We start from the raw sequence: 72,089 nt of genomic DNA, 5'->3' as shown, positions 1-72,089 counted from the left end.
TCCGTAAAATACATACGGACCTCTGAATGGATCCTTACAGGGGGGTGATCAATGACAGGGGGGTGATCAATGACAGGGGGTGATCAGGGAGTGTATTTGGGGTGATCACCCCCCTGTCATTGATCACCCCCCTGTAAGGCTCCATTCAGACATCCATATATGTGTTTTGCGGATCCGATCCATGGATGCGTGGATCCGTAAAACACATACGGACGTCTGAATGGAGCCTTACAGGGGGTGATCATCCCATATAGACTGACTGATCACCCCCCTGTAAGTCTCCATTCAGACGTCCATATGTGTTTTGCGGATCCGATCCATGGATGCGTGGATCCGTAAAACACATACGGACATCTGAATGGAGCCTTACAGGGGGGGTGATCAATGACAGGGGGTGATCAGGGAGTGTATATGGGGTGATCACCCCCCTGTCATTGATCACCCCCCTGTAAGGCTCCATTCAGACGTCCGTATGTGTTTTGCGGATCTGATCCATGGATCCGTAAAACACATACGGATGTCTGAATGGCGCCTAACAGGGGGGGTGATCAATGACAGGGGGGTGATCAATGACAGGGGGGTGATCAGGGAGTCTTTATGGGGTGATCAGGGGTTAATAAGTGATGGGGGGGTGTAGTGTAGTGTGGTGCTTGGTGCTACTTTACTGAGCTGCCTGTGTCCTCTGGTGGTCGATCCAAACAAAAGGGACCACCAGAGGACCAGGTAGCAGGTATATTAGACGCCGTTATCAAAACAGCGTCTAATATACCTGTTAGGGGTTAAAAAAAATTGCATCTACAGCCTGCCAGCGAACGATCACCGCTGGCAGGCTGTAGATACACTCTCTTACCTTCCGTTCCTGTGAACGCGCGCGCCTGTGTGCGCGCGTTCACAGGAAGTCTCGCAACTCGCGATATGACGCGTAGATGCGTGACTCTGCCTGGGACAGCCGCCTCCGGACCGTGATCCTGCGTTAGGTTAACATTTTACTGGCATTTGCAGCCCTCTAGCCCTTTCCATGACATTTTTACAGCCATTTTAGTGCTCAAAAGTTCGGGTCCCCATTGACTTCAATGGGGTTCGGGGTCAAGTTCGGGTCCCGAACTCGAACTTTTTTGTGACGTTCAGCCAAACCCATCGAACCGAATATCCAGGTGTCCACTCAACTCTACTTCAGACCTTTTGGGTTACTAGAAATATACATTTTAGCTAGGTTATCCATTTTTAGAACTGATGGTTGCAATCCCTGCAGCAGGTGGCGGATCTGGAGATATTTATAGAATTCCGCCGCTGGGAGGGAAAATTGCTTACAGAGCGACTAGAACGGTCTCAATACACCCTGGTCAAACATGTCCCCAGCTTTCTGGATATCTTTGTGAACCCACAGAGACAAATCAGAGTGCGGGAGTAGAGTCTGAAGGAGAGACATGGGTAAGGAGGCTTGGGAGGGAGGAGTATCAACATTAGCTAGGGTGTGGTACTTGGTCCATGCATTTAGGGACGCCAGCACTGTGGGGCTCAGACCTTTAGGAAGGGGGAGCTGCCAAAATAGTAAGTGTAACAAATCTTTCAGGGAGTACGGGGACGCCTGTAAGAGTTCTAGATGGACCCAAGGTCGACTGTGCCAAACACCACAACATAGAAACCAGAGTGGCAATATAATACAATTTCAGATCCGGTAATGCTAAACCCCCCATATGTCGACCTCTGGTGATGATGTCGCGGGCAACTCTGGGATGTTTCCCTTTCCAAAAAAACTTAGAAAGTAGAGCCTGGGCTCGAATGAAGAATTTCTCTGGGAGGGTTACGGGAAAGGTGCGGTATACGTATAAAAACTTAGGGAGAATGAACATCTTAAATGGAGCTATCCTACCTATCCACAATATTTCATGTTTAGTAAAATCATGGAGTTCCTTTTCAGTGGCAAGCAGGAGGGAGTCATAGTTTAAGGCATACAGCAAGGAGGAAGAGTGCGTTAGGTTGGTACCTAGATACTTGATACTTTGAGGCCCTCTGGCATGTGAACGGGTAGGGCCTGTGTTTTGGAGGAGTTGAGGCTGTAATATGAGAGTGCTCCATATCGGAAAATTTGGTCCATCACCGCTACTAGGGACCTTTCAGGGTCAGTAAGGGAGAGAAAAACATAATCCGCGTAAAGGGAGATGACGTGGGAGCGGCCACCAACCCCCACCCCGGATATTCTGGTGTCCTGTCTAATTGCCTGAGCCAACAGCTCCATGGCTATTATAAAGATGAGAGGGGAGAGGGGGCACCCCTGTCTAGTGCCGTTAGTAAGCACGAACACATCTGACAAGGCCCCATTCACAAATGTTCTAGCAGTGGTGTTGCTAAAGAGTGCTTTAATGGTGGTAAGAATGGGACCATGGAATCCCTTCTGTTGGAGCACTGAGAAGGCGAACGACCAACGGAGTCTGTCGAACGCCTTCTCGGCATCCAGAGCTAGGGCCAGCATGGGAATCTTGTGCGTATGGACATGGTGGAAAATTCCCAACATACGCCTGGTGTTGTAGTAGGTTTGACGGGTTGGGACGAAGCCGGCTTGATCTACATGTATAATGGATGGGAGAATTTTAGCTAGGCGGGTAATCAATAATTTTGCATATATTTTAACATCTTGGTTTAAAAGGGAAATGGGCCTAAAGTTTTGGGGTCTATTGGGGGATTTGCCAGGCTTGGGGAGGGAAATAATAAGGACTTGTAGGTTTTCAATGGGGAGGGAGCCAGAGGTAAGTGCAGATTGACAAACATCTCTTAGATAGTGGCAGAGGACCTTTTTAAAATGTTTATAATAGTGGTTGGCAAAACCATCAGGGCCAGAAGCCTTATCCCGAGGTAGGGATGCAATCACTGCCTCCACCTCTTCTTGGGTGACCTGAGTGTTGAGTGCTTGAAGTTGGGAACTCTCTAATGCGGGTAAATTCAAGGATTGTAAATAAGATTTGGTTAGTTCCTCCAAATCCACCGGGGCAGGGTTTGAGTCCTTTAAGTTATAAAGATTAGCGTAATATGCCTGAAAGCTGTTAGCTATATCAGTGGGAGAGTAAACTTTATCCTGTGATAAGGGGTGAATGAGATGGGGGATTCTACTTTTAGTGTGTCGAGACTTGAGTCTGGTTGCCAGAAGTTTTCCCGCTTTATTGTCCTGTGAGTAATAAGTTGTTTTCGTCTTACAGAATGCTTTCTCGTAAGATGTAAGCATGTGACCCCTCAGCTCTTGGCTAAGCCGTCTAAGCTCTTTTTATTTTTTTCCTTTTTACCTCTCTTTTCCTTTCCCTTTTACACAGTGATTATTTCCTGTTTTAAGACCAATAAAATTAATGATGTAATGTTCTGTCATGGGAACAATGTTGCGTTATAGTTGCGGTAACGCTGCATTTTCTTTATACCATTGCATTTCTTATATATGACATTTGAAATATTGCATACCTGTCAGTATCTGAAACCATTAACTCTCCTCAGCTGTATATTTGGAGAAGCAGCCCCTTTCTACTCTCACATCCCCAATGTAGGGCATGCATAGAATCAGACCTCAAGGATTTTTTTCAGGTTTAACAACTCCTCCCACACTGACCCAGTGACCCCGTGGAACGCCCACAAGGCCTGTATTCGGCGGTCTGTTTGAGAGGCATATTAATGCATCAGGATTCTTTAACTTCTGGCCTTTTGATTCCTGAATAGGTATCAGAAAATTATTAGTACCTGGAGGGATTATAACTAGAGTTGAGCGAACCCAAACTGTAAAGTTCGGGTTCGTACCGAACTTTAGGTTTTTCGGCACCCAGACCCGAACCCGAACATTTACGTAAAAGTTTGGGTTTGATGCTTTCTTGGTGCTTTTTGAAAGGCTGCAAAGCAGCCAATCAACAAGCGTCATACTACTTGCCTCAAAAGGCCATCACAGCCATGCCTACTAATGGCATGGCTGTGATTTGCCAACTGCAGCATGTGACCCAGCCTCTATTTAAGCTGGAGTCACGTAGCGCCGCCCGTCACTATGCTCGGATTAGTGTAGGGAGAGTCTGCAGCTGCTGTGAGGGAGAGATCAGGGAGAAATCTTATCAAGAACTGCATTTTTTACTCAGGGCTCTAATATATACTGCACATCTGGGATTAGACATGCATAAGTAAGTGTCACATTTAGGCCAGAATTACATCTTTTTGCATACTGGGGTGAAAAAACTCTCTAATATACTGCACATCTGGGATTAGACGTGCATAAGTGACTCTCACATTTAGGCCAGAAATACAGCTTTTTTTTTAACGGGTGTGAAAAAACCCTCTAATATACTACACATCTGGGATAAGACATGCAGAAGTGAGTGTCACATTTAGGCCAGAAATACATCTTTTTGGTTACTGCGGTGAAAAAAACCTCTAATATACTGCACATCTGGGATTAGACATGCATAAGTGACTGTCACATTTAGGCCAGAAATACGGCTTTTTGGTTACTAGGGTGAAAAAACCCTCTGATATACTGCACATCTGGGATAAGACGTGCATAAGTGACTGTCACATTTAGGCCAGAAATACGCTTTTTGGTTACTGGGGTGGAAAAACCCTCTAATATACTGCACATCTAGGCTTAGACGTGGTGCATAAGTGACTGTCACATTTAGGCCAGAAATACAGCTTTTTGGTTACTGGGGTGAAAAAAACCTTCTAATATACTGCACGTCTGGAATAAGACGTGCATAAGTGAGTGTCACATTTAGGCCACAAATACTGCTGTCATATAGAGTTTAAAAAAAATATTTGAGTGTAAACGCCAACTATGAGGCAAACATCTAATAAGGGATGCGGTCATGGTCGTGGTGGTGGTGTTGGTAGAGCCTCTGGTGCAGGGAGAGGATGTGACCGTTTTGCCACAGCTACACGTCCTATTGAACCTACTACCTCAGGTCCCAGTAGCCGCCAGAATCTACAGCGATATTTGGTCGGGCCTAATGCCGTTCTAAGGATGGAAAGGCCTGAGCAAGTACAGGCGCTAGTTAATTGGATGGCCGACAGTGGATCCAGCACATTTACATCATCTCCCACCCAGTCTTCTGCAGAAAGCGCACAGGTGGCGCCTGAAACCCATGCCCATCAGTCTGTCACATCAGCCCCATGCATATCGGGGAACCTGTCTGAGCCTCAAATCATGCAGCAGTCTCTTATGCTGTTTGAATACTGCTGGCAGGGTTTCACAAGGGCATCCACCTAGCCCTTCCCCAGGGGTGGAAGACATAGAATGCACTGACGCACAACCACTTATGTTTCCTGATGAGGACATGGGAACACCACCTCAGCACGTCTCCGATGATGATGAAAAACACAGTTGCCAACTGCTGCGTCTTTCTGCAGTGTGCAGACCAAAAAGGATGTTGGGGAGGAAGACTGGGTGGAAGACGATGCAGGGGATGATGAGGTCCTAGACCCCACATGGAATGAAGGTCGTGCCACTGACTTTCAGAGTTCGGAGGAAGAGGCAGTGGTGAGACAGAGCCAACAGCGTAGCAAAAGCGGGAGCAGGGTGCAAAAGCAGAGCATTTGTCACCAAAACAGTTCGCCTGCTACTGGCCACTGTCACCAGGGACCGAGCACACCAAAGGCAGCTTCAAGGAGTTCCCTGGCATGGCACTTCTTCACACAATGTGCTGACGACAAGACCCGAGTGGTTTGCACGCTGTGCCATCAGAGCCTGAAGCGTGGCATTAACGTTCTGAACCTTAGCACAACGTGCATGACCAGGCATCTACATGCGAGACACGGGCTGCAGTGGAGTAAGCACCTTTAAAACCAAGAAAGGGCCCCTCCTGCCTCGGCCTCTTCCTCCGCCTCTGGAAGAACGTTGGCACCTGCGGCCCAGAAAACAGAGCATGTGCCACCAACAACACCACCTCCGTTACCAAGCATCTCCACCATGTCACACGGAAGCGTTCAGCTCTCCATCTCACAAACCTTTAATAGAAAGCATAAATTCCCACCTAGCCACCCTCGATTCCTGGCCCTGAATGCCAGCATTTCTAAACTACTGGCCTTTGAAATGCTGTCATTCAGGCTGGTGGAGACGGACAGCTTTAAACAGCTCATGTCGCTTGCTGTTCCACAGTACGTCATTCCCAGCCGCCACTACTTCTCCTTCCGCCGCCAAGGATCGCAGGGTATTATTCTTTGCCTCCTCTTCCTACTCGACTTCCTCCTCTTCTTCTACCACCTCCTCATCCGGTCAGCGACAGACCTACAGGTCCTACTAAAAAAATTAGCATATTGTGATAAAGTTCATTATTTTCTGTAATGTACTGATAAACATTAGACTTTCATATATTTTAGATTCATTACACACAACTGAAGTAGTTCAAGCCTTTTATTGTTTTAATATTGATGATTTTGGCATACAGCTCATGAAAACCCCAAATTCCTATCTAAAAAAATTAGCATATCATGAAAAGGTTCTCTAAACGAGCTATAAACCTAATCATCTGAATCAACTAATTAACTCTAAACACCTGCACAAGATTCCTGAGGCTTTTAAAAACTCCCAGCCTGGTTCATTACTCAAAACCACAATCATGGGTAAGACTGCCGACCTGACTGCTGTCCAGAAGGCCATCATTGACACCCTCAAGCAAGAGGGTAAGACACAGAAATAAATTTCTGAGTGAATAGTCTGTTCCCAGAGTGCTGTATCAAGGCACCTCAGTGGGAAGTCTGTGGGAAGGAAAAAGTGTGGCAGAAAACGCTGCACAACGAGAAGAGGTGACCGGACCCTGAGGAAGATTGTGGAGAAGGACCGATTCCAGAACTTGGGGGACCTGCGGAAGCAGTGGACTGAGTCTGGAGTAGAAACATCCAGAGCCACAGTGTACAGGCGTGTGCAGGAAATGGGCTACAGGTGCCGCATTCCCCAGGTCAAGCCACTTTTGAACCAGAAACAGCCGCAGAAGCGCCTGACCTGGGCTACAGAGAAGCAGCACTGGACTGTTGCTCAGTGGTCCAAAGTACTTTTTTCGGATGAAAGCAAATTTTGCATGTCATTCGGAAATCAAGGTGCCAGAGTCTGGAAGAAGACTGGGGAGAGGGAAATGCCAAAATGCCTGAAGTCCAGTGTCAAGTACCCACAGTCAGTGATGGTCTGGGGTGTCATGTCAGCTGCTGGTGTTGATCCACTGTGTTTTATCAAGAGACTCATCAACCGCGACCTCCCTTCCAGGTACATAGGCCTGTACAAATTTGGCCCCAAAGCGAATGATGACCGGCCTGATTTTGTACAGGCGATCATAGGCAGGATCACCTTGGGGGGAAGACATGCTGCCTTATATGAATAAGGCAGGCATTTCCGCATGGCCTCATACCGGGAGCATGTCATGGCCGTACTTTAAAGCGGGGTCTGGTAGAGGACGTCCCCACTCCAGTAATGCCTGACACTAGGTTTCTTGACTAGGCCCTTGTGCAGCACGAGGCCCCAAAACGTCCTCATCTCGGCTGCACTGACCAGAGTCCAGTGTTTGCTCCACCATCAGATTTACAAAGTGGTCACTGAAAAAAATACTAAAATAGTCATATTCAGTGAAGCCCACTGTGGAAATCTGGATTCCTGGTTGGCCTACAAAATCAGGAATCACAGGCTCATAACGCTCTGGGGTATACCAGACAAGTTCACCGGCAGGGGGCTCCGGTGGATTTAACTGGTGGGCCGGAAAACTAGTACAAGCCATAGGGCTGCTCGTACTAGGGTGGGCCACAGGGTCCCTAGCATTGCAGTCCACTTGCTCCACCTGATGGCGTCTCCACCGCCTTGGGGGCTCATCATCGCTAGATGATGAAGAGGACGCGGATGACAAAAGAAAAGTGGGGTCATTCTCGTCTTCACTGGGACTCTCGGACTCGGAGGCAAGCTGGGCGTATGCCTCCTCGGCTGAGAACATCCGGCGGGCCATAGGGGAGTGTGTGTTTGCGTGTGTGTGGAAAACTTTATTTGGTGTGCATGTGTGTGTGGGCACGGGTGTTCGCGAACTCACCCTAAACCTAACAGACAAAAAAAAAAGACTAACTAAAAAAAGGGCAAAAATTTTAACCGTCCAAAGTTGATCAGCACTGGGGTGTGCAAGCTTTTTCTTCTAACTTTTTCTAAAATATCCCTGCCTAACCTAACCTCTCCCTAATTACCTGGGTACTGGGGCACAGATGGGGGTGCTGTCTGGAGATCCGTTCAGCTCCTCTCTCCCGGACACAAAAGGAGGAGAGGAGCGCTGTGGTAATTTGAACCTCCCGCCCACCCAGCCGACCAATGAGAGCGATCCTGAGAGGTGATGTCACCATCACCTCTCAGGATCACAGGATGGTGATTGGTGGTGTTTTTATCACACCACCGATCACCATCCTGTTCCGAGTTATCGGGTCCCCAGAGACCCGAATAACCCGGAAACGCAGCAAACCGCAGGTCTGAATTGACTTGTGGTTTGCTGCGATCGCCAACATGGGGGTTCACATGACCCCCGGCGCATTGAGCCAAGGTGCCTGCTCAACGATTTGAGCAGGCACCGGGTTCCGATCACTGCCCGCCGGTGATCAGAACTATACATGACGTACTGGTACGTCATGTGTCCTTAAGTACCGGGACAACATGCCGTACTGGTACGTCATGTGTCCGGAACAGGTTAAGCGATCAGAGGGCAAATCCACTATCAATGTGGGATAGCAGATTACTTAATTTTCCAAGTTGAAATTTACCCAAGATTTACCTAAGACACTTCCCTTCCCTGCTCCTTCGCTGTGACTGACAGCCGGCAGTTCGGCTGGCTTTGCTGAACTCCCTGCATAAGCACTGTCAGTTACAGAAAAGGGGCAGGGAAGGGGGCATGGTTACCTTGAATTGAAGCGAGGCCGCTGCCCCCATGTATATAAAAGTGCACCGACATGGGTTAAATGAACGTTTTCAGAGCTTTAACCGCATCTGCCTTCAGGAACAAAAAAATCATCAGAAACACACTGCTGGCTACTCTCAGGTACTGCTGGCAGCTTCAGATCGTTTTTGGAGGTGACAGTTTCCCTTTAATCAGTCTTACAGTAATTGTGTCGGTGACACAGCCAATTTTTGGAGGTTCATCACACTGAAGTCTTATCCGTCTAACTGTTATAAGAGCCTTTATCAGTCTGTTAATTGTGTCGGTGACACAGAGCAAACTTTTGGGGTTCATCGCACTGCATTCTCATCTGTCTTACTGTAATAGGAGAGTTTTTCAGTCTGTTAACTTTGTCAGTGACATAAGGCCATTTTTTGAGCTTCCAAGGTCCACCGTTGCATCCGTCTTATTGTAATAGCAGAGTTAATCAGTCTGTTAATTGTGGTGGTGACCTATAGCCATTTTTTGGGGTGCAAAACACTTCTACCCGTGACACAGAAATACAATTGTTCGTCTGTAAACTAATTTGGTGGTGACCATAAAAAAATGAGAGGAGCATCACCTATGGGATGTGGTGCTGCTGGTGTTGGTGGAGCTCCTGCTGTAGGGAGAGGACATCGATGATCTGTGCCAGCTACGCGCCCAAATGAAATACCTTTTTCAGGTGCATGCAGGCGACAAGAGGTTCTGTGTCATTTTGTAGGCCAGAATACCGCTCTATGAATGGTGAGGCCAGAACAAGTAGAGTCGGTAGTATATTGTATGGCAGTGCCTTCAGTTCCTACATATTGTCTTCCACTTGGTTCCCTGCTGAAAGCACAGAGTTGGCACCGGTGGCCCATGGGCATCTGTCTTCCACCTCAACCCCTGCTGAGTCATGCAGCAGTCACTTATGATTTTTGATGACTCTGCTGGCAGGGTTTCCATGGGCCTTCCACCTAACCCTGCCCCAGAAGTGAAGAGATTGAGTGCACTAATGCCCAACCACTTATGTTTGAGGGTGAGGATGTGGGAGGACCGCTGCAGCATGTCTCTGCTGATGATGAAACACAGGTGTCAACTTCTGCGGCTTCACTGTGCAGAACGGGCAGAGGTGAGGAGTGGGTGGAAGATGATGTGGAGGATGACAAGGTCCTAAATCTCACATGACATCCAGGTCATCAGAGTGATGTGTCCAGTTCGGAGGAAGAGGTGGGGGGTCACGCAGCGCCAGCCTCATAGTAAAAGAGTGAGCAGGGTAGAAAAGCAGAGTAGCTGGCCCTCAGCCAGTACATCAGCTACTGCCCAACGTGCCCAGGCACAGAGCACACCAAAGCCAGCTCAAAGGAGTTCTCTGGGGTGGCAGTTCTTCAGACAATGTGCTGACGACATGACACGGGTGGTTTGCACACTGTGCAATCAGAGCCTGAAGTGAGGCAACAATTGTTTGTCTGCTACTCAGCTTCCTCCTCATCATGTCAGCGCAACACTAGCACCCACAACTTCAGCACAGCCAGGGGGAAGTGACAGCAGGCTGTTGCTATGGACCAATGAGTGGTTGATGCTGCTGAGCCTCAAGCCCGGCCTGGTGGTGTGCAATAATGAGCAAAATCTCGCAGAAGCTCTGGGCCTAGCTGGTTTGATACACATCCCTTGCTTGGCGCATGTGCTGAATTTGGTGATGCAGAGGTTCCTGAATAATTACCCCGATATGTCAGAGTTGCTGCAGAAAGTGTGGGCTGTCTGTGCGTTTTCGGAGTGCTCAGCCTGTCTGTGCTGCAGCGTAACTTTGGCCTCACCGCCTCATATGCGACGTACCCACCTTGAACATGCTGGAGAGACTGTGCGAGCAGCAGCAGGTGATAGAGGAGTTTCAGCTGCAGCATGCACGGGCGAGTCAAACGGCGGAACAGCACCACTTCACCACCAGCGAAGTGGTCCTCCATGCGGGACGAAGAGAATGAGGAGGAGCCGCGTTCACTGCAGGGTGGCACCCAAATTAGCTCATGGGCATCACTGGAGCGTAAGGGGGGGGGGAATATACAGAGGAAAACCACCAAGGACAGCTTGTCGTTGCTTCTGGATAGCCCTGGCACAGGAGCAACTACGTGCTGTAGTGCCTGCGCAACTGACAACCGAGTTCACACCTGGCAGCAGGGTTCAGTGAAAGCACAAGGAGGAGGAAGTCGCCAACGCAGCTGGGGCACCACCACAACCTCAGAAGGGAGGGTTACCAAGGCCGAAATGTGGAAAAGCCTTTGTCTGCACACCACAATATCCAGCACCACCATCTGACACAGATTGTCTTAGCAGGAGGCAGCGTTTAAGCAACATGGTGGAACAGTGCGGCAAGTGTATTGTCCGAACGAACGTGTGTTTAGCACAGCAGGGGAAGGGGGGTGATCAAGGACAGGCTCATCTGCCTGTTTACAGCCAATGTGGACAAGCTCACGTTCATGAAAATGAACCAGGCATGGATCCCACAGGACTTGTCCGTACCTTGGCCAGAGTAGAGAAGTATAGCAGCTGCACCCAGCCATTGTTATACTCCAGTGCAGTTTGTGTGTTCTCTTTGCTAATTCCCAATGTTTTGGGGCCTCCACAAACAAAAAGGTTTATGAAAAATAAAAAAAAATAAACAAAACAAATAATGTTGTCTACCTTCTCCGCCTGCACCACCATGCCCGCCTCTTCCTCTACTCGGACCTCCACCTCCTGGCTCAAGATTATTATGTCTTATACTGGCAAAGTAGAGAAGTATACCGGCCGCACCCCAAAAAATGGCTAAAGGTCACACACAGAATTAACAAAATAAAAAGATTAAAAAAATAAAAACTGAGTTGGTTTCCTCCGCCACATCTACAGCCTACTCACCTTTGTACTCCACTTAGACCTCCTCCTTCTGGTTGAAGATGATTTTTATGTATTTTATGTTATTTTAAGTAATTTCCCTATCCACATTTGTTTGCAGGGCAATTGTACTTCTCTTACCCCAATTGTGGATCCTTTTGCAGCCCTCTAGCCTTTTCTATGACTTATTTAACGCCATTTTTCAGCAACAAAGTTCGAGTCTCCATTGACTTCAATGCGGTTCGGGATCAAGTTTGGAAACCCGAACTGAACTTTGAAACAAAATTCAGCCGAACCCGAACATCCAGGGGCTCGCTCATCTGTAGTTAAGAGGGATTGAATGACGGTCAAACTATTTTTTTTTTTAGCAGAAGGCTGCAACATGACAAAACATGAAAAAAGTGAAAGTTTGTGCAGAAAAAAAAATCTGTATAAATTGCATTTCATTCTTTTAAAATTTCTGCATATTCTAATCTTTGAAAACAAGGAGGCGGCACTCAGTAGCGAAAAGTCTTCCCTCTATGATGGGGTATAAAGAAAAAGCTTTCAATCACTGACTGGACTCCTTGATGTCAGAGCTCAGAATGAGCAGGAATTCAAACAAATTAAAAAGGACTTTCACCGATTATGACACTGTGAACTAAGAATACAGACATGGAGAGCGGCGCCCGGGGATCTCACTGCACTTACTATTATCCCTGGGCGCCGCTCCGTTCTCCCGCTATTCCCTCCGGTATCTTCGGTCACTAAGTTATAGTAGGCGGAGATTTCAGTCACTAAGTTATGGTAGGCGGAGTCTGCCCTTGTTCTGCTCTAGCGCTGGCCAATTGCAGCGCAGAGCTCACAGCCTGGGAGGTTATTTTCTTCCAGGCTGTGAGCTCTGCAATGCGATTGGCCAGCGCTACAGAAGAACAAGGGCAGACTCCGCCTACCATAACTTTGTGACCGGAGATACCGGAGGGTATAGCGGGAGAACGGAGCGGCGCCCAGGGATAATAGCGGGCACCGCTCTCCATGTCTGTATTCTTAGTTCGGTGTCATAATCGGTGAAAGGTCCACTTTAATCTTTCCAAAAATATATATATTAATCTTGCTCATTTTGTCCTGCTGCTGTCAGATTACGCTGTATTTTCATGTTGACAGGTTCCCTTTAACTTGCTACCCTAATCGCATCACCAGAAGTTGGCACAAATATACTGGCCAGTTGGTTTTACATTCCCCAGACCAGGTAGATGGTCCAAGGCACACATAATAACTTCATGCCTACCTTATTGTCTAACTCCCCTTATTTTAAATTGCATTACAAGCAGGATATGCCTTAGATGTTTGTCCTTTGCCATTTTTCTATATTGCCAGTTTCATTTGACTGTAAAGTGCTGTGAAATAAGCTGGTGAAATATTATTTATTTATTTTTTACTCTGGATTTAGCCTAATCAGTAAGACCTTTTTATTACACAAGAAGAAATAATACTTTCAGGAAAAATAGCTTTTTTTTACCCTACTGGCTTTTTCAAACATTTATGACATTATTTGAAGGACAGTAAGGCTGTGTTTATGCTTGCGTCAGTCCTCGCCATGTAATTTCCGTTGCTGAGTGATGCATTATAAATCAATGGTGGTGAAAAATGATTCACACAGTGCATCACAATGGCCTCAATGCATAATAATGGATCTAGCGTATCTATTATATAGCCTAACAGTTGGAAAGCTAATATAATATATATTCACAAAACATGAACATCATGCAGTAGTGTAAGATTATGTTTTAGACAAATGTAAAAAAAAAAACAACATGTGCACAGAAAGATTAAATAAGTTATATTTATCAATTAATACATTATAAACAACTAAAAGGCTTAAACAATTGGTGAATATTACTCATGTTAAAGCATAATTTATAGGCGAGAAAGGATCAGTTCATTACATTCATTGATTTAGTTTGAAGGGTGAAATATGACAACATGAAATCAATTTGACCCCTGCCAATCAGGAGAACAAAATGGCAGTGGCCCTAGGAAAATGGCATACCATTTTGTTAGCACTCGGCTCTGCCCTGCCCTCTTCCGATTAGATGCCACTGGTTACAGCTTTCAGATCCAGGCCAATTGGACATTATTGGCCTTCCCTAGCGTTATGCCAACAATGTTTCTGATGAGACAATCCATATAACGAAAATTATATTACATATAAGGAGCCTTTAAAATCAAGGGAAAGTTGCAAAAAATCACTAACGGAACAAAATCTTTTCTCTACCTTCTCTAAAAATAAAAATAAAAAATTGCTAATAAATTAAGTCAAAAGGAAGAATTAAACACATACATATGAGGGAAAAAAATGTAAAAATTGAATACAAACTAAACTACCTTTTTATATATTTGCTTACAAAAAATTTGCCCTTTTAATTTTTTTTCTAGGTTTTTAAACCATCTTACATAATGTGCTTACCCACTAGTAGCAATCATCTTTTGGTCTGAAATTCACATATGTAGTCTAAAAGTCTAAATTAATTTAATAGCGCTGGTGCATGGGATAAATTGTGCCATGAAAGTTTAGTTCACATATGTATGCACTTACGTTACATGCCTCTTAGTAACATTACACCAAAACTAAACATGCTGGTAATGTACAAATTACAGTATACTGGACAAGTTTCAGTATGCCAGTTTTACAATGTGAGGGTAGAGTGTATAACACATATACACATGTAAAAAAGAAATAATTCAAGTGAAACAAGCAAGTAAACATAATTGACCATGATCCTGCTACATATATTACCAAAGGAAAAGACAATATATCACGTGTACAGTAATGTTAGGCTAGGTGTTTGGTAAATCCGGTAGTCTGTTCCAGGAGAGGAGTAGACTACCTGAATTACTGTATCTGGTGTAGACGGACACCACTGTGGCCCGCCAGATTCCTATTCACTTTAAAGGGATCAGTCATGTTACCAGCATGAATGCTAGATGGTTTCTGAAAGAAAAATACCGGTCCCCCGATGGATGACACAGGATCCAGCAGGCCATGGCAGTGTCCAGCAATGCCGTACACAGTCATTTTTGGCTCGTCTGCTCCTCTGCCGGAACAGACTACTGGATTTACTGAACACAGGCGTGGATGCAGCATAAACCAATATTTCCTTGAGAGTAGAATTTATTATTCTGAAACAAAATGTTTCAAGACGATTTAAAAAACCTAAAACACATTATTTTCGTGAGAAAAGACAAATTTTTTAGCACTAAACAAAACTATATGATAGCTAGTTCCAAGCTAAAAAAGTTAATGTTAAACACAAAAATATAAAAACCATCACAAAGCTTCAAGTATTACACAGGAGCATCTTAAAGGGTTGCGTTATATAAATACAGGAAAATCCTGTAAATGGCCTCAATAACGAATGGATACTCATCTGTTTTCTGCACTGTTTCTTTGAGCGCTGCACTCCAGTCATCCTGCTGCTCACATCATCTGCAGCGGTGATTTTCCATTCACAGGCCACTGCTGCAGGCAATCGCGGGCCTCAGCCATGCACAAGATGTCTCAGCCAGGGACTGGCTGCAGTGGTGGCCTGTATGCACAGAATTTCACTGCTGAAGTAAACAAGGAGCAGTGGTGAGGAGAAAACAGGCAAGTATACGTTTGTTATTTTAGTCAGTTTACAGGGGTTGTCCGAGTTTTTATAAGACTCAGACAACCCCCTTAAGGGTACTTTCACACTAGCGTTTTTGTTTTCCGGCATAGAGTTCCGTCCTAGAGGCTCAATACCGGAAAAAAACGGATCAGTTTTATCCTAATTCATTCTGAATGGAGAGCATTCCATTCAGTATGCATCAGGAAGCATTTCCGTCCGCGCATGCGAAGACCATTAAATATGTGGGGGAAAAATAATACCGGATCTGTTTTTTTCGGATAACAATCGAAAACACGGATCCGGTATTGCATCCAGATCAGTCTCACAAATGCATCCATTTGCGTCCAGATTGCCGGAATCCTCCTTTCAAGTGTGAAAGTACACTAATAAGCAATAAATGATTCCTTCACATTAATTTTTGGAAAAATATAATAACCTTCCAGAAAAACCTGGTATCTTCAGAGAATTCTTCCTGACTTACGCAAGAGGATATCCATCTACAGTGACTATCTCACACAATTGCATGTTTCAGTATTTACAAAATACATAGATTGAAAGGGAGACTGTGAAATACAGAAATGAGGTTTTTGCTAAAAAGATAACATAAAAATGTACACAATACACAAGATTTAAAGTAATCTAGCTGGCCAGGCTGCTTTCTTTTGCAGCATGCAAAGAATGCACATAAAACACTGTAAAGGAGGGCGAAGGAGTCTCCAATACTGAGTTTTATCAAATGACTCCACTAGAATAGTATCTAAAATGTCTTGCATTTATTAACGAAAATTATTTCTTGTGGAGAATGCTTTTAAAAATACTTCTTCAGGAAACCGATGCCTTAGACCTTGTACTTCTCCCTTTGTTTTTTATATCCACAGTTGAATTAGTAGAAATAATTTTGTGATTCTTTTTATGTTGCTCCAAATCTTTCTTTTTAGCAAAGGCTTTACCACAGGTTTTACATTTAAGTAATGAAAAGTTTTTGGTCACCTTAACTTCAATGCCTGCATCACCCCCATCGTTTTTTTTGCTGGAGGTCGAGGACGGATCTTTTTTTGAAGTGTCTTTTTTACCCTTTTCTTGTTTGTGATGTTTTTTTGACGTTTTATCCATAATACACTCAATTGGCTTCTTGATGACCCGACTTTCCAAGTTTGCCGTTATTTTAATCAGAGCGCGTTGTGTCTTTTTGTGAACAACTGTTATGTGCCGGATAACATCACGTTTTCGACGGGTCTCATATGAGCAAAGAGGACATCTGTAAAATTTCACAAAAATGCAGTTGCCATCTGTATGCAGCTCAATGTGTTTTGCCAGGTTCTGCTTGGACGTGAATTGCCGTTTGCAGAGTTTACAGTACAGTTGTTTGAAATCAAAGCCAGCAGATAATTTTGACTTTCGATACTTCTTTTTGTCACTGGCAGGTGAAGAAACATTTTTAGGAGAACCTCCATCTCCCTTTGTTTTATTTTTTGCTGCAGATATACACTTTTTCTCCATTGTTGCCCCCTTAGATTCACTTTGAGGGGAACTTGTAGAAGAATGTGAGGAGGAGGAGTCTTCAAGTTTTACTTTGCCATTTGTGACAGCCACATGGCCTTCAGCTGATTTAGTATTATTTTCAGATTGTGATGTTTTATGTACTATTTGCATGTGCTTCTTCAGTAAGTATTTTGAAGTGTACCGTCTATTGCAAATAGAGCAACTAGAAGATGCAAGACTGAAATCTGACTTGGTTGAAGATTTTTTTGCACAAGGAATTGTTTTTACTCCCTTTTGAGGTGTTGCAATTTCAGGATTCGTACTTTTGCCAGGTTTTGCACTACTTTCTGTTATATAGTCTCGTCTCATACCCCGGTGAACTTCATCAATGTGTCTCCTTGTATTTGCCTTTGTAGCAAACGATTTCTGGCATATGTGACAGCTTTTACCTGTAGAATGGATTACGCTACCAAGTCCTTTTGTAGAAGACAAAGGTGTATTTCGTTGTACCTCAATACATTTCTTGATTTCTTCTAACTTTTTCTTGTGTACCTTTTTAACGTGACGGCGAATGCTCCTTCTACAATTAAAATCTTTTTTACAAATGCGACATAAAAATGGATTGCTATTGTTAGCTTTCTTAGCAGATCTTGCAACAAAACTGGAAGGATTAGGCTTATCTACATTTGAGAAACTAGAAGTATCCTCTATTGTAGTATTTTCAGAAGGTGAAATCACAGCTTCTGGAGTCAATGATGGTTGAGAGACAGCGACAGACTCATCCTCCTGAATATCAGAGTCTGGCACACCAGCACTGAGGTTTGCTTCATTGGCAGGCTTAACAACCTGAAACATTGCATTCTGGTTTGTTCGAATAGCTTCTAACTGTACGGCCACCTCTGGATTATTTGCTCTTGGGCACACCGACTCCACTAGATCCTTTACTACTTGACTTTGATTATTTCCGTTTGGAGGATCTATATCAGAAACAAACATCAAATCATGTGAGCACTTGTCAGCCGGATCAGCTATATTGAACCTGGCATATTGTCTGGTAGGGTTGACCCTGCTAATTAAAATGACATATTTTATTCTTTATGCAAATAAGGGATTCAGTGCCTGAAGGGATGGGCCTAACCCCTTGGTGCACCTGAGCTCTTCAGCTTTGAGTGCTGGTCACACCCCTCTGTGTACTGAAGCCCTCATTTGCATAAAGAATAAAAGTCTTTTTTCTTGGGAAAACAACAACTAAGGTGTAATTTTTAATCAGCAGAATCAATCCTAAAAGGCAGTATACATTTTTACTTGATTTATTAAAACTTTTTTCATCATATCACTAATATGTATTCTTGCTTCTGTACATGGTGGAGCTTCCACTCCACCTTTGCGTAACTGCCTCTGTTCATAGATCAAGAAATTTTTTAAAATTACCTAAATCTAAGTGGTTGCTAATTCATACAAAAGAACAAAAATACTGATGCCTTGCAGGCAAAATTTTGCACAAGTTTTCTTTGTACACATCAAAAAATCTTCAAGTGCATTAAATATTATGACTAGCACTGGCTTTCTGCCTGACAACTAGGTCTTTCAAGGTTAGATCATGGACTTAATAAATGATGTAATGTATAAAGGCCCCTTTACATTGCTCAATTGCGCAGATGATTGTTGGGAAAAAAAAGTGTTCCTTGCAGGCAATGGTCTGCTTGTCAGCGATCTCCTCCACACTATGGGAAGGAGCAATTGCTAATGCAGAGTGCTGTTTAGACAGCACAATCTGCTGCCAGCAAATGACGATTTAAGTCTGCAGAAACAATTTATTACCCAATGAACGAGCGAAACGCCTCTAATCAGCAGAACCTTTACATTGGCCAATTATCTTATGAACGCTTGTTAGGAGTTATCTGCCACAACAGTTTTTTTTAATTCTCCAAAATTATACAATAAGGCACCTTGCAGACGAGTGTGTCCGGATTAGGTCCGGATGCGTTCCGGGTGCATTGCGGCAAACCCGCGTGAGTAGGTACGTAATTGCAGTCAGTTTTGACTGCGATTGCGTTCCGTTGTCCAGTTTTTATCGCGCGGGTGCAACGCGTTTTGCACACACATGATAAAAAACTGACTGTGGTACCCAGACCCAAACTTCTTCACTGAAGTTCAGGTTTGGGTTCAAGGTTGTGTAGATGTAATTATTTTCCCTTATAATATGGTTATAAGGGAAAATAATAGTATTCTTTAATACAGAATGCTTAGTACAAGGTCAATTGAGGGTTAAAAAAAATAATAATAATTAACTCACCTCCTCCAATTGACCGCGTAGCTGCCGGTCTCCTGTTCTTTCTTCAGGACCTGTCAAAGGACCTGTGGTGACGTCACTGAGCTCATCACATGGTCCAATCACATGGTCCATCACCATGGTGATGGTCCATGTGATGTGACATCACCACAGGTCCTTTATCCGGCAGCTCATGATTAAAGTAGAGAGAAGAGATCGGCAACTATGCGATCAAGAGGAGGAGGTGAGTTAATAGACTCATCTTAGCAACCATGCGTGAAAATCGCACCGCATCCGCACTTGGTTGCGATTTTCACGCAGCCCTATTCACTTCTATGTGATAAACGCACAACATAGAGCATGCTGCTATTTTTACGCAACGCACAAGTGATGTGTGATCACTGCTCATGTGCACAGACCCATAGAAATGAATGAGTCTGGATTCAGTGCGGGTGCTGCGTGTGCTATGCGTTCACGTCACGCATTGCACCCGCGCGGAAAACTCGCTCATGTGAAAGGGGCCTAAGAGTCTTAGTCAAAGACTTTCAGCAGAGATCTTAAAAACCATGAAGGATAAGATATCAGAAAACTACATAATACAAATATTCTTAATTTGCTTAAACTGGAATACTCTAATATCAATTCCAAAAAAGTGAAATGTATTGTAAGGCTGGAACCACACATGCTGTATTTAAGGCAGTGGGTCCAAAATGGAGAAAAAGTACAGTAGAAAGATACTACTCTTTGGCTCAAAAATGCTAGAATACAGCACGTGTGAGATTACAGTTCTGTCCTTCGGCATTACATACATCACTTAAAGATGCTTTGAGTGAACTCCCAACATCTTATTGTACTTTTTTTTCCCAGCAAAAGGCTCACCTTCATCTACCTGCAGCTTGGATAAACAGTAAAATTGTTTGTGTGTGATCAAATTCGGCAATCCTCGGAAAAGGCTGCGACAAGATTTACATTCAAATATAGTCTCTACTTCTCGTAATAGCATCAGTCTAAGCTGCTTCGTGCCTATAAAAATTAAAAAAGTAAAACAAATGTCGCCTCAAATTAGAGACCGTATACACATACAATATGCAAATTAACAAAAATGAGGGAACGTAATACAGCTCAACACTAAATCATTTTGCAAGGTCCAAATCTCGGGAAAATAACAGAAATCCAGCACTGCGTCTTGATAAAACGATTCTTTATTGGTGACTTCTTGAAAAGATCCATAAAGAATCGTTTTATTGAGACACAGTGCTGGATTTCTTTTACCATACATATACAATATATTCAAAACTGCATCAAACACTCCAATCAGGCCATAAGGGGGAGTGGTAAACAGGGGAGAGGAGGACATGGAGCAAAGCTCTGAGGAGCTAGGCCTGCCTTTGGGTGCTCCAATCACCTAATTTGCATAAAAACAAAAGTAATAACTATACTGTAACGACAGGGATCATTTTATTCGTCATAATCAACCCTACCAGACGGCATGAATGGTTAAACAGAGTTGATCATTTTGATAGATGCAATTTAAGAAGAGAAAAAGCAAAACTAGCATTAAAAATTGTTTAATAGAGGTAGTGAGAGATTGATATACCTATATGCATCCACCTAATAAATATAAAAAATGTTTCTAACCAACCAGAAATATTCCATACACATACATACTATATATTGTACCTTAATTGTTCTTTCATTGTTAAAGGGTGCCTATGCAAATCAAAACTTGGCCCCCATATACAGAATTGTAGATAAGCATCTGATTGGTGGGGATCCAATCACTGGAACCCCCATGAGACCAGTGAACATGGGTTCCCAAATCCCCTAAATGCATGGAGTGGAGCCATGACTCCATTTATTCTTTATGGGACTGCCAGGCATAGCCAAGCGCTGTGCTCAGCTATTATCAGCAGTTCCACAGAGAACGAGTGAAGCAGTGGCATTCATGCTCAACTACTATTGAATTCATTTGGGGAATCAGGACCAGCAATGTTAAGACCACATTTGGCGTGTCCATTTACCATATGCACTGAGAAAACCTCCAGACTAAACATGCACAACTACAGACCAAAACAAATAACAAGAGGACATCCATTTGACATAAGCTATGCAGATACTGTATATGTTGGGTATACATTTAATTTTCTTTACTGTACAGGAAAAATCTTGGTGGGAGACTCCGCATCCGAGAACCTCTGCAGTATACACTCAGTCGAATCACATTATTATGACCACTTCCTACTTCTGACATCGGCAACAGGTAGCTCATGAAGGAATTCACGTGTCATGAACTGGCTTGGTGGGTATATAAGGTGTGAGATAGGCCGTCTGCACACATATCCCTTGTTGCTGTCATGGGTAAATGGGGCAAATTATCAGAGTTGCAAAAAGGGATGATTATTGGCTTTCAGGCCAAAGGTGTATTGCTGAAACTATGCAGTTTGTTAACGGTTCGCATGCTGCTGTGGCTAAAGTGTATAGTGAGTGGACAAATGGAACCATTGTGAATAAGTGACATGGAGGCTGTGGAGCATCCACGTGCCATTGATGCGAGAGGTGAATGCTGGCTACAAAGGTGTGCAAGGGTGGATTGACAAGCTGCTGTTGAGCAGCTAATAGCAAAATGAACCAGGGCGCTACCAGACGTGTCTAAAACAACGTTCCCTACACCTACTGCGTATAGGGCTCAGAAGAAGATGTATGGTCACTGCACCTCTGCAGGAAAGGAAAAGCTTCAATTTTCACCGCAGTATCGGAATTGGACCTCCCCTGACTGGCAAAGGGTTGCATTCTATGATGAGTCAAGTTTTCTGCTTTATCAAACTGATGGACCTTGGTGTGTCAGAAGAGAAACATCAGAGAGAACACACCCTAAAACCATTGCTGAAGAACACAAGCTGGTGATGGGAGTGTTGTGGTCTGTGGAATATTGAGGCTCTCTCAACCGATTTGGGTAAGAATCCATCCTTGCAGATCACATACACCCATGCATGGTGATGGTCTTCCCTAGGGCAGATAGGATCTTCCAGTAAGACAATGCAACATGTAACGCCACTAGAAATATCTGACACTGGTAGGAAAAGCATGACCAAGACTTCCAAGTACTACTGGCCCCCCTAATTCCCCAGACTTTAAGCCAATTGAGCATCTGTCGTACCACCTCGATCGTCGCATTCGCTCCATCGATTCTCCCCACACATCCCCCAGCAGATGTGGAATGCACTGCATTCAGCATAGCTCTAGATACCTGTGACAACCTACCAGGACCTTATTGGGGGACTCCCAGCCTGTCTAACTGTTGTAAGTTACTCTGGATATTAGAAGCTGGCCATAATAATGTGACTTGACTGTCTACTTCTGATACATCTCTAAGTTAACATATAAAGTTATGTCAAGAAAAATATATCCACTTTTTTTTTATTTATAATATTCTCACGCTACTTTTATGGCTATACAAAGATTGCAAAAATAAAATACAAATGGCATATACGGTATGTTTTACTGGCAACTACAATATTGCTTCACTTCTGTACTATGGAAGACTGTAAGAGACTCCAGTCTCATAAAATAATAACACAAGGTATGCAATCAATTTATGATTGATAGGGTCTGACCTTTACCTCCCCCCCCCCTCCGTCACCAATCCTGATACTGTGGTCCCCTCACCGGCACAGTGGCTGTTTAGGGAACTACAATATGTCCTATTTACATGAATGGAACTGTGCTGCAGTTCCTGTACAAAGTGGGTGGGGGAAAGACATTCTCAGGATCGGTGCTGTACCAGAGGTCGGACTGGCATTGATCATAAAGTGACTGCATATCCCAGCAATATGCTATTAGTTTGAGTGAATAGCCATTCAACTACATATTTTATTAATTAGGTAAAAATAAGAGATATCATACCCGATCTGAAACATTCAATAATTTGTAGAATGCCCGATTTTGCAGTCTGAACAGGCTGTTGTAATAACGGTGGGTCTCCAGGCTCCAAAACCTTTTCTGCAATATAGAAATGATCCACAGAGCATTCATTGAAACATTCTTGATAGGCAGCTCATCATTTTTGGAGGTTTCAGAAATGTGTTTGTGATGTACAGATCTTATGTCATTTCAAGCACAGAGTATGTGTAAACGTCTTGAGGGGAAAGGTGAAATTTCTCACAATTCTGTATAAATATAGCATTTGCTGTGGATTTGCCATGGATTTCACCCTATGCATTGCAAAGAGTGAATCCACAGCATAAATCATCATGAGGTGGCACACTGCAGGTCAATTTCTGCTGTAGATGCATTCCACAATTTGGTAAAGTCCCATTCACTTCACTGGTACTGTAATGTGCTGACTTTCCACATGTAATTCTGCTTCAGAAAGTCTGCAGTGCATCTGCCACATGTGAACATACCCTAAAGCTACATTCACCCAACAGTGAAAAACCGCTGTCACACAACCATTTTAAGAACATTGTTAGTCAATGGGTTATTCACATGGCTGTGTTCTTGACATCCCGTGAAAAACCACCATAAAAAAAAAGGACCTAATTTGTCAATTTTCAAGGGGAACAATTCTAACAGCCATTTCCCAGAAAGGCAGCATGTGACAGAGGTAATCAGAATATTCAGATTCAGCTTTACAGACATTTGTTTCAGTAAATACTTCTATTACCATGAAATAAAAATTCTGGTTCAGCTTTTATTAAAACTGTAGGAGTGTGCTGTTCCTCTTTTATTCCTCCTAGAAATGCATGCACACACTGAAAACTGTTACCATTCCCCTAAGGCCCCATGCACACGGCCGTGTTTCACAGCCGTGTGCGGGCCGTGGAACCGCGGCCTGGATCCCTCCTGAGAGCAGGAGCGCACGGCGTCACTGGTTGCTATGACGCCGTGCGCTCCCTGCTGCCGGCACAGTACAGTAATACACTGGTATAGATCATACCAGTGTATTACTTTATTGCGGCGGCAGCAGGGAGCGCACGGCGTCATAGCAACCAGTGACGCCGTGCGCTCCTGCTCTCAGGAGGGATCCAGGCCGCGGTTCCACGGCCCGCACACGGCTGTGAAACACGGCCATGTGCATGGGGCCTTATCAAAAGGGTGCATCCTTATGCGGTCAGTAGACATTGAACTGTTTAATTCAGTGCTCAGCAATCATTTTTTTCACAAAAAAAGTGACAAGTAAAATGAAAAAAAATAATAATAAATACAGAAAATATACCACTAAATAAATAGATGAATTTATCAAATACGAGCTTTCTGATCACAGATTCCCCCTTAATAAAAATGACTTCTAAAAAGGGACTTTTTCCATGCAGAAGAGTATCTAAAATTACCGTAACATGCTGTGGAGAAATATAAAGTCTAGAAACCGAAAACAGGAAACCGGCAGTAACATGTTTTCTATCTGGTACAAAGTAATAAATCCATAAGCTGGTCAGAGTATCTGAAGGCTGTTTTTATTTGTTGTGCTCACATATGCATACTGTAATTGAAGAGAATACAGAATGTCACCAGGCGCAAGTGCCAAAAGGAAGAAAAACGTACCTTTTATAATCTGAGATATAAAAGTAAGAGATCATAAAACAACCAATCTGGACAGAGATACAACCCTCTTGCAGGATACCTCACAGAATCATTCTTCACCGTCAAGTCTTAACACAGGCAGATGATATAATGTTCTTTACTCCAGGCATGCTCCACAGAAAAACCTTTATCAGGAACGATGCAGAGCCGCCCAGAATAGTGAAGCTGTGCGATTTATGCTACTCACAAACACAAATGAAAAGCAGCGTGTGCCCCAGAAGTTTTTGAGCGGAACTTAAGTTGGGCTAGTAGCTGTGAGAAATCAGCGTGGATTTTATGCGCTTTTGGCTACATGCACACGACCGTGCCGGTTTTTTGCGGTCTGCAAACCGCGGATCCGCAAAGAATGGAAGCCGCCCGTGTGCCTTCCGCAATTTGCAGAATGGAACGGGCGGCCATTGATATAACTGCCTATTCTTGTCTGTTTTGCGGACAAGAATAGGACATGTTATATTTTTTTTGCGGGGACGCGGGACGGAGCAACGGATGCGGACAGCACACTGAGTGTTGTCCGCATCTTTTGCGGCCCCATTGAAGTGAATGGGTCCGCATTCGAGCCGCTAAAACGGCGGCTCGGATGCGGACCCAAAGAATGGCCGTGTGCATGAGGCCTTTGTGTGCTTCATGTGCCTAATTTTCATTTGTGTTTGTGAGTACCATAAATCACACTGTTTTACTGAATTGTGCGATGGTTCACTATTCTGGGCGGCTCTGTTAAAGGTTTTTCTGTGGAGCATGTCTGGACTAAAAAGGACCTTTCACCACTTCTGACAGGCCCGTTTTAATAGCTTCATGTATTCCCCATGTAATAATAATTCTGGAGCATCTATTCTTATGATTCCATGCTGTGCCATTCCTTAATTTTTTGTACTAGAAGTTATGAATGAATTGCTAGCAGTCTGCAGTAAGGGTACAGAGGGGTGTTACCAGTAGTGTCCCTGCACAGTCTCACTCTATCCAATCAGATTGTGGTTACCGCCCCTCTGTACCTTCACTGGGGAATGCATGAAGGAGTGTTGACCGGTCCTCTTTAAAGATCATTATACCATCTGCCGCTGTTCAGATTCAGTGTGGTATCCTATGACTACATGAAAATGCAAGAAGGTTGGATCTCGGAACAGATTGGTTGTTTTATGAATGCATAAGCTTTTACTTTTATGACTATTATTTGAAACTTGACCTCTCCCATTCTCATCCTGCAGCGCTTTATTTAAATAGACTGCCAAAGGGGTTCCATTATTACTTCTGTATAATCCGAGATATGCATGCAAGATGTTTTTGTTCCAGAAATTTTCATAGTTCAAATAACTTTAATTCAATACGGCAATTCATATTGACTTTCGGCTAGAATTTCCTGTAAGGCTGAGTTCACACTTCAATTATTTGGCCAGTTATTTTTATCAGTTAGTAAAAGCCTACTCAAAGATCAGTTGTAATAGAAAGGTCTGCTCCTGTTCTGTGGAATTTCTGATAGAAATAACTGAAGTGTGAACTCAGCCTTAAAGGGAACCTGTCACAGTTTAATGGTGTCCTAAGGGCAACAAAAATAAGTGACTGATTCTCTTAGCAAAATGCTGGGTCACTTCATTTAATTGACGCAGTCAATCTGCCAACATCTTGTATTGAAAAGCTCCAGCTCGTAATGATGAGACCTGAATATTCATGAGCTCCTGACTCTCCCCGCCTACCTGCTGTTTTGACGGTTTTTTTACATATGAATCAGCAGCAGGTGGGCAGGGGAGTGGCTATAGCTCTGAATAAAAACAAAACAAAACGCTGGACTCACTGACATCACGCTGGACTCAAATCGGCTCATTAGCATGCAGCATGTGGCATCTTTTTGTGTATATTATGAGGTAACCATCTGTTACACCAGTAAGTGAATACATCTAAGGCACTTTTTAGTAGTTAATGATTGTATATAATTAGTTAGATTATAATCAAATATCCACATGACAGGTTCCCTTTACGCCTCATTCACACATCAGTGTTCGGTCAGTGATTTAAATCAGTGATTTTGAGCCAAAACCAGGTGCGGCTCTAAACACAGAACTGGCGCAGATCTTATAGTTTCTCTGTGCAGGCTCCAAACCTGGTTTTGGCTGACAATCACTGATGGAAATCACTGACCAAAACCCTGATGTGTGAATGAGGCTTTTGGCAGATGCTCAAAAATACTATTAGAAGAATCAGTAACAGAGATGTCTCCTTGGCGCCCATTCCTCGAATGGCATCCTTCTAAAGATTTTAAGCCGGCTAGATGTCTCATAACATGGTTTATATGGAGAGACAAAGACTCGCCAATCATTGCTCAATGGCAGGCAAAGGTGGATCAGGAGGAGCTGTATGGCTGGGAGACAAAGACCAGACACAAATTTCCAGAGGATAGATCACCAGAATACAAGTCTCAGAAAACCCCTTTAAACTGTCTAATACATGTTTGAAATATGTTCTCCAAGGCTGTTTAAAAGGTGCAATTTTCCTGTACATTCCTACTGCTTCATACCACTACAGATTTTATGCAAATCCCTTTATCGCAGTTAAATTATTACACGGCCGACAAGTACTACATTGACTTTAACAGTACAGCAATCTTCGTATAACAGTAGAAATAACTATTGCTGATAAGACAGTGAGCAGTAGACTCTGCACAACAAGATTTGCAGCTGGAGATCTTTGACGAATGAGATGTGGCAGACTTGTAATGTTCCAGAACGTGATGGATACCAGTTTGTAAAAAAATGACAGATTTTTCAGGTTCTTGATCAACAAGAGAGAACATGGCAGCAGACGACAATGTCCTCCACAAAAGCTTGGAGATTGATCAGGTTGCCAACTTTATGCAGTGAGATTACTGCTGGTTTAAGCTACGTGCACACGACCGTATGTGTTTTGCGGTCCGCAAAAAAAAAAAAAAGGGATGACATCCGTTATGCCATCTGTTTTTTTTTTTTTTTTTGCAGATCCATTGTAACAATGCCTAAAACGGACAAGAATAGGACATGTTCTATTTTTTTTTTTTGCAGGGCTACGGAACGGACATACTGATGTGGAGAGCACACCGTGTGCTGCCCGCATTTTTTTGCAGACCCATTGAAATGAATGGGTCTGCATCCCATCTGCAAAAAAAAAAACTGACACGGAAACAAAATAAGTTTGTGTGCATGTAGTCTTATTCTGTCATGCACCATTATCACTCCTACAAGTTCCTTTTTTACATTGTAATCCACTCCCTTCATATGTTATGCATTTTATTAAAAGGGACATCCTCTTAGCAGCTCAATGAATGATGACTAGGCATAAGAACAGTCCATGACCATTTACATTGTGCTCAGGTCTTAGTGGAGCTGCCATGCGAGCTCTGTATCGTTTTGCTTAAAAGTGAGTCTGTTGAGTCAGCATACAGCTGCAATGATGTACAGCCAGGGGTTAGTTGTGCTGACGGTGGGAGCCTTTTTTGCATTCAAATGTGTTATTTTTCTCCTCCACATGCTCCCCAAGTGCCTATCTAACATGCTGCAGCGGGTCCAGCCCCCCCCCCCCCCAGACGTCTGCACAGCATTATTCACAATCAGGACGGTTTTGTGGGCGGAGCTAACATAGCCCCACCCCCTATCCTTTGCCGCACTTGCTCCTGGCTGCAAGACTTAAACCAGACTGGGATGACTGGACCTTCTGCTCCCTCCCTGTGGAATATGTTGGCGCTATATAAATAAATATTATTATTTAGCGCTGCCCTAGCCGGTAAAGTGGCCGGAGGGGCGAAGATATGTGGATGGGGATATGTCTGGGTTCAGCTCTGAACCAGGGCAACCCCTTGAAACTAATGAAGACGACATTGTTTAGGTGGTCTGCATTGTCAATGGGAGCGGGGCAGTTGGCGTATAGATTAAGAATCTGAGGTCGACATCTGAATCCAAATTAGCAGTGTCTTTTTTTTTTTTTTTTTCCAGTACTTTTGGGGGGGGGGCAGCAGAACAGGGCTGCTAATAAAGGCATCTGTAGAGCCAAGTCACACATGGCGGCAGTATTACAGCCAGCTGAGGGATCACCGTGTGTCATCCACAGGTCCCCCGTCACCGTGCGTCATCCACAGGTCCCCCGTCACCGTGCGTCATCCACAGGTCCCCCGTCACCGTGCGTCATCCAAAGGTCCCCCGTCACCGTGCGTCATCCAAAGGTCCCCCGTCACCGTGCGTCATCCAAAGGTCCCCCGTCACCGTGCGTCATCCAAAGGTCCCCCGTCACCGTGCGTCATCCAAAGGTCCCCCGTCACCGTGCGTCATCCAAAGGTCCCCCGTCACCGTGCGTCATCCAAAGGTCCCCCGTCACCGTGCGTCATCCAAAGGTCCCCCGTCACCGTGCGTCATCCAAAGGTCCCCCGTCACCGTGCGTCATCCAAAGGTCCCCCGTCACCGTGCGTCATCCAAAGGTCCCCCGTCACCGTGCGTCATCCAAAGGTCCCCCGTCACCGCGTGTCATCCAAAGGTCCCCCGTCACCGCGTGTCATCCAAAGGTCCCCCGTCACCGTGCGTCATCCAAAGGTCCCCCGTCACCGTGCGTCATCCACAGGTCCCCCGTCACCGTGCGTCATCCACAGGTCCCCCGTCACCGTGCGTCATCCACAGGTCCCCCGTCACCGTGTGTCATCCACAGGTCCCCCGTCACCGTGTGTCATCCACAGGTCCCCCATTAACAGTGTCATCCACAGATCCCCCATAACAGTGTGCATGTGCAGCATTATCTCCATTCACTGCTATGGAATTGCCAGTAATCAGCTATTTACAGAGCCATGCATGCACATTGGGGTCCGGATAGAACAACCCCTTTTTTTTAACTTGTGGTTTTAAAAAACTGCACCATAGAAAAAAATAAGTGCCCTGGCCATTCGTCATGCGGGTTCCATGTCCAGAATTCCCATTGAAAATAGGCAAGAAAGAAAATCCACAGCAAAACTGCATTAAAAATTGTGTTATAAAATGCATCAGAAAAATTAGGTTTTTTTAAGCACAGAAAATACTCTGTGAACATATCCAAAGAGGCTACAGGATCAGCATTTTACAGTGGAAAGGCTAAAGAGAGATAATGTGGCATTCTGCAATCAGCTGCTGTGGTTGCAACCTCTGTCCGTGCCTACAAAGTCCTGTCAGACTTAGACCTCTTGCACACGACCGTATGCCCTCCAAAACATACGGTCCGTGAGCAGGCCATATGTTTTGGAGCAGCATCGATCTTATGAGTGAGGGACAATAGCCCCGCGGGTGGCCCAACGTGCACAGCATCATTGTAATCTATGATGCTGTGTACTCCCGTGCGCACGATCAATGCCGCTCCGGGACATATGGCCCGCTCACGGATCGTATGTCTTGGAGGGCATACGGTCATGTGTAAGGGCCCTTATGGTCCAATATTTCAGGATTTGGGGTCTACTTTCAATTTTGCCCAAGGCCACACTTTGTCAAAAACCGGCTCTGTGTACAGCATTCACATATCACTGGGATATGCAATAAGGGAGCAAAATAAAAATATAGCGGTCTGGCTTCAAAACCGAAAACTGAATATTCCAGGAGAAAAGATTTGACTATAATTATATATAGAACAATTATTGGGGGATGAGGGCTGTGAGTTTTTTCCCCCTTAGGAAAAATGCTGTCAAAGTAAGGGCTCATGCACACGACTGTGGGCAAATTGCAGATCCGCAAAACACGGATACCGGCCATGTTCATTCTGCTTTTTGCAGAACGGAAGAGCTGGCTCCTAACAGAAAAGTCCTACCCTTGTCAGTAATGCGGAGAATAATGGGACATGTTCTATTTTTTTGCGTAATAGCCATATGGACATGGAATACACACAGAGTCATTTCCATTTTTTCTGCGCTCCCATTGAAGTGAACAGTCCTGCACATGCCGTATGCCATCCTTTTTTTTTTTTTTTGCGGAACCATTGTAACAATGCCTAAAACGGACAAGACATGTTCTTTTTTTTTTTTTTATTGCGGGGCTATGGAACAGACATACCCGCAAAAAAACAACAACTAACAGACACAAATACAAAATACGTTTGTGTGCATGAGGCCTCAGAGAGATGTTTGAGGAAACCCTTTTAAGGTGGTATACTTACAGTCATGAGAAAAACTAAGTACACCCTCTTTGAATTCTATGGCTTTGCATATTGGGAAATAATATTTAAAAAAAAAATATAAAAAATTGGTTCTTGGAAAGTGTGAACATTAAATGCAACCTCATATGAGAAACACCACATTATTATTTATTTAACAAAAAAATGGCATTAATGGAGAAGCTGCATGTGAAAAAATAAAGTATGCCCTTCCTGCTTCCATAGGAATTAGCAGGATAAGTAGCAGCTAGGTGCTGCTAATCAAATGCCCTTTATTAACTGATCATTATGTCAGTTTACTGGACTGGAGCATTCAGATGTATTATACCAAGGCGGAATCTTAAAGTAATGTTGCTGCCCATCAATCTGGGCTATAAGGCCATTTTCAAACAATTTGAAGTCCATCATTCTACAGTGAGAAAGATTATTCACAAGTGGAAAACATTCAAGACAGTTGACAGTCTTCCCAGGAGTGGGTGTTTTAGCAAATTCACACCAGGTTCAGACTGTGTAATGCTTAAATGCTCAGAGAGAGAGAACACTACATCTAATCTCTACATGCCTCAGTTGGCACGTGATATGTTCATGACCATACAATTATAAAAAGACTGAAGAAGTATGGCTTATTTACAAGGGTTTCCAGAAGAAAGCCTCTTCTTTCTAAAAAGAACATGGCAGCACGGCTTAAGTTTAAAAAGTTGCATCTGAACAAACCACAAGATGTCGGGAACAATGATCACTGGACAGATGAGACCAAACTGAAGATGCTTGGCTATAATGCACAGCAGCGCGTTTGGCAAAAACCAAACATCATGTCAGAACAAACACCTTATACCAAGGAAAGGTGATGATTTGGGCTTGTATCCCAAATTATTCTAGAGTCAAACGTGAGACCATCTATCCAACAGCTTTAACTTGGCCGAAACTGGGTCATGCAACAGCAGAATGATTCCAAGCACAAATGCAAATTAATGTGCAGGCAGCATGCTATAGAGCAGGAGGAGCAGAGCAGACTGATATATAGTTTTGTGGGAAACTTGTATTTTATACATTTAATTTCTTGTTCATTCTGGGCTTTGAAGTCAATAGGACGGTCCTATCAGTGACTGAAAGCCTTCCCTGTATGACTGTGCATAGACAGATAGCAGTCAGTCACTGATAGGACCGACTCCTTCACTTCAAAGCCCAGAATGAGCAGGAAATTAATTGTATAAAATTCAATACTGAATCATTTCACGTAGCACTACAATATTTTTCGCCAAATTAGACCCCCTTTTCCCCCCCAAATTGTCAGGGAAATGTCAGTGCATCATATGGGATGAGTACTAATGAGCACTAGTATCGAAGACTGGGAAGCGTGTGAATGGACCGCTTCTGATACACTCATACAGAAAATGATCACTTCAAGTTATTGTTGCTAAAGGTCGTTTGACAAGCTAAAGATTTAGGAGATGAGAAAATGTGTCTTCTACCTATCAACGTTGCCTTTCTCTGGATCAACTTTGCAGGATAACAGACGGAACTGAATAGATTAATGTCTTTTTCAGCCTTACAAACTATATTACTATGTAAAAGCACAAAATTATGGCATGTGAGAATGCAAGCTAAAAGGGGTTTTTCAGGCTCCTGATATTGATGACCAATTCAAAGGATAGGTCATTAATAACCAATCATCAAGGGTCCAAAACTCTGTACCCTCACTCATCAGCAACCTCTGGCACCAAAACTAGCTCTCCAATGGAACAGAAAGTACAGAAGTGTAGTGGTCATGCAGTGTTACTGCAGCTCATCTCCCACTGAAGTGAATAGGAGCTGACCTGCAGTAAACTGGTACGGCCACAACACTTCGAATGGAGCTGAAGGAAACGGCTGATCTGTGAGAGTGCGGGATGTCATCGAGGGTGATCAATATCAGGAACCTTGAAAACCTCTTTAGTCTCCATTATGGAGTACACCTTAACTATGCAGGGCTCAATACTAAGTGATGTACCTGAGGCACAGCAGCCATGGTTGTGATGATCAGTCTGACAACTCTTATCCCTTAATACTCTTTGTGTGGGTGACTTGGTTTCTTCTGTCTCCATGTCATGTTTGCTCTGTTGAAAGAATTACAATGTTGAAGTTTTTAAAGGGTCATTTTTTTTATCATCTATCAACACAAACAATATAAAACTGAAATACACACATGCATCTGGAAGTCACATGCAAGGATGCAGGTAAACAAGGATAAATTTGGTTAATACCTTGTTGCGTAAATAGTGTGTCTTCCGAGGTGCTATGGAATTTTTTTCCATGGTTTAAATTAGGGCAGAATTACTATACTTGCTGCGAGAGACTGTAAGAGAAAAGTATATTTTATGTAGTCACCATGAAACATGAGACGACTCGTGCCAAGAGAAGCTCCACTGGGTGGATAGACAAGGAAAAAGTCAAGTACAATAGAGATGGGCAAATCTCTAATAATTTCTCTTGACAGCATTCGTCAGTGACAAATAGAGTTTTTATATTCGAGCTGTACTTGCTGCATTTAAGCCACTGGAGGCTAATGTAGTAGCACATGGATCCGTACATGGCAAATAATGCTCCATAACACATTGTGCCCATCAACAAAATGCTGACCAGGCAAAATGTTGGCAATCCTGAGCAGAATGTTGATGTTTGCTTGGTGTACTTTCCAACCTATGACCTAAAGTCTACATGGACAGGACAGTCTGCAGAACACAAACAATACCCTCAATGGTAGAATTTACAATCTTGCAGATATGCAAGCAGGTTCATTTAGACAGCACTGCAAGTATATCAGTATATCCAGTGTACATATCAGCTTTACTTCTCAAAGAGGCTATCCTATGACTAATGCAAAAAATGAATAACTAACCTAGAACCAGCCCTGTACCTCACATGGATCCAGAGATCTTCCCATTCATTGCTCTGCTAGATTATATCAATCTGACAGATCAGGGGGTGTGTCTTTTCTGCTGCAGCTCAGGGGGCGTGTCTCAGCTCTCCCTATTGCAGATGAAGGGTGAAACTGAGCATGTGCGGCCAGGGCTGCAGCTATCGACTATTATTGCAATCGAGTATTCTACCTATTATTCCAACAATTAATCAAGTACTCTAATAACAAAAAACTAATTAAAAAAACTTTTTTCTTTATAAAAACTCATCAGTCCCCCATGTCATCAGCTCTCCCCCCTGGCCATCAGCTGCAGGGCACATTCTAGGCCTTGGGATGCCCATTCTAGGGTTGGTGGGGGGTCCCAGTGGTCAAACGCTTACCAATCAATCAGTTATCCCCTATCCTGTGGCTTGGCACAACCCCTTTAAAGTATATTGTAAGGGCCCATTCACAAGACCATATGATGTTCAGTAAGAATGTGCTGGGAAATCTGCATCAGCAAATCCGCTCCAATTTTTATGAATTTAGGTGGCGATTAGTTTGTGGATTCCATCTGAGGAGAACAAGAATTTTAAAACCTTACACATAGAAATGTGTACATGACGTATTGAAAGGTCTTTGACTTGAATGTTACTCTATTGTGCTGCTCTGCGAGTGCACATCATACACAAAGTGCGCAGGCAGCCTAGAAGTAGCGGCAAAGTGAGCGTATGTCATGTATGCAAGGACTGCTCCTGTGTAGGTGTCACGTCTGGTGACTACCTTTCTGACCCCCACAAATCGGTCTTGAGCAGCGAGCATTTTATATTAAACCATGCGGGGTTTAGCGGTATTGGTGATGCCCATTTTTGCGGTGGGCTTTTTATGGAACAAATTGCCTTTACACATTGCACCCTCCTAGCCACGTCCCCAGAGCCAGTGAAATAAAACACTTTCCTCTCCTGTAGGGGCGCCGCTCCACAGCTCGTCCATCTTAGCTGACGTGCACTATGTCCTGACGATGTGTCAGGATACAGTGCAGCACGGTGCGGGCTGGCAGGGAACAAGGAGCATGAGTAGTAGCAAGCTCTTCACTCACACTCAGTGTTCACATGACACAAACGAATCCTCAATGCAGAAAAGTTTATTGAATAGCGCACTGGCTATGCTAAATTTTTAATTACATGCTATTCTAAAAGAATTCAGATCCAGGGGCTGGTTTGAAAACTGCAGAGTATTTTTCGTGGGACACTTTTGTCCAATTTTATCCTCAGGATAGGTCACCAATATCAGATTGGCAGGGGTCCAACTGCCGATCAGCTTTTGAAGAGAAGGCAGCCACTTAGGCTCCATTCACACGTCCGCAACGTGTTTTGCGGATCCGCAAAACACGGAAAGTGGCAATGTGCCGGCATAATAGAATATCCGCAATTGCGGACAAGAATAGGACATGTTCTATTTTTTGGCGGAACGGAAGTGCGGGTCTGCAATTCCGTGTCCAGGCAGCATGATGTGCTGCCCCATAGAAATTAATTGGTCTGCAATTCCGTTCCGCAAAATGTGGAACGAAATTGCGGACGTGTGAATGGAGCCTTATACGGGGGTGCCATACTTGTAAACTACACCTGCTGAACACTAAAATAGCTGCGATGAGCAGTTAGAGCAGAGAAGGCAGCGCTTGTATGAGTCCCACCTTCTCTTCAAACTGCTGATTAGCGGAGGTGCCAGCAGTCAGACTGCCCGTACTATTTAGACATTGATTTCATATAAAAACACTATGACTTTCACGTCACACTAAAATCCTAAGTATGTGGCCTTGATCCTTAAATTAAAAAGAATTAAAGTAACCAGGTGCCCAACCTGTACCTTTTAACCCTTTCGACACCAGTGCAGAACATGTACGGCGCTGGAGCGATGGGCAAACATGGCATGTCATGGCCGGCAGGTCTCCGCTGTTTCAAACAGCAGAGACCCACGGCTAATTACCGCGACTGACAATAAGGATCCGTTCACACGTCCATATGGGTCAGGATTCCACAATGTTTTTTTTATAGTTTTTCTTGCGTTTTGATAGTGATAAAAAAAATATTTTTCGCAATATTTTGACCCCTATAACTTTTTGGTAATTATGTTTACGGAGCTGTATGGAGGCTTATTTTTTGCGGGGCGATCTGAACTTTTCATTGATGGCATTCTGGGGTGTGTATGACTTTTTATAAAAAAAATTGTAAAAAGTGAAGCGACCAAAAACGGCAAATCGGCAATTTTATTCCGTTTTGCTGTTTGCTGTATAGGGAATATATTTTTATACTATGGGCGTTTTCACACATTGCAACACCCATGATAGTTCTTTTATTTTGGGAAAAGGGGGGTGATTAGAATTTTTATGTTTTTATTTATTTATTTTTACACTTTTTTTTATAGTTCCCATTAGGAACTATAACAATCAATCATCTGATTGTTATTATCATAGATTCCAATGCACTGGAATCCATGATGATTTTACTACTTTCCTATGGAGCCCTATTACAGGCATGCGCTCCATAGGAAATACTATGCAGCAGGTGCCATCTTTAAACACCCGCCCAGCTCCGTACATGTATGGTGCTGGGCGTGAAAGGGTTAAATGGAAATTAAAAAATCCATGGATGGTCAGAATTAAAAACTAAAAAATTGGATCTTGTAGGCTCAAAAAATACCTTTTTTTTTAAAAAAATGTTGAAATCACCCAAATTTCCGTATAATTAAAAAATTTAGAACAAAAAAAACCTAAACATCATGAGTATCACCGCGACCGAAAATGCCTTGTCAAAATGAATAAGTTGTTATTTTTTCATTGCTTCTCTTACCCCAATTTTTTTTATAACATGTGATTAAAAAGACACACTCCAAAAGGGTATCAATAAAAACTACAAATTGTCCTGCAAAAAATGAGCCCCCACACAGCTCAGATATAACTATAAAAAAGTTACAGGGGGGCAGAATACTTTTTTTCAAAGTTTTAATATTTTTTTCATACTACTTAGACATAAAAAACCCTATACATATGTGGTATTGTTGTAATCATACTGACCCAGAGAATGAAGGGCATGGTTCAATTTTGCCACAAACAGAACGCCGTGGGAACAAAACCCGTAAAACAGTGGAGGAATTGCATTTTTTTTTTTTAATCAATTCCACCCCATTTAGATTTTTTTCCCCTTTTCCGACTACATTGTATGCGATAATAAATTATGGAACTAGAAAGCACACCTTGTCCCACAAAAAATAAACCCTCATACAGCTATGTGAATGGAAAAATAAAAAAGGTATGGCTTAAGAAAAATAGGGAAGAAAAAGCAGCTCGCCATGCCATGTCCTCCAGTGCCCCCATATCCAGATTACCATGATGTCCCCTATCCCCAGTGCCTCCTATGCCATCCACCATGTCCCCCAGTGCCATCAGTTCAGCAGCCTCTCCATGCCATGTCCCCCAGTGCCCCCATGATGGCACTGCGATCAGCTCCTCCATGCCATCCAGATTGCCATGATGTCCCCCTTCCCCAGTGCTTCCTATGCCATCCACCATGTCCCCCAGTGCCATCAGATCAGCAGCAGCCCCTCCATGCCATGTCCCCTAGTGCCTCCATGATGACACTGCCATCAGCCCCTCCATCCAGATTGCCATGATGTCCCCCTTCCCCAGTGCCTCCATGCCATCCACCATGTCCCCCGCTCCCCCAGATCAGCCCCTCCATGTGACAAATCACAGGTGCCCTCATTAACCCCTCACCCCCCGCCAATGTTGTACATGCCAAATCACAGGTGCCCCATTTCCCCATGCCAAATCACAGGTGCCACCATTCCCCCAGCTGCTACCTCTGCCAACTTTATACTTACCTTTCAGTGCAGAGGGCGCTGACACATGGAGTCCACAGGAGACGCATCTTCATTCCAGTATGCACTGGGGACCTGACATCACACACAGCGTCGGCCAGTGCGCTGACGATGTGTGAACGCAAGGACCTGCAGCCCGGTGGCGAAGGGAGGCCACGGAGAGGTGAGTCAGAAGCTTCATTTCACTCAGGCTCCATGGTCAACTGCATTGAGGATTTTTTTGCCTTGATTACATCGATTAAATGGATGAATCGTTTCAGCCCTACAACATATCCAAATCTCACACTCTCTGTCCTTAAATTTCCCCAAAACTTTTCTCCAAATGATAAGCCTTCAACCTTTCTTCCCAGGCGATTACTCTCTATAGCTACCATACCAAACAGCCTGTCAGATCAGTCACTGTCAGAATGACGCCCATTAGGCAGAGATCGGGCATACCATATATGCTAAGAATCAGCCTGACAAATACCGCTGCGCGCAAGCCGGAATAGCCTGCGGGAAATGCCCCAACAGTGTGAAACAGGCCCTAAAATGTGCACATCTCCAAATCCAACTGCCTAATAGTAAAACTGTCTTAGTTGTCCATAGCAACCAATCAGAGCTCAGCTTTCATTTTTCAGCCCCGTAGGAACTGAAAGTTGAGCTCTGGTTGCTATGGGCAACAAATACTGATTTATTATTCAGTTTCATAAGTGGCCTATTGCGCCAGAAGCAGATTGATTAAGGAAACACAAGAGACCTTTGCAGACAAGTACCCAGGATCTAAACCACCAGCTTAACATTGTATTCAGAGTCCGGTTCAGAAATGGCATCAAACTGGCTCTGCTGCAAACATGAAGAAACCGAGGCCTCCATTGTTCAGGACGGCTGAAGCTGTGCATGAAATTCAGCAGCCGATGGCAAGTAGCCCCCAAAAATCAACTCTAAGGCCCTTTTCACACGGGCGAGAATTCTGCGCGGGTGCAATGCATGAGGAGAACCGGACTCATTTACTTCAGTGGGGCTGTGTACATGAGCGGTGACTGAAAATCGCAGCAAGCTCTATATTGTGCGTTTTTCACGCAATGCAGGGCCCATAGAAGTGAATGGGGCTGAGTGAAAATCAAAAGCATCCGCAACCAAATGCCGATGCGGTGCGATTTTCATGCATGGTTGCTAGGAGACGATTGAGATGGGGACCCAATCTTTATTATTTTCCCTTAGGCCTCTTTCACACGAGCAAAATTTCCGCGCAGGTGCAATGCGTGAGGTGAACACTGCACCTGCACTGAATCCAGACCCATTCATTTCTATGGGGCTGTGCACATGAGCGGTGATTTTCACGCATCACTTGTGCGTTGTGTGAAAATCGCAGCATGCTCTATATTGTGCGTTTTTCATGCAACGCAGGCCCCATAGAAGTGAAGTGAATGGGGCTACGTGTAAATCGCAAGCAAGTGCAGATGCGATGCGATTTTCACGCATGGTTGCTAGGAGATGATTGGGATGGGGACCCGATCATTATTATTTTCCCTAGTTATAAGTTATAATAGTAGATACTAGTTATATAGTATAAAAATAATAGCATTCTTAATACAGAATGCTTAGTAAAATAGGGATGGAGGGGTTAAAAAATAAATAAAAAAATTTAACTCACCTCATCAACTTGTTTGCGCAGCCCGGCTTCTCTTCTTGGCTGTCCAGGAGGAAAAGGACCTGTGGTGACATCACTGCGCTCATCACATGGTACATCACTATGGTGATGGATCATGTCACGGACCATGTGATGAGCGCAGTGATGTCACCACAGGTCCTTTTTCTCAAAGAAGAAGAAAGAAGAGAAGCCAGGCTGCGCAAACAAGTGGATTAAGGAGAGTAAAATTTTTATTTAATTTTTTTAACCCCTCCATCCCTATTTTACTAAGCATTCTGTATTAAGAATGCTATTAGTTTCCCTCATAACCATGTTATAAGGGAAAATAATAAAATCTACACAACACCTAACCCAAACCCGAACTTCTGTGAAGAAGTTTGGGTACCAAACATGCCGATTTTTCTCACGCGTGTTCAAAACGCATTATGATGTTTTGCACTCGCGCGGAAAAAATAGTGCATTTTCCAGCAACGCATCTGATCCGGCCCAAATCCATGACGCCCGTGTCAAAGAGAAAATAATAGCATTCTTAATACAGAATGCTTAGTAAAATTTCCATTGAGGGGTTAAAAATAATAAACAAATTTAACTCACCAGGGGTGTGGAATTCCTATCGCCCGACGCCCGGGACATGCAGTTCCGGGCGTCGGGCAAGTAGTTTGAACAGTTGTTTAGCCCTGTGCGGGCAAGTAGCAGGGACATGTCGGTTGGGCAGTAATAGGAGCGGTCATATGCTAGCCGCGAGCTGACCGCTCCTACATCTATGTCAGCCTGCCCCTGCATCGTGCATACGAGTACCGTACATAACACGTCCTGCAGGCGGCCCCCGCTCCTCCCGGCTCCTGTATCGAAGTCTCCGCCCACCTGCCAGCACAGGAGCGCACAGTAAGTCAGCACACCGTCTTCAGAGACTGAGTAATTGCAGGCCAAGATGGGAGAAGAGGAGTGAGAGACCCCACGGCCCCCTGCAGATGAGCGTTCCTCCCGGAGCCTGTCCACATCGCAGCTCCCGGCCTGACCTGTAAGCGCTGACTGGGGTCACATAGCATTATACTGATTTATGATGCTATGTAACCCTTACAGTTCTGGAATGTGTTGGATAACACTGACAGCATTATGTCAGTGTTATCCAACACATTCCAGAATAGTAAGGGTTACATAGCATCATAAATCAGTATAATGCTATGTGACCCCAGTCAGCGCTTGCAGGTCAGGCCGGGAGCTGCGATGTGGACAGGCTCTGGTAGGAACGCTCATCTGCAGGGGTGTCAGAAATAAAGGTTGTGCTGTCTGTCTTCTGAGGCTCTGGCCCTGCCTGCAATCTGCACTGCACGTGGCACTTGATAAACTATAATGTCTCCCTGTTGCCCCCATACAGTATAACATCACCTTGGGGCTGCCCTAGTGCCCCATACAGTATAACGTCACCAAGCGGCTGCCCCCGCACAGTATAACGTCACCCTGTGGCCCCTGCCCCCATACAGTATAACGTCACCCTGTGGCCCCTGCCCCCATACAGCATAACGTCTCCTTGTGGCCCCCATACAGTATAACATCACCTTGGGGCTGCCCTAGTGCCCCATACAGTATAACGTCACCAAGCGGCTGCCCTCGCACAGTATAACGTCACCCTGTGGCCCCTGCCCCCATACAGCATAACGTCACCCTGTGGCCCCTGCCCCCATACAGCATAACGTCACCCTGTGGCCCCTGCCCCCATACAGCATAACGTCTCCTTGTGGCCCCTGCCCCATACAGTATAACATCTCCTTGTGACCCCCGCCCCCATACAGTATAACGTTAGTATAAGTTCAGGACAAGTAGATGGTCATGAGGGAAAAGTAGATTGAGCCCCCACTTTAGTCCTTCGACAAGTATTTTTTTTTTTTTTATTTCCACACCCCTGCCACTAGGTCGCGTAGCAGATCTCCTCTTCTCTCTACTTTCTTCAGTACCTGGCTAAACCATGGTGATGGACCATGTGATGAGCGCAGTGACGTCATCAAAGGTCCTTTAGCCAGGCCCTGAAGAAAGTAGAAAGAAGAGGAGATCCGCAATGCGACCAAGTGGATGAGGCGAGTTAAATTTGTTTATTATTTTTAACCCCTCAATGGACATTTTACTAAGCATTCTGTATTAAGAATGCTATTATTTTCCCTTAAAACCATGTTATAAGGGAAAAATAATAAAATCTACAGAACAACTAACCCATGCCCGAACTTCTGTGAAAAAGTCTGGGTTCGGGTCTGGGTACCAAACATGACGATTTTTTCTCACGCGCATGCAAAACGCATTAAAAAGGTTTGCACTCGCGCATTTTCCCACAACGCACCTGCATCTTGTCCGGCACGTGTGAAAGAGGCCTAAGACTGTCTCAGCAAGTTGGTGTATCTCATACGACGTGTCAGCGAGTGCTGAAACCGTACCGAGTAACACCTGTGCAGTAACTGAAAGAGTCTGACAAAGCTAAGCACGGAAATTACTTGACTTGGTTGATAACTATGACTGCTGACAGACATTTGGACCCACTGCTGTACTTCCTCTCGGACGAAGCGAGGTTTAATTTATCAGGTCACATAAATTCCCAGAATACGAGGTATTAATCTGCTGAAAATCCCCATTTGACTCCTGAAACACCACTTCATGAACAGAAAATTGCTGTGCTCACTGTCAGGAACACAAATAGCGGGCCCAATTTTCTTCACATCAACAGTGAATACCACAGTTTACCTGAACATCTCTGAACACCAGAAGAAAAACTTTCCCTCTTTTTACAACAAGATGGGGCAACATGCCGCACCACGGAACTCACAGGCACGGGTTCATTAACTGTGAGCAAGGGGTTATGGCCACCATGTTACCCAGACTTGTCCACATACGATCTGTGTGGAAATTTAAACCAGAAAGTGTCCGCTAACAATCCACTTGTTCGTTCATCGATGCAGGCCACCCTGTATATGTGAACAATGTTCTGCAAAAGTTGTGACGTTCGTCAGGATCTTTGTTTGTTATCATTAGATGACAACAGTCCTCTATATGCCCAGAAGCTAAAAACCCTGTCTGCACCTAATGCAGTACTAAACTTTACAACTGCATCCTGGATACACAAAGGAGACATTAGGGGACAGTTATCAAAACTGGTGTAAGGTAGAACTGGCTTAGGTGCCCATCGCAACCAATCAGATTCCACCTTTTCAGAGCTACTTTGGAAAATGAAAGGTAGAATCTGATTGGTTTCTAGGGGGGAATTAATCCAGTTTTCCTTTGCGCTAGTTCAATAAATCTCCTACGTTGTACACTGGCTAATACAGTGTAGCAGAAAGACTTGTGCTGCTGTAGCAGAGAATAGTGTAAATTTGGAACAACTGCATACACTTCACAGTAGAGGTGGGCGATATAAACGATATACGATATTATCGCCATAAATTCGGTCAACGATATAGATTTTAGCTATATCGCGATAGATGACCACTGAGCGGTAGTGAATTGAAGAAGCTTCTCACTCACAGCTCTGTGGCCTCCCCACTCTGCACCGTGCTGCACTGGCCAGGGCCTTGCGTGCACACATCGTCAAGCGCGCTGGCTGGCGCTGTGTGTGACGTCAGGTCCCTCCCAGTGCATGCTGGGAAGAAGACGAGGTCTGTTTCCTGCAGATACCATCAACCAGCTACGCCCCCTGCAGGAAAAGTAAGTATATTATTAGCAGGGACCTGAATCTACCAGGGGGTGGATGGCTATGGCATGGGGCTGATGGAGCTAACTGGGGGACATGATGATGGTGGCAAACTGGCAATGGCATGGGGCTGATGGCGCTGGCTGGGATGACATGATGATGGTGGCAATGGCATGGGGCTGATGGCGCATGATAATAGTGGCAATGGCATGGGGCTGATGGCGCTGGCTGGGAGACATGATGGTGGCAATGGCACTGGCTGGGGGACATGGATGATATGGCAATGGTATGAGGCTGATGGCGCTGGCTGTGGGACATGATGACAGTGGTAATGGCATGGGGCTGATGGCGCTGGCTGTGAGACATGATGATGGTGGTAATGGCATGGGGATGATGGCAGCAATGGCATGTGGCTGATGGCGCTGGCTGTGGGACATGATGATGGTGGCAATGGCATGGGGCTGTTGGCGTTGGATGGGGGAAGTGGATGTTAGCAAATGGCATGGGGCTGATGGCGCTGGCTGGGGATATGGATGATGGCAAATGGCAATGGCATGGGGCTGATGGCACGGGCTGGGGGACATGGATGATATGGCAATGGCATGGGGCTGATGGCGCTGGCTGTGGGATATGATGGTGGCAATGGCATGGGGCTAATGGCGCTGGCTGGGGGACATGATGATGGTGGCAATGGCATGGGGATGATGGCGCTGGCTGTGGGACATGAGGATGGTGGCAATGGCATGGGGCTGATGGCGCTGGCTGTGGGACATGATGATGGTGGCAATGGCATGGGGCTGATGGCACTGGCTGGGGGACATGGATGATATGGCAATGGCATGAGGCTGATGGCACTGGCTGTGGGATATGACGACAGTGGTAATGGCATGGGGCTGATGGCGCTGACTGTGGGACATGATGATGGTGGCAATGGCATGGGGCTGATGGCGTTGGCTGGGGGAAATGGATGTTGGCAAATGGCAATGGCATGGGGCTGATGGTGCTGGCTGGGAGATATGGATGATGGCAAATGGCAATGGGATGGGGCTGAAGGCGCTGGCTGGGGGACATGGATGATGCTGAATGGCAATGGCATGGGGCTGATGGCGCTGGCTGGGGGACATGATGATTATGGCCATGTAATTTGTATACATACAGAAGAAAATAATATATCGCAATATATTGTTATATCGCACATGCTTCAAATTATATCTCAATATATTTATTTATATTATATTATATTTATATAGATTTTAGGCCATACCGCCCAGCCCTACAGGTTTGCAGCCTCTAAATCCAATCAAGAACATTTAAAGTAGCACTTCGGTTTGGTCATAATTATTACGTCGCAGCAAGCTCTATATTGTGTGTTTTTCACGCAACGCAGGCCCCATAGAAGTAAATGGCACTTCGGTTTGGTCATAATTATTACACCAAATGGTTCTTCCACAGGACTGCACCTCAATTCTTAGGCCCCTTTCACACGGGCGAGTTTTCCACGCGGGTGCAATGCGTGAGGTGAACACATTGCACCTGTACTGAATCTGGACAGATTCATTTCTATGGGGCTGTGCACATGAGCGGTGATTTTCACCCATCACTTGTGCGTTGCGTAAAAATCGCAGCAAGCTCTATATTGTGCGTTTTTCACGCAACGCAGGCCCCATAGAAGTAAATGGGTCTGCGTGAAAACCGCAAGCAAGTGCGGATGCGGGGCGATTTTCTCACGCATGGTTGCTAGGATGAAAGTCTATTTACTGTATTATCTTCCCTTATAACATGGTTATGAGAGAAAATAATTGCATTCTTTAATACAGAGTGCTTAGTAGGTCAATTGAGGGTTAAAAAATTAATAAAAATAAACTCGCCTCCTCCAATTGATCTCGTAGCTGCCGGTCTCCTGTTCTTTCTTCAGGATCTGTCAAAGGACCTGTGGTGACATCACATGATACATCACATGATCCATCACCAAGGTGATGGACCATGTGATGAGCTCAGTGACGTCACCACAGGTCCTTTGACAGTTCCTGAAGAAAGAAACGGCAGCTACGCGATCAATTGGAGGAGGTGAGTTCATTTATTATTATTTTTAACCCTCAATTGACCTTCTACCAAGCATTTTGTATTAAAAAATGCTATAATTTTCCCTTATAACCATGTTATAATGGAAAAGAATAACATTTACAGAATAGCGAACCCAAACCCGAACTTCTGTAAAGAATTCCGGGTTCGGATGTGGGTACCAAACATGCCGATTTTTCTCACGCGCGTGCAAAGCGCATGGTGCCGCAACGCCCGTGTGAAACCAGCCTTGCTCTGCAACTGCAAAGGGTGCACCTACATAGCATTACCTTATTCAACATCCTAAGAGATACCCCAGTGTTTGAACAGACAGGAATGGACGATCCCCCAGTACGTTATATTACAGATCATTCCTATAAATGGATCTGTACAATCCTACATGAATCCGGCTTAGCTTCAAATCCCACACAAACTTAGCGGGCCAACATGTATACAACATGAAGTCCCGTTAAATCTGGAACCTACAATTGGTGCAGATGTGACTCCCAGGAGCACTTACCGCACTTTCCTCACTAGAAAATGCCACAATGTTTTATGCATGTGTCGCACACGTTCTTTTGCAGACTAGGTACAAAATTGTGCACTCTGCTTTGAGAGGGTCCGAGAATCAATCAATCCATATAGAAAAATCAACTCTAAATGTATTTAATCTGTATTTGAAGCCCAGCATGATGATTACATAAAGCTGTTGGGCCAATCACAGGCACAGGATGATACAAGGCTATGGTACATCACACCGCACAGAGCACCCCGAGGAATATGCATATGGTCAGACCATCCCTGATGAAGGAGCCCGACGGCTCAGAAACGCGTCGGATGAACTTTGATCTCTGGGAGCACCAGTAGCACGTCGCGGTGACGTCACACGCACAGAACGCCGAATCTGTAGTCTGCTCCCTCGCACCACACAGCTACCGGCCGGAGCAGTGAGAATGCTGGTAGGTGAGCAGTGAAGATTTACTTTTCCTTACACTTCCCTACACACAGGAACGGGAACCCGGAACATTCATCTAGCCACTCCACTCGATTTGTTATATTTCTACCGACCAGCGCCAGTGTAAGTTTGTACCGTAAGGTGATTAACATTTAACCAATTTTGTATCCTGGGCGGCAGCAGCAAAGCCCATTATATACACTGTGCAGCGGACCTCCAATTGGAGGTTGGTGGATTTCTTTTATGGGAGCGCAGGAGTGTTCTTGATTTTCTTTGTAAAAACTCAATATTTATTACCCTGATTCTGTAGTTTACAGAAACACCCAATATATGGTCGTAAACTGCTATACGGGCACACGGCAGGGCGCAGAAGGAAAGGAGCACCATATGGTTTTTGGAAGGCAGATTTTGTCACATTTAAAGACTCCCTGATGCACCCCTAGAGTAGAAACTCCAAAAAAAGACCCCATTTTGGTAACTACGGGATAAGGTGGCAGTTTTGTTGGTACTATTTTAGGTACATATGATTAGGCAAGGTAACAAAAAACAGCTGTTTTGGCACAGTTTTTATTTTTTGTTATTTACAATGTTCATCTGACAGGTTAGATAATTTGCTATTTTTATGGAGCAGGTTGTTGCGGACACGACAATATCAAATATGACTATTTTGTTTGGTTTGTTTCGGTTTTACACAATAAAACATTTTTGAAAAAAATGATTTTTTAGTGCTGTCTCCATATTCTGAAAGCCATTTATTATTTTATTTTTTGGGCGATTGTCTTAGGTAGTATCTCGTTTTTTGGCGGGATGAGATGACGGTTTGATTGGTACAATTTTGGAGTGCGTATGAATTTTTGAACACTTGGTATCACACACTTTTTGTGATGTAAGGTGACAAAAAAAATGCCTTTTTTTTTTTACACCATTTTTTATTTTTTTTTACTGTGTTCACTTGAGGGGTTAGTTCACGTGATATTTGTCACGGCTTGGTGGTAGTTTGCCGTCACACTTTTGCCGCGCATGATGGTTGCTGGTGGCAACATGTTGCTTGCTATGCATGTATGTGAACTTCCCCTTTAAGGCTGTTTCCCTTCCCATTTCTGGTGTCTATGGGGTTAAGGTGTGTGCAAGGTAGAGCTGGGTGTGGCTTCTTGGCTCTTATTATTCTGAGTTATGAGTCTGAGGTCAGATTGTCTTCAGGAGCTGGTGTTTTTCCATCTGCCCAGTCCTTGAGGGCCACCTTATTGGACATTGATGTCATCCGATGTCTTCCTTATGTCTCCTCCATTTTTCCCTATCTTACCCGTTATGTTTGGTGCGGGTATATGCTCTGGGGTTGTTGTACGTCTAGTTGTTGCTGTTCCGTGTCTGGTCACTGTTTGGTGTATGCTGTCCGGCATGGATGCTAGATGTTCCCGTTTGTCTGTACCTCCGGAAGGGGGTCCCTGGGGTTCCCCGAAAGGGCAGTGCTCCACACAAAAAAATACCTAGTAGCCATTGGCTCTTGAACTAAAAAAAATTTAGGAAACAAATTCAATTTTGTTGCCAAATCGAAAACCGAATAATAAAATTTTGGTACTGTGACAATGCTATGCCGATCAGATCAGCGTAGGGTTGTTTCGATAACAAAATTTTGATTTGCTTTTTACACCATAAAAAAGCATTGGAGAAAAAAAAAAAAAAAAAAAACACCAAAAAAAAGCCAAGTGCATTCCGCATTTTATGAAACGTTCGGCCCATAATAGAACAGTCCTACCCTATTTTTTGGGGTGACAAAAAAAATGGCGAATCACATGGTTTTTATTTATTTATTTCTGTTACGGCGCTCACCGCATAGGAGATATTTTTTAAATAATTTAATAGTCTGGACTTTTCGGACGCAGCGCTATGTAATATGTTTATTTATTGTTTATATATTTTATATGCAACATTGGGAAAGGGGGTATTTAAACTTAATATTTTAGTGTTTGTGTATTATTTTTTTACTTACTATTAGCCCCTTAAGGGGCTGGAACCCTTGTCCTATTCACCCTTAGGCCCCATGCACACGGCCGTGTGCGGGCCGTGGAACCGCGGCCTGGATCCCTTCCTGTGAGCTGGAGCGCACGGCGTCACTGGTTGCTATGACGCCGTGCGCTCCCTGCTGCCGGCACAGAACAGTAATACACTGGTACGATCTATACCAGTGTATTACTGTACTGTGCCGGCAGCAGGGGGCGCACGGCGTCCTAGCAACCAGTGACGCCGTGCGCTCCAGCTCACAGGAAGGGATCCAGGCCGCGGTTCCACGGCCCGCACACGGCCGTGAACAACGGCCGTGTGCATGGGGCCTTATAGAGATCTATTAGGGTGAATAGGACTTCACACTGTCTCTGTGCATAGCAGCAGGGAGCTTTACTATAGCAGCCAGGGCTTCAGGAGCGCCCAGGCTGCCATGGTAACCGATCAGAATCCCAGGATAAACTGCCGCGAATGACTTTATTACTGAGGGGTTGGGGGGGAAGGGGCCACTGCACCACAATGTTTATTATACTGGGGTGTTGGGGGGGCGCACTGACCTGTTAATACAAATACAGGAGGCAGGTGCCAGAATCAAATAGCCGGCACCCGACCTCCATGACAGGGAGCTGCGATCCGCTGCAGTTAACCCCCTCAGGTGCAGCACCTGTCATAGAGGTCGGGTGCCGGCTATTTGATTCCAGCACCCGCCTCCTGTATTTGTATTAACAGGTCAGTTATCTTCATTGGTGGCGCAGTGGCTACAGCCCCTCCTCTCCTGTCTCTCTTTTTATTGGCGGCAGCAGCACAGAGGGGAGGGAGAGATTCCTTCTCCACTGCGCTGCTGAGAAGAACATCGGCGGCGTGGCAGAGAACTATAATCTCCGGTGCCCCGCCGCTGTATTCAACTGCAGAGCTGCGGTGGCGGGTCAAGTCGCAAATGGCGACAAGACTAAAAAGTGTTGGTCGCCATATGTAAATTCTAAGTCGCATTGGCGACTATTTTGGTCGCCATCTGGAGCCCTTCCAGAGGGGGGACCAAATGTCAGTGCGCCGCTCTGCCGGGGGCCACCATGCATCCTGTCTGCATGTGGATCCGGGCAGCTACTGGTGTGCTGGATTCCTGTATGAGTTGTTTGTGCCGTGTCCTGTTAGATGTTAGGGTTCCAGTACGGTTTTATGGGTCCAGCCGTCGTTGCGGCGGCAGGTAAGTGCTTTTTGTTCTTGGCTCTTACCTGCCGATCCAGTAGCTGTGCACTGTCTGCCATTCCCAGTTGCTAGGCCTGTGTGAGACTCCGGTTCATCCGTGTCATGGATGAACGGGTCATCTTCTTGCCCAGACCTTACTACCAGGGAACATCAGGGTAAGTTAGGGCCCTCCTACCATCTGGGTTCGCTTATGCGTTTAGGACGTCAGGAATAGGATGAGGGTGGCGATAAGAGGCGACCTGCTCCCTTATCCTGGCTTCCAGGCCTAGTGGCTTGTATAATATCTGACATTGTACGTTGGAGGGTTTCCCCCACACCCCACTGTGACAGTATGTCCCATAATGGCCACTCTGTTTTTGCCTTCGGAAGAGGGCTCAGCATGTGCCGCCTGCCGTTTTCTGGCACACATTCTTATCTTCTGGAGGGAGGGTGAAAGGGGAGTTACCGGTAACAGCGCGGTTCTTGGTACCTGTGTGGTTGCCACGGTGTTGAACCGTTGCTCTTGTTGGTGTGTCCCTCGTCCATTCTCAGTTGTTTCTTGCTCTTTGGCCATTTGCTGTCAGCATTCCTTTTTATGGCCAGGGTGGATTTGATTTAAATCACAAGTCAGTAGTTTTCTACATAAAGACTAATTCTTGCTGGTATAACTTATAATATGCAAGTAGATGAAGATTTTTAGAATAGCAACTTTTCATATTAGTTTGATTAGATTGATTCTGTATTCATAGGTTTGGAGAAGTTAGGATTAAGGTCTTTTTCTCAACTCTGTTCATGTTATAACATTTTTGCTGTGAAGAAGAAGAGGCATGTGATCTCTGCTGAGTCAAATTCAGTTTTGAGAACTGCAAAAGTAAACCAAGCATCCGTGATAATATCTTGTAGGCAAAGAAACTGCCCAATAATCTTACAAAAACCTCTGGAATGTGAATAGATTAATGGAATTTATTTACCCAAAAAAATTAAACATATACAGCCTTAGACCTCATGCACACGACGTTGTTTTTCTCAGCCTCTGTTCTGTTTTTTTTTTGGGGATAGGATGGGGACCCACTCATTTCAATGGGTCTGCAAAAAATGCTGATAGTTCATTTGTTTGTGTTCCGCGTCCGTTGTCCTTGTTTCCCTTCAAAAAAAAAAAAAAAAAAAGCACGTCCTACTTTTTTTCACATTTGCGGACAAGGATTGGCATTTATTACAAGGGATCTGTGGAAAAAAAACAGATCCTCCAAAAAAACGGAGGCCGCATCCGGGTTTTTTTCCGGATGAAAAAAAAAAAAAAAACTGTTGTGTGCATGAGGCCTTATTCTACATAATTAAAAAACTAATGTTTATTTCATGATGGAATAACCTTTGGATGGTAATATATTTTCCGAAAAAAGCATTTTATAGCCAAAAAAAAATAAAAATCAGATTTAAATTTACGGGAAAAAAAATGATTTTTATTCATTGATTTTTAGCCACCCTGGTACTGGCTGTGTGCTGGTTGGGGAATGCTTGCTGGCAGCTGCCCAGAGTGTGAACTGTGTCTGAGATGGCTGCAGTGTTCGGTACGGTTTTTCTTGACTGCTTGTTGGCTGTTTGCCAGGGGCTTAGGCTACATGCACACATGTGTTTTGCGGTCCGCAAAAAAAAAACGGATGATGTTACGTATGGCATCCGTTTTTTTTTGCGGATCCATTGTAATAATGCCTATCCTTGTCCGCAAAGTAGAAAAAAATAGGACATGCACTATTTTTTTAGCGGAGCAACGAAACGGACATACTGATGCGGACAGCACACGGTGTGCTGTCCGTGTTTTTTGCGGACCCATTGAAATGAATGAGTCCGCATCCTATCCGCAAAAAAAACGGATCGGACACAAACAAAATACGGTCGTGTGCATGTAGCCTTAGTTGGTGGCCCTGGCGTGCGGGTGCAATGCGCGAGGTGAACGCGTTGCACCCGCACTCACTGAATCCGGACTCATTCACTTCAATGGGGCTGTGCAGACGAGCGTTGATTTTCACGCATCACTTGTGCATTGTGTGAAAATCACAGCATGTTCTATATTCAGCGTTTTTCACGCAACGCAGGCCCCACAGAAATGAATGAGGATGTGTGAAAATCGCATAGCGTCCGCAAGCAAGTGCGGATGCAATGCGATTTTCACGCATGGTTGCTAGAAGATTATGTTAGTAAATTGATAAGTCAATTTACTGTATTATTTTCCCTTATAACATGGTTATAAAGGAAAATAGAATTCTTAATGCTGAATGCTTACTAAAATGTTGCTTGAGGGGTTAAAAAATTAAAATAAAAATGAACTCGCCTCATCCTCTTGTTGGCGCAGTCAGCATCATCTTCTTTCAGGACCTGCAAAAGGGCCTTTGATGATCCGTATATCTTCATTCAGCATGACCTGCGCTGACGTCACCGTGCTAACCATGTGGTGAGCGCGATTACGTCATCAAAGTTCCTTTTGCAGGTCCTGAAAGCTAAAGAAACAAAACGATGCCGGCTGCGCGATCAAGAGGATGAGGTGAGTTAATTATTTTTTTAAACTCCTCAAGCAACATTTTAGTAAGCATTCTGTATTAAGGCTATTATTTTCCTTTATAACCATGTTATAAGGGAAAATAATAAAATATACAGAACACCTAACCCAAACTTCAGTGAAGGAGTCAGGGTTCGGGTCTGGGTACCACATTCAGTTTTTTATCACGTGCGTGCAAAATGCATTGCACTCGTGTGGAAAAAAATGAATCATGCAATCGCAGTCAAAACTTTATGAAATTGCGTGCACACTCGCACGGGTTTCCCGCAATGCACACGTGACGTATCCGGAGCAAATCCCTGGCGCCTGTGTGAAAGAGGCCTTATTGCTGTGTGCCTGAGGTCAGATTGTCTTCGGTGTTTTGAGGAGCTGGTGCTTTTCCATCTACCCAGTCCTTGAGGGCCACCTTATGGGACATTGATGTCACCCGATATCTTCCTGTCGCAATTTTCTCTACCTTACCTGTTATGTTTGGTGTGGGTATATGTTCTGGGGTTGTAGTACATCTTGTTGTTCTGTGTCTGGTCAGTGTTTGGTGTATTCTGTCTGGCATGGATGCTAGATGTTTGTCTGTACCTTCGGAAGGGGGTCCCTGGGGTTCCACGGAGGGGGGAACCAAATGTAAGTGCGCAGCTCTGCCGGGGGCCACCATGGATCCTGTCCGCATGGGGGTCCAGGCAGTTACTGGTGTGCTGGATTCCTGTACGCCGTTGTTGCTGCGGCAGGCAAGTCCTTTTTGTTCTTGGCTCTTACCTGCCGACCCAGTAGCTGTGCACTGTCTGCCATTCCCAGTTGCTAGGCCTGTGTGAGACTCCGGTTCATCCATGTCGTGGATGAACCAGTCATCTCCTTGCCCAGACCTTACTACCAGGGAACATCAGGGCTAGTTAGGGCCCAGGTTACAGTGCATAAGCCCTCCTACCATCTGGGTTCGCTCATGCGGTTAGGAGGTCAGGGATAGGATGAGGGTGGCGATAGGAGGTGACCTGCTCCCTCATCCTGACTTCCAGGTCTAGTGGCTTGTAGAATATCTGACATTGTACGGTTAGGGAGGGGTTCCCCACCGTGACTATTTTTATACAGCAGGTTCTTACAGACGTGGCAATACCTAATATGTGCACTTTTTTATTTATTTAAGTTTTACACAATAGCCTTTTTAAAGCCAAAACAATAATGTCTCTATCTTCTGAGAGCCATATTTTTATTTTTTGGCGACTGTCTTAGGTAGGGTCTCATTCTTTTGCGGGGTGAGATGACGGTTTGTTTTTCTTAACACTTTTTTTTTTTTTTTTTTACGGCGTTCACCTGAGAGGACAGATTATTATTTTTATAGAGCACGTCGTTACGGACACAGCGATACCCAATATGTTTGTTTTTTATTTATTTTTAAACATAATTTTATGGCAAGGGGGCTTTTATTTTTCATTGAAACTTGAATTTTTTTTATTATAAAAAAAAAGTTAAAAAAAGTGGAAAAAGTTTAGATTTGTCCCACTGTGTTACCTTTTTAGGGTTTGATTCCTGTTGTTGCAATACCATACATTATGTATTGTACTGAATTGAACTGTCAGCGTCTTAGGCTACTTTCACACTAGCGTTCGGAGTTCCGCTTGTGAGTTCCGTTTGAAGGCTCTCACAAGCGGCCGAACGCAAGCGTGAAAGTAACCTTACACAGTAAGGCCTCATGCACACGACAGTTCTGTTTTTTTTGCGGTCCGCAAACCGCGGATCCGCAAAAAACAGAAGCTGCCGGTGTGCCTTTCGCAATTTACGGAACGGGCAGCCGTCAATATAAATGCCTATTCTTGTCCGCAAAGCGCGGACAAGTTATATTTTTTTTGCGGGGCCGCGGAACGGAGCCCCTTTTTCGGCCCCATTGAAGTGAATGGGTTTGCATCCGAGCAGCCAAAATGGCAGCTTGGATGCGGACCCAAACAACGGCCGTGTGCATGAGGCCTAAGATGCTGACAGTTGCCTAGGAGACCCAGCCCTCAGGCTGGATCTCCTGGGCTTCCGTAGCTGGCAGGCTCCGATGCCTGTGTAAGGCATCAGGGTCGCCATGGCAACCATCGGCCCGCTGCTAGCGCAGCGTGGGGGGCCAATGGAGTCAGAGGGAGCCCCCGTGGGCATCACTGCATACAGCGGATGAAGCAGGGACCCGGCTATCAGTAACAGCCAGACCCGTGCTGCGGATCAGGCGGGTGCAGCTCTTGCACCCGCCCAGTCACATCACATACATGCACGCGAGTATGCGGCAGGAAGCCGCATTCCCCCACATACATGTATGTGATATCACGGGAAGGGGTTAATGTTGGGTGAGCAAAAATAGTCGTGTTGCCTTATGCCTCAGTCACACGTCAGTGTTCGGTCAGTGATTTTGAGCCAAAACCAGAAGTGGATCTTAAAGTATCCTGGTTTTGCCTCACAATTACCTATGGAAATCACTGACGTGTGAATGAGGCTTTAGACTTCCCCATGACACCCATCTCTAAAGGGTAATGGGCAACACTAAGCCGATACAGGGGAGTTTACTTCCATCTAGTGTTGGGCAAACCCGATTAGTTTCAAAACTTTGTATATACAGTCAGGTCCACAAATATTGGCACGTCGACACAATTCTAACATTTTTGGGCTCTATACACCACCACAATGGATTTTAAATTTAAACTGCAGACTGTCAGCTTTAGGTCGTGCTGCGGGCCACAATACATGAGCACAGTCCGTGGGGCAGCAGCAGCGGATCACGGACCCATTTACTTGAATGGGTCCGCGATCCAGCCGTTCCGCAAAAAGATAAGACATAGACTATCTTTTTGCAGAACGGAAGTACGGTACGAAACCCCACGGAAGCACTCCGTAGGGTTCCGTTCTGTATCTCCAGATTTGCGAACCCATTGAAGTGAATCCGCGGTCCGCAATACAGCAACAGGGGCGCACACACCCGTGGGAAAGAGGCCTTAATTTGAGGATATTTACATCCAAATCAGGTGAACGGTGTAGGAATTAGGCCTCTTTCACACGGGCGTTGCAGGAAAAGGTGCGGGTGCGTTACGGGAACACCCGCGATTTTTCTGCGCGAGTGCAAAACATTGTAATGCGTTTTGCACTCGCGTGAAAAAAAAAAAAAATAAGATAAAAATCGCACATGTTTGGTACCCAAACCTGAACTTCTTCACAGAAGTTCGGGCTTGGGATCAGTGTTCTGTGTTCTATGCATAGTACTCACCTTAGTCCACTTGTTCGCGTAGCCCGGCATCTCCTTCTGTCTCCTTTGCTGAACAGGACCTGGGGTGAGCATTCATTACAGGTAAAGGACCTTTGGTGACGTCACTCCGGTCTTCACATGTTCCATCACATGATCTTTTACCATGGTGATGTATCATGTGATGGAACATGTGATGACCGGAGTGACGTCATCACAGGTCCTGTTCAGCAAAGGAGACAGAAGGAGATGCCGGGCTTCGCGAACAAGTGGACTAAGGTGAGTTAAATTATTATTTATTTATTTTTAACCCCTCCAGCGCTATTTGACTATGCATTCTGTATTCAGAATGCTATTATTTTCCCTTATAACCATGTTATAAGGGAAAATAATAATGATGATCGGGTCTCTATCCCGATCGTCTCCTAGCAACCGTGCGTGAAAAATCGCAAAATCGCACCGCATCCGCACTTGCTTGCGATTTTCACGCAACCCCATTCATTTCTATGGGGCCTGCGTTACGTGGAAATCGCACAATATAGAGCATGCAGCGATTTTTCACGCAACGCATAAGTGATGCGTGAAAATCACCGCTCATGTGTACAGCCCCATAGAAATGAATGGGTCGGTATTCAGTGCGGGTGCGATGCGTTCACCTCACGCATCGCATCCGCGCGGAATACTCGCCCGTGTGAAAGGGGCCTTACAACAGTTTGCATATGTGCCTCCCACTTGTTAAGGGACCAAAAGTAATGGGACAATTGGCTTATCAGCTGTTCCATGGCCAGGAGTGTGTCATTCCCTCATTATCCCAATTACAATGAGAAGATAAAAGGTCCAGAGTTAATTTCCAGTGTGCTATTTGCATTTGGAATCTGTTGTTGTCAACTCTCAAGATGAGATCCAAAGAGCTGTCACTATCAGTGAAGGAAGCCATCATTAGGCTGAAAAAACAAAACAAACCCATCAGAGAGATAGCAAAAACATTAGGTGTGGCCAAAACAACTGTTTGGAACATTCTTAAAAAGAATGAACGCACCGGTGAGCTCAGCAACACCAAAAGACCCGGACAACTGTGGTGAAAGACCGGAGAATTCTTTCCCTGGTGAAGAAAACACCCTTCACAACAGTTGGCCAGATCAAGAACACTCTCCAGGAGGTAGGTGTATGTGTGTCAAAGTCAACAATCAAGAGAAGACTTCACCAGAGTGAATACAGAGGGTTTACCACAAGATGTAAACCATTGATGAGCCTCAAAAACAGGAACACCAGATTAGAGTTTGCCAAATGACATCTAAAAAAGCCTTCACAGTTCTGGAACAACACCCTATGGACAGATGAGACCAAGATCAACTTGTACCAGAGTGATGGGAAGAGAAGAGTATAGAGAAGGAAATGAACTGCTCATGATCCTTAGCATACCACCTCATCAGTGAAGCATGGTGGTGGTAGTGTCATGGCGTGGGCATGTATGGCTGCCAATGGAACTGGGTCTCTTGTCTTTATTGATGATGTGACTGCTGACAAAAGCAGCAGGATGAATTCTGAAGTGTTTTGGGCAATATTATCTGCTCATATTCAGCCAAATGCTTCAGAACTCATTGGACGGCCCTTTACAGTGCAGCTGGACAATGACCCAAAGCATACTGCAAAAGCAACCAAAGAGTTTTTTAAGGGAAAGAAGTGGAATGTTATGCAATGGCCAAGTCGATCACCTGACCTGAATCCGATTGAGCATGCATTTCACTTGCTGAAGACATAACTGAAGGGAAAATGCCCCAAGAACAAGCAGGAACTGAAGATAGCTGCAGTAGTGGCCTGGCAGAGCATCACCAGGGATGAAACCCAGCGTCTGGTGAGGTCTATGCGTTCCAGACTTCAGACTGTAATTGACTGCAAAGGATTTGCAACCAAGTATTAAAAAGTGAAAGTTTGATTTATGATTATTATTCTGTCCCATTTACTTTTGGTCCCCTAACAAGTGAGAGGCACATATGCAAACTGTTGTAATTCCTACACCGTTCACCTGATTTGGATGCAAATACCCTCAAATTAAAGCAGACAGTCTGCAGTTAAGGCTACTTTCACACTGCCGTTTCTGGGTCCGCCTGCGAGATCCATTTCAAGGCTCTTACAAGCGGCCCAAAACATATCAGTTTAGCCCCAATGCATTCTGAATGGATAAGGATCCAGTTCAGAATTCATCAGTTTGCCTCCTTTCCACCTCCATTCCGCTCTGGAGGCGAGCAAGCAGCGTTTTGGTGTCCGCCTGGCGATGCGAAGCCAAAACGGATCCGCCCTGACTTACAATCTAAGTCAATGGGGACGGATCCGTTTTTCATTGACACAATATGGTGCAACTGTAAACAGATCCGTCCCCCATTGACTTTCAATGCAAGTCAGGACGGATCCATTCGACTTACATTTAGACTTTTTTTTTTTTTTTTTTTAGAGTAATTCAGACGGATCCGTTCTGAATGGATACCAGCATTTGCATTATAGGTGCGGATCCGTCTGTGCAGATACAAGACGGATGCGCACCTAAACGCAGGTGTGAAAGTAGCCTAAAGCACATCTTGTTCGTTTCATTTCAGATCCATTGTGGTGGTGTATAGAGCCAAAAATGTTAGAATTGTGTGAATGTCCCAATATTTATAGACCTGACTGTAATATGTGCTCCGTACCACAGTAAAATGTATTGGCTCCGCTGAGGCCTTCTTCTGGCCACAAGATCTCCGTAGTCTGGTGTCTAACATTACATTTCGGTTCTGCACATACATTACGGTTTAAAAATCTGAAGCTGAACTTGGCTTTGTACCTCATTAATGAAGCAGAGTTCAGCTTCGGATTTTGAAGCAGTAATGCATGTGCAGAACCGAACTGTAACGTTAGACACCAGACTAAGAAGATCTTGTGGTACTTGTGGCCAGAAGAAGGCGGCCTCAGCGGAGCCCATACATTGTAAGGCCGTACGGCGCACATATTAGGCTACTTTCACACCTGCGTTTAGGTGCGGATCCGTCTGGTATCTGCACAGACGGATCCGCACCTATAATGCAAACGCTTGTATCCGTTCAGAATGGATCTGTTTGCATTACCATGAAAAAAAAGAAAAAAAAAAGAAAAAAAAAAAAAGAAAGAAAATTTTGGGGGTTCATGATAATGCAAACAGATCTGTTTTGACTTACATTGAAAGTCAATAGGAGGCGGATCCGTTTTCAATTGCACTATATTGTGTCAGTAAAAACGGATCCGTCCCCATTGACTTACATTATAAGTCAGGACGGATCCGATTGGCTCCGCACCGCCAGGCGGACACCAAAAAGCGTTTTGGTGTCCACCTCCAGAGCGGAATGGAGGCGGAACGGAGCCCAATTGATGCATTCTGAACGGACCCTTATCCATTCAGAATGCACTGGGGCTGAACTGATCCGTTTTGGGCCGCTTGTGAGAGCCCTGAAACGGATCTCACAGGCGGACCCAGAAACTGCAGTGTGGAAGTAGCCTTAGAAATGAAGTTTTGAACATGTATATAGTGATTTATAGGCAAGTCCAAGATTATCATACTAAGCAGCGCTCCTCTACCCTGCAGCCTGAATGCTCACCCAATGTACTGTAGAACCCTCCTTATGATTATTTTATAATCTACTAAAGTAGATTTTTTTTTAAACCATTAATAAATAAAAAAAATGACTGTTGCCCATAGCAACAGCACAGCTTCCACTCTGAACTCTCTTTAATAAAATTAATGCTGCACGGCAATTGTTTGCTTTAGGCAGTCTGATAAATCAGCTTTCATACATGAGCCCAAAGTGCATAACGGTCTTAAGATTGGCAAGATCTCTGCTTACTGCCAGTGAATGAGGACATCATAGGTGGGGGCTAAAAAGAAAACTATACCCTGTAAGAGCAGGGATCAGCAACCTCTGGCACTACAAAGCCCAGAATGCCCCATCGACTTCTACCAAGTTGCAAGAGCCGCTGCAGAAGTGTGCATGCTGGGAGTTATGGTGCCAAAAGGTCCATGCTGTATGGGTTTTCAGCCTCTGAATAGAAATGGTTAGGTTTCTCTTCACCGAGGGTAAGTAGGGGTCTTGAAAATGGCGAGGAACTGAACAGTGAAGAAAGTTGCAGAAGTCTTTTATTACATCCATTGTGCACTTCAGGCGCCGGTCACCTCGCCCCGGGCACCCCTGGATGCGGGCACCACACAATGGCACAGACGTATGGAGCCGATCATGCGCTCCAGCCTGCGACCATTGCGCACACGGCACTGGAGCCCTGCGCCCTGGCTCTCCCGGGCACTCGGTGCAGTAACACATAGCCCTGAGGTGGGCATGGAGAGAGGGCTGGTGCCCCGGGACCGTGTGCCGCTCAGCAGCCCCCCTGAGCCCTCCTCTGCTGTGCGTGACAAGTGGCACTGGCTGCAGGGATCCTATTTGGTGCCATTACAAGAAGCCCGGGACTAATGTTCGGTACCCGGGGCAGCAGGTGCAGGCTGCCTGCCCCCCGTGCACTGTGCCCGCAGAGGAGAGGGGGCGCCCACTGGGGGTCTGCACCAACCATTGTACCCACAGAAGGCCAGACAGGGAGAGCGCGCTGTGGCGCATCAGGCGCAGCCACCATACGCGGGAGGGAGCGGGGGTTAGAGAAAGGCTTCATGGATGGAGGGTCATTGTTATTACCTCAGGCTCGGCAGATGGGCTCCGGAACATGGCTCACTCCAGAGCGCAACCGAGACAGCCACCGAACGACGCGCTCTCACCGTGCGCAACGCCCCGCCAGCCAGCCGACTCTCCAGCCCCGGACAGAGGATAGGGAGGAGGAGACAGCGCGTCATCAAGCGGCGCCCGGCCAGGGGACCATGGCTCTAGGATTTCCACAGATACATTATGCCCCTGTAGAAGCTGCCAGCTGTAGTACCAGGCGGCGGGGAGAGGCCACTGACCGGCCGCAGCACTTCAGAATAGCTTCGCGCCAGTGCTGGTCCGCCGTCACCTGTATACGTACTGCTCGTCAGTGCTGCTCCTTCACTTGTATACAGTACAAACCTCAATATTGCCGCGCGCTAGTGCTGCTCCACCGTCACCTGTATACTTACCTCAGACATACTGCTGCTCCACCGTCACCTGTATACTTACCTCAGACTTACTGCTGCTCCACCGTCACCTGTATACTTACCTTAGACTTACTGCTGCTCCACCGTCACCTGTATACTTACCTCAGACTTACTGCTGCTCCACCGTCACCTGTATACTTACCTCAGACTTACTGCTGCTCCACCGTCACCTGTATACTTACCTCAGACATACTGCTGCTCCACCGTCACCTGTATACTTACCTCAGACTTACTGCTGCTCCACCGTCACCTGTATACTTACCTCAGACTTGCTGCTGTCAGTGCTGCTCCACCGTCACCTGTATACTTACCTCAGACTTGCTGCTGTCAGTGCTGCTCCACCGTCACCTGTATACTTACCTCAGACTTGCTGCTGTCAGTGCTGCTCCACCGTCACCTGTATACTTACCTCAGAATTACTGCATAACAGGGCTGCTCCACCACCATCACTTGTATAAAGTACTTACCTCAGAATTACTGCATAACAGGGCTGCTCCACCACCATCACTTGTATAAAGTACTTACCTCAGAATTACTGCATAACAGGGCTGCTCCACCACCATCACTTGTATAAAGTACTTACCTCAGAATTACTGCATAACAGGGCTGCTCCACCGTCACCTGTATACTTAACTCAGAATTACTGCATTAGGGCTCTTTCACACTTGCGTTGTCCGGATCCGGCGTGTACTCCATTTGCCGGAATTACACGTCGGAACCGGAAAAACACAAGTGAACTGAAAGCATTTGAAGACGGATCAGTCTTCAAAATGCGTTCAGTGTTACTATGGCAGCCAGGACACTATTAAAGTCCTGGTTGCCATAGTAGTAGCGGGGAGCGGGGGAGCAGTATACTTACCGTCCGTGCGGCTCCCGGGGCGCTCCAGAATGACGTGTCCATTCGATCACGTCATCCATGCGCGTGGGGCGCCCTGACGTCACTCTGGAGCGCCCCGGTAGCCGCACGGACGGTAAGTATACCGCTCCCCACTACACTTTACCATGGCTGCCAGGACGCTATTCAGAAAAAGCTAAACGTCGGATCCAGCAATGCGCCGAAACAACGTTTAGCTTAAGGACGGATCCTGATTAATTCCTTTCAATGGGCATTCATTCCGGATCCGGCCTTGCGGCAAGTGTTCAGGATTTTTGGCCGGAGCAAAAAGCGCAGCATGCTGCGGTATTTTCTCCGGCCAAAAAACGTTCCGGTCCTGAACTGAAGACATCCTGATGCATCCTGAACGGATTTCTCTCCATTCAGAATGCATGGGGATAATCCTGATCAGGATTCTTCCGGCATAGAGCCCCGACGACGGAACTCTATGCCGGAAGAATAGAACGCAAGTGTGAAAGAGTCCTAACAGTGCTGCTCCACCGGCACCTGTATACTTACCTCAGACTTACTGCTGTCAGTGCTGCTCAACCATCACTTATCTAAAAGTACTTACCTCAGAATAACTGCACCAGTCCTGCTCCACTGTCACCTGTATACTTACCTCAGTAACCAGCGCTGTGCTGCTCCACTGTCATCTGCATACTGTACTTACCTCAGAATTACTGCATAACAGTGCTGCTCCACCATCACTTGTATAAAGTACTTACCTCAGAATAACTGCACCAGTGCTGCTCCACAATCACCTGTATACAGTACTTACCTCAGAACTGTACGCTAGTGCTGCTCCACCACAGTGGCGTGCCTAGGGTGTTTGGCACCCAGGGTGGGTTCTTTCTCTGGCACCCAATCCCCCCCCTCCCACAACCAATACTTAAAAATAAAAATTGTACCCCCTCAGTAGTATTGCCCTCATTGTACAACCTTCAGTTTTTTTTTTGTACAGCTGTGTGCCCTCTGACAGTAGTACAGTAGTTATTGCCCAGACTGTGCCCCCTTCATAGTAATAATGCACATTTTGCCCCCTTAATAGTCATAATACCCACTGTGCCCCCTCCACAGTAATAATGCCCACTGTGCCCCCAGCTGTTTGAAGAGAGGGCAGCACTCATATGAGAGCTCCTTTCTCTGTTCACCTGCTCGCCTTAACATCCGCAGTGATGAGCAGGTAAACAGAGCAGAGAAAGCAGTGCTTATCCCCCCCAAAAAAGCAGACAACCCCTTTAAAGACATACTTGGAAAACATTGCATACAGCGCTACATACCTCTTACATCCAGTGATTTCTCTGTAGATATTCTCTTTCCTCTTCTTCTCCTGTTAATTCACCATGGTGGTCTGGTCTCTTTCAGCCGCGCCTCGTGTCACGGTGGGGAGTTGGGGAAACCGCCCACTGTATAATGTAGGTATTAAAGTATGTAACCAGGCCTGTAAGCAAGGGTAGGGAAGATGAAAACTTCCAATACAACCCTCATCCTAGCCCTGATCTCCTGACCGTATGAGCGCCCCCTAATGGTGGGAGGACTCATACACTGGAACCTGGGCCCTACTGACCCTAATGATCCCTAGCATAGGGGTCAGGAATAAGACTACCGGTTCCTCAAGGACACAGACAAACCAGAATTTCCACAGGCCAAACAACCAAAGACAAAGGGAAAAAAAATCAACAAAACTACTATCATGTACAAGAGTGGGTCAACCTGACCCCTTGTACATGAAACAAAAGAAAGAAAACAACTCTTACTGTCATGTACTATAGTGGGTCCACCTGACCCGTAGAACACCACACAGTAAGGCCGAATGCACACGGCTGGATTCCTGCTGAGAGCAGGAGTGCACGGCGTCATTGGTTGCTATGACGCCGTGCGCTCCCTGCTTCCGCCGCAATACAGTAATACACTGGTATGATCTATACCAGTGTATTACTGTACTGTGGCGGCAGCAGGGAGCGCATGGCGTCATATCAACCAATGACGCCGTGCGCTCCTGCTCTCAGCAGGAATCCAGCCCATGGTTCCACGGACCACTCTCGGCCGTGTGCATGAGCCCTAACGCTGGGTTCACACCTAGGCGTTTCTCAAACGCGCGTTTCTATGCGCGTTTTTGTCGCGCGTTTTATGCGCGTTTTTTTTTATAGTGAACGCGCGTTTGACGCGCGTTTGGGTGATTGACAGCAGTGTTGTCCAAAGAGTCTATGGCCCAAACGCGCCAAAAAAAGCTCCTGTACTTGTTTGAGCGTCGGGCGTTTTACAGCGCGATCGTACGCGCTGTAAAACGCCCAGGTGTGAACCCTTCCCATAGGGAATCATTGGTTCTTGCCTGTTGTGCGTTTTACAGCGCATAGGAACGCGCTGTAAAACGCTCAGGTGTGAACCCAGCGTAAGAGAGACAAGACATGAGCTCTCAACAGAATAAGCAGGTAAAAAAACTAGAAACCTGGATAACAGGTCTTGGAAACAAGACACCTGCCGCTGAATCAGGATGATAGCAACTCACTGACTTGACTATTGGTTCACCCTCCAGGAAACCATGAAGCCCCCTTCCGGAGGAATAACACATAGGGAAACGTCTAGCATACATGCTGTGACAACCACCAACAGACTAGACATATAACTAAAACAAGACGTACAACACACCCTAAACGCAAACCCACACCAAACATACAGCAAGTGAGGTAGGGTACAAGAAGGATACAAAAGGAAGACAATTTATGTCCAAAAAGTTGGCCCTCAAAGACTGGACAGGTTCACCCAGGAAAGAAGCAGCGCTCCATCACCAAACAAGGCTGAAGTACCACTGAACAATTCTGGAGTCTCAAGCATCTGAAAAAATCAGCGTCGTCTTTATTTCAAATCCGGTTAAAAGTACATAGATAAGACTTCACCACCCTCCACCACAGGTTAACATGTTTCAAATGCAATGTTCTTAAAATCATAACCTTCTGACGCGTGCAACACCTAGGGAGAAATAGTCTACGTCCACCAATGGAAGAGGAGAGGGAAAGGAATGGGGAGGGAGAAACAGGTGTTTGTGGACAGAGGAACAATCAGCCCCAGGTTGCATACTTCAAAATCTACTTGCCACCACCAACATGATATTTAACATTTCAAATTCAGTTCATATATTTAATACCATTTTCTGCTGACTAGCTTGCACATATACACAAAGCTACTCTGCAGACAAGTGAAATAAAAAACACAATATAAAAATACAAAAGCGTATCTTGAAATCAATCAAAATAGAACATCTCCAGGAAAACCGCAATATGTGAACAGCCTCCTAGTTCCATATCTAAGCGAAGACCAATTAATACCCTAATCCTGGTGGTAGGTGCTCGAATTTGAAAAGACTAGGTTTTTAATTCATGTGTGTGTAGATCTTGAAACACAGATGGCCCGTGCTGACAGTGCACCTCCTCCAAAAAAAAACCTGAGAGACTATTGATATAGGTACATCAATTCCCTTTTATGGTTAAGTCCTAACGGGAAACGGGTACCTAGTTGGAATATCCAGAAAGCTTCACGTAATAATATATAAAAGGGAATTGAACTGCTTATATTCGTTTCCGCTTTAGATTAATAAAATAAAAAACTTTTTATTTTTTTTGGGGAGGAGGTGCACTGTCAGCACGGGCCATCTGTGTTTCAAGATCTACACACACATAAATTAAAAACCCAGTCATTTATAATTCAAGCACCTACCAGGATTTGGGTATTAATTGGTCTTCGCTTAGATATGGAACTAGGAGGCCATTCACATATTGCGGTTTTCCTGGAGATGCTCTATTTTGACTAAATTCAAGATACGCTTTTGTATTTTTATATTGTGTTTTTCATTTCACTTGTCTGCAGAGTAGCTTTGTGTATATGTGCAAGCTAGTCAGCAGAAAATGGTATTAAATCTATGCACTGAATTTGAAATGTTAAATATCATGTTGGTGGTGGCAAGTAGATTTTGAAGTGTGCAACCTGGGGCTGATTGTTCCTCTGTCCACAAACACCTGTTTCTCCCTCCCCATTCCTTTCCCTCTCCTCTTCCATTGGTGGACGTAGACTATTAATCCCTAGGTGTTGCACACGTCAGAAGGTTATGATTAAGAACATTGCGTTTGAAACATGTTAACCTGTGGTGGAGAAGTCTTATCTATGTATTTTTAACCGGATTTGAAATAAAAAGACGACGCAGATTTTTTAGGATGCTGGAGACTCCAGATTTGTTCACTTGTGTAAAGGACGAATATGTATGGTGAGCTGGAATTTTGTTATATATGAGCATGGAGTACCACTGACTCCAGCCTGGAAGCCACAGGTAAAATAAATCTCGTGGCCACACCTAAATCCCCACCAGCTAGATAATTAACCCCTCCGGCACCAGACAGGGAAGGCCCAAGGAGAAAGGAGGAGGCAACTACATGCTATAACAACAACACAATGCCGCTGGCAACAGCATGCTCGGCAACTGTGTCACGGCGCACACCAAAGGTCCTGACACCTCGTCTCTGCAGAGTTTAACAAACAGACATCTTATTTTCATACTTTTCCATCATCCTCCCACCTTCTATACTTTGTCCACTGTGCTCCCCAATATTTTCCTGCAGAAACAGTCCACCTGAAAATACTGGTACCACACACTAGACCTCCATGTAAGACCCCAACCCAATATCAGACCGCAGATAAGACCACCATTAGACCTCCAGACCCCCATATCAGACCTCCAGACTCCCACTAGACCTCCAGACCCCCATCTCTACCCCCCAGTCAGACCTCCAGACCCCTCATTAAATCACTCTAGACCCCCCAGTCAGACCTCCAGACCCCCCAGTCAGACCTCTCCAGACCCCCCCATTAGACCTCAGATCAGACTGTAAAATAATAAAGTAACTTACCTCTCCTGCCGCCACTCTCCCTGTTCTGGCTGTCTTCTCTTCTCAGGGCCGCGCTGTAGTCACCTGACCTCCTGCAGCGTCAAGTCAGAGTGTGCTCTGTACGTCCTGACGCTGCAGGCAGCCAGGACATAGCAGCGCCGGCCCTGAGAAGAGGAAGCAGGAGGAGGGGGAAGTACTGTACAGCGCTCACAGCGCTTCTCTCCCCGTCCTTCTGCAGACTAGTGAGCGCTTCCATTATGGAAGCACTCACTACTAGTATTTCCTTTATAAGATGCACTGCATCTTATAAAGGGAAAAGCAATGAGCGCCTCCATCTGTATTGATGGAAGCGCTCATTGCTTCTGTTCTGGCACCCCCCTGAGAGTCGGCACCTGGGGCAGACCGCCCCCCGGCACACCACTGCTCCAACATCATCTGTATACAGTACTTACCTCAGAATAACTGTGTGCCAGTGCTGCTCCACCATCATCACCTTTATACTTACCTCAGTCACCAGCGCAGTGCTGATGGTCACCTCACAGGAGCCTCCCTAGGCCGCTTACCACAGATGTTAATATGCCAGCCGTACATGATAATTTTTATCAGTGCAGCCCAACCATGCATCCAATAGGCTGAGATTTTACTTGAAAAGTCCTTTGTTCCAGCTATTTAAACAGCCAGAGGTGGACTGGGAACTTAAAGTGGCCCTGGAAAAATACCAAAGTGGCCCTATGTTGTAGGCGAGTCCAAATTGAAAGAAGACAGGGCCAACATAAATAGGCACGGACAATAAAAGCTAGCAATACTGTAATGCAACACAAAATACCACGCCAGCAGAACTAAATGCCACAGTGCAGCATAAAATACTGCCCCAGCAGAACCAAATACCACAGTGCAGCACAAAATACTGCCCCAGCAGAACCAAATACCACAGTGCAGCATAAAATACTGCCCCAGCAGAACCAAATACCACAGTGCAGCACAAAATACTGTGGCCCGTGCTGCAGCAGTCAACTCTATCACCATCCTGAAGACAGTGATACAGTTGAATGCAACAGCCAAATGCATAAGTCCTGATGCTATTAGCACCCGGCCGGCAGAGGGCTTGGGTGGCTCTCTGGGTATTGGCCCACTGGGAAAGTTTGCTGTGGGGTCTATGGCCAGTCTGCCCCTGTAAACAGCTCAGACAACTACCTCAGAAACCGGTCCAAATTGGAGGAATAAAAAGTGTCGACCATAGGGGACAAAAAGAGGGAAGCCATGAGGGAGATACCTGTCAGCAGACAAGCCCTACACCTACAGACCCCTGGGCACCTACAGCCAACTGCTGCCTGATCCAATGACTGGTGCCTGTGTGACTTTGTAGTGTGCTGGTATGACCTTTTCTGATTAGTCGTTCATTTATTATGAATTGTGGTGTGCCAGTCCTTCCCCAGGGCAGTGTGTAATAGGGCATGCACCCTGACAATGAATTTGCTGTCTTTCAGACTTATTAATCACAGCTAAGAGTACTTTCATACTAGCGATTTTCTTTTCCCGCAGACCGAAAAAAATAAATGCCGGATCCGTTTTTCCGGATGACACCGGAAAGACGGACTCGGCATTTCAATGCATTTGTAAAACAGATCAGGATCCTAATCAGTCTTACAAATTCCATCAGTTTGCATACGTTTTGATGGATCCGGCAGGCAGTTCCGGCGACGGAACTGCCAGCCGGATTACTCTGCAGCAAGTGTGAAAGTACCCTAAGACAATAACCCGTCAGAGGGTGAATATGCCAAGGTAGTATAAATCAAATGTAGACTATTCAGAGAGTACCACCCTAATTTAAAACATAGCCTTTATTCATGAATGCTAAAATTACCCAAAAACAAAGTATACAAAAAAATAATATATATATATATATATATATATATATATATTATTGAATCAAAAATAGTGTCGACAAAACAGTCATACAGTGGCGGAAATAATTATTTGACCCCTCACTGATTTTGTAAGTTTGTCCAATGACAAAGAAATGAAAAGTCTCAGAACAGTATCATTTCAATGGTAGGTTTATTGTAACAGTGGCAGATAGCACATCAAAAGGAAAATCGAATAAATAACTTTAAATAAAAGATAGCAACTGATTTGCATTTCATTGAGTGAAATAAGTATTTGAACCCCTACCAACCATTAAGAGTTCTGGCTCCCACAGAGTGGTTAGACACTTCTACTCAATTAGTCACCCTCATTAAGGACACCTGTCTTAACTAGTCACCTGTATAAAAGACACCTGTCCACAGAATCAATCAATCAAGCAGACTCCAAACTCTCCAACATGGGAAAGACCAAAGAGCTGTCCAAGGATGTCAGAGACAAAATTGTACACCTGCACAAGGCTGGAATGGGCTACAAAACCATTAGCAAGAAGCTGGGAGAGAAGGTGACAACTGTTGGTGCGATTGTTCGAAAATGGAAGGAGCACAAAATGACCATCAATCGACCTCGCTCTGGGGCTCCACGCAAGATCTCACCTCGTGGGGTGTCAATGGTTCTGAGAAAGGTGAAAAAGCATCCTAGAACTACACGGGAGGAGTTAGTTAATGACCTCAAATTAGCAGGGACCACAGTCACCAAGAAAACCATTGGAAACACATTACACCGCAATGGATTAAAATCCTGCAGGGCTCGCAAGGTCCCCCTGCTCAGGAAGGCACATGTGCAGGCCCGTCTGAAGTTTGCCAATGAACACCTGAATGATTCAGAGAGTGACTGGGAGAAGGTGCTGTGGTCTGATGAGACCAAAATAGAGCTCTTTGGCATTAACTCAACTCGCTGTGTTTGGAGGAAGAAAAATGCTGCCTATGACCCCCAAAACACCGTCCCCACCGTCAAGCATGGGGGTGGAAACATTTTGCTTTGGGGGTGTTTTTCTGCTAAGGGCACAGGACAACTTATTCGCATAAACGGGAAAATGGACGGAGCCATGTATCGTGAAATCCTGAGCGACAACCTCCTTCCCTCTGCCAGGAAACTGAAAATGGGTCGTGGATGGGTGTTCCAGCACGACAATGACCCAAAACATACAGCAAAGGCAACAAAGGAGTGGCTCAAGAAGAAGCACATTAAGGTCATGGAGTGGCCTAGTCAGTCTCCGGACCTTAATCCAATCGAAAACCTATGGAGGGAGCTCAAGCTCAGAGTTGCACAGAGACAGCCTCGAAACCTTAGGGATTTAGAGATGATCTGCAAAGAGGAGTGGACCAACATTCCTCCTAAAATGTGCGCAAACTTGGTCATCAATTACAAGAAACGTTTGACCTCTGTGCTTGCAAACAAGGGTTTTTCCACCAAGTATTAAGTCTTTTTTTGTTAGAGGGTTCAAATACTTATTTCACTCAATGAAATGCAAATCAGTTGCTATCTTTTATTTAAAGTTATTTATTCGATTTTCCTTTTGATGTGCTATCTGCCACTGTTACAATAAACCTACCATTGAAATGATACTGTTCTGAGACTTTTCATTTCTTTGTCATTGGACAAACTTACAAAATCAGTGAGGGGTCAAATAATTATTTCCTCCACTGTAACTATTCCACAATACGGGATAGGGCAATATTGTAGGCAGGGTGGTGATGGTCTTATATGGGGCCTTTCTTTAATCTTCATCCTATACTGTAAACACCTGCTTAGAGGACGGAATAGCCGTCTCGATAAGGGAGATCCCGTATTCAGGAACCTCCTAAAAGCCCTTGGATGGCCCTGAAGACAGATAGGGTGCCCTGAAGCGGGTCTATTAGATAAGCTACTCTAAACACAAAAATTAATAAATAATAAGTGCTGAGTACATCAAAGTAACAAACAAATACTGAGTTTATCAAAATAAACCCATGCGGAATACATAGTGATAGAAAGGTATAACGCTGAGTACATCAGAATAAAAGAGTGCTGAGTACATCAAGGCGAGTCATTGCTGAATACATAGTGATAGATAGATGCTAAATGCTTCGGCAGTATCTTGTTATATCCCAATTAACCAAAAGACACCTTCAGCTTCTAGAGGTCATTAAACTCAAAGTATAGGTCCCTTTACCCCAACGCGTTTCGCTCAGTGCATGAAGTGGGCTCGTCAGGGGACATCAATGCAGTATTTAAATAAGCATCAGAGGAATTATTGCATACATGACCCAACCTGGTGTCCACCACTTTTTTGTGACACCAGTTGGTTATAGATAAAGGGTAAGCATTAATAAGACACTGATTCAGCCAAAAGAAAGCAGTAAAGAGGTCGGACCAGTGGGCCTGAAGACACCCTCACATCACATATAGATAGGTTAAGTACATCCTCGCATCAGATGTAAAACTGCTTCATCAAAGATTGTACAGCTAACAGGTACTTGCATGCCCCATATGTTAACCACTTCCCATCTGGGCCATTTGCCCCCTTCCTGACCAGGCCTAATTTTGCAAAACTGACATATCTCACTTCATGTGATAATAACATTGGAACGCCTTTATTTATCCAAGTCATTCAGAGACTGTTTTCTCGTGACACATTGTACTTCATGATAGTCATAAATTTGAGTCAAAATATTTCACCTTTATTTATGAAAACATCCCAAATTTACCCAAAAATTTGAAAAATTTGCAATTTTCTTAATTTTAATTTCTCTGCTTTTAAAACAGAAAGTGATACCTCATAAAATATTTATTATTTAACATTCCCCATATGTCTACTTTATGTTGGCATCATTTTGGAAATGTCAATTTATTTTTTTAGGACGTTAGAAGGCTTAGAAGTTTAGAAGAAATTCTTCACATTTTTAAGAAAATTGCCAAAACCCACTTTATAACGACCAGTTCAGGTCTGAAGTCACTTTGTGGGGCCTACATAGTGGATACCCCCATAAATGACCCCATTGTAGAAACTACACCCCTCACGTTACTCAAAACTGATTTTACAAACTTTGTTAACCCTTTATGCGTTCCACAAGAATTAAAGGAAAATGGAGATCAAATTTTTAAATTTCACTTTTTGGGCAGATTTTCCATTTTAATCCAATTTTTTCTTTAACACATCGATGGTTAACAGCCAAACAAAACTCAATATTTATTACCCAGATTCTGCGGTTTACAGAAACACCCGACATGTGGTCATAAACTGCTGTATGGGCACACGGCAGGGCGCAGAAGAAAAGGAACTCCACATGGTTTTTAGATGCCATGTCCCATTTGAAGCCCCCTGATGCACCCTTACAGTAGAAACTCCCAAGAAGTGACCCCATTTTGGAAATTAGGGGATAAGGTGCCAGTTTTATTAGTACTATTTTTGGGTACATATGATTTTTTGATCATTCATTATAACACTTTATGGGGCAAGGTGACCAAAAAATTGGTTGTTTTAGCACAGTTTCTATTTATTTATTTTTACAGCGTTCACCTGAGGGGTTCAGTCAAGTGACATTTTTATAGAGCAGATTGTTACGGACGTGGCGATACCTAATATGTATACTTTTTCTCATTTATTAAAGTTTTACACAATAATAGCATTTTTGAAACAAAAAAATTATGTTTTAATGTGTCCATGTTCTGATAGCTATAGTTTTTTTATTTTTTGAGAGATTTTCTTATGTAGGGGCTCATTTTTTGCGGGATGAGGTGACGGTTTTATTGGTACCATTTTGTGGGACATACGCGTTTTTGATCACTTGGTGTTGCACCTTTTGTGATGCAAGGTGACAAAAATTGCTTGTTTTGACACAGTTTTTTTTTTTTTTTTTTACGGTGTTCATCTGAGGGGTTAGCTCATGTGATATTTTTATAGAGCTGGTTTTTACGGACGCGGCAATACCTAATATGTATACTTTTTTTTATTTGTTTCACTTTAACACAATAATAGCATTTTTGAAACCAAAAAATGATGTTTTAGTGTCTCCATGTTCTAAGAGCTATAGTTTTTTTATTTTTTGAGAGATTTTCTTATGTAGGGGCTCATTTTTTGCGGGATGAGGTGACGGTTTTATTGGTACCATTTTGTGGGACATACGCATTTTTGATCACTTGGTGTTGCACCTTTTGTGATGCAAGGTGACAAAAATTGCTTGTTTTGACACAGTTTTTTTTTTTTTTTTTACGGTGTTCACCCGAGGGGTTAGCTCATGTGATATTTTTATAGAGCTGGTTTTTACGGACGTGGCAATACCAAATATGTCTATTTTATTTTATTTTTTCTATTTTTAATTTTTTTTTTATTCCTTACTTGGGGACCTTTTTTTTTTTACATGTGAATCTTTTTATTATTTTATTTTTTTCAACCCTTTATTTTTTTTAATTTTATTTTACACTTTTCGTCCCCCATAAGGTCATACAAGACCTCTGGGGGACATTTGCTTCAC

General features: G+C 44.7%; 1 protein-coding gene across 2 annotated transcripts; it reads right to left on the bottom strand.

Annotated features, from left to right (window-relative positions):
• Window positions 1-13,554: 13,554 nt before the first annotated feature.
• On the bottom strand, window positions 13,555-59,647 carry ZNF800 (zinc finger protein 800). 2 transcript variants are annotated; one of them, XM_044276923.1, is made up of 6 exons: window positions 59,522-59,647; window positions 33,062-33,153; window positions 32,809-32,914; window positions 23,025-23,120; window positions 20,001-20,144; window positions 13,555-17,826 (listed from the first exon to the last, which is right to left on the bottom strand). In XM_044276923.1, the coding sequence occupies exons 2-6, from the start codon at window positions 33,110-33,112 to the stop codon at window positions 16,190-16,192; spliced, it is 2,034 nt and encodes a 677-aa protein (XP_044132858.1). In that variant the 5' UTR covers window positions 33,113-33,153; window positions 59,522-59,647; the 3' UTR covers window positions 13,555-16,189. The 2 variants fall into 2 exon arrangements, with proteins under 2 accessions (XP_044132858.1, XP_044132859.1); XM_044276924.1 differs by lacking the exon at window positions 33,062-33,153.
• Between the last annotated feature and the right edge of the window lie 12,442 nt (window positions 59,648-72,089).

This window comes from Bufo gargarizans, chromosome 2, assembly GCF_014858855.1.
Source record: "Bufo gargarizans isolate SCDJY-AF-19 chromosome 2, ASM1485885v1, whole genome shotgun sequence".
Lineage (NCBI taxonomy): Eukaryota > Metazoa > Chordata > Amphibia > Anura > Bufonidae > Bufo > Bufo gargarizans.
This window is presented reverse-complemented; position numbering and strand designations above follow the sequence as displayed.

Coding starts and splice junctions, on each gene's coding strand:
- ZNF800 (XM_044276923.1), bottom strand. CDS start 33,112: ATGGAAAAAAATTCCATAGCACCTCGGAAGACACACTATTTACGCAAC. Junction 32,915..33,061: donor CACACTATTTACGCAACAAG/GTATTAACCAAA, acceptor TTCTTTCAACAG/AGCAAACATGACATGGAGAC. Junction 23,121..32,808: donor CCATGGCTGCTGTGCCTCAG/GTACATCACTTA, acceptor TCTATATTGCAG/AAAAGGTTTTGGAGCCTGGA.